The sequence below is a fragment of the Lycium barbarum genome, chromosome 7 (assembly GCF_019175385.1).
Source record: "Lycium barbarum isolate Lr01 chromosome 7, ASM1917538v2, whole genome shotgun sequence".
Taxonomy (NCBI): Eukaryota; Viridiplantae; Streptophyta; class Magnoliopsida; order Solanales; family Solanaceae; genus Lycium; species Lycium barbarum.
The window spans coordinates 5,403,122-5,475,210 of NC_083343.1; the positions used below are offsets into that span (position 1 = coordinate 5,403,122).

Below are 72,089 nucleotides of genomic sequence, written 5' to 3' on the forward strand. Positions count from 1 at the left end.
TGAGGATATCAGAATGGAAATATTGCATCTTTTGCCTTCAAAATCACTAGCAAGGTTTAAATGTGTATCAAAGTGTTGGCAAAAATACATTGCTGATTGTCGTTCTCAACGATGGAGACCTCAACCTGATTTCATCGGTTTCTTTCATCAATCTTGGAAGACCCGTAAACTTTCTCAAATCCGTTTCTTCTCCGAATCGAAGGAATCGAATAATAATCCCATTGATTTGGATGAGTCAGTGAATTTTCTTAGCAGGAGAGTGTACATTGTTGCATCATCCAACGGTTTTCTTCTTTGCACTAAACATCGAAAAAATACAATGGCTTATTATGTTTACAATCCTGCCACTAGGCAACATCTGGCTCTCCCCAAAACTTTACTCTGCATGAATGATGACCTAGCTGTTGGATTCATTTGTAACGTAGATGATCGTAATAAAGATGTCATCTCATTTACTATAGTTCGTTATGAAATACCTCGTCATTGGGGTGAGTTGCAATACGGTGTAGCAATTGAAAGTTTCTCTTCTGAGACTAATGTGTGGACTGACAATATTGTGGATCTTGATGAACCTCTTAGAAACCTTTTTAATTGGAATTTGAAATCGAAATCTTCGTCATCATTGCCGTCAGCTGGTGTCATCGATGGAGTATTCTGTTGGCTTGATCAAGCTGGAACACGGATCACTGCTTATGATAGTGGCTACAATTGTTTCTGGGCTTTGGAATTGACTGAAGAGATGGAGCTTGCTTTGGAATTGACTGGGTCGTATAGAACCAGTTGTTTCCTTGGATTATCTGGTGGAGCTTTCTATTTTGCATTCAATTCCGGGGAAGGAATCACTGTGTGGAAACTCGAGAGCGATATTCGTTGTCGAGATGCAGTATGGGTCAAGAAGTATAGTGTGAATGTCGCCGCCACAGTTCTGCAGTGCCCGGAGGCGTTTGGGCTTGGAGGCGACACTCTTCGTGTAGAGGCTTTTGGACTTAAAGGCTCTCTTCATATCGACGTGCAGAACATGGTCATTCATCCTGTTTTTCCGCACATCTTTTATTTGGACGTAAGAGGCAAGTTTATTTCTTATGACTTGGAAACGGATATTGCAGAACTCGTGTATGATTTTAGAGAACCTTGGTGGAGAACACAGCACTACAAGTTATTTCCTTATGAGTGGCATCAATGGCCACGACTTCTGTAGACTATCAATTAGTGATGTTGGGTATTACCTATTAATTTGTACTTCTTTTAGTGACAATTTCTGAGTATTCTATTATAATTTTGTCTGGACTTCTCTCTTTTCATTTCAGCTAAATCCTTGATTTGATTGTACTCTATTTTGAAAGTTCTAAAAGAAGAATTAGTCTAGAATAAGAGCCTTAGCTTCTCAACAATAATAAAACAGTAAGAGCTTAGCTTCTTTTTAGATTTCTACTACACGAGGACGTGGCTCGGAAATACACTTAGAAAGTTGGTTGAATGGATAGTAGGGAAGAGATTGATCATTTTTGTACAAACATCTTTCTCTGTCCATAAACTGTTGTGAAATGCTTTACTTGAGCCAAGGGTCAATGAAAACAGCCTCTCTACCTCCACAAGATAGGGATAAGGTTTGCGTACACCCTACCCTCCCTAGACCCCACCTGGAGGATTACCCTTCCTAGACCCCACCTGGAGGATTACACTGGGTATGTTGTTGTTGAGTTTTATCTCTCTGTTCATACCTTTGGCTTTTTGTCACTTGCCTAAAAGGTTGATAAGAAAGATCACATAAAATCCCGTCACACTATCCAAACCATAAACATTGTCTGTAGTACAATGAACATCAGGTTATCTGGTAGTACATTAACCAAATGAGTAGATCAGAGATCAGATTAGCTGAAAAGGCCCCTCAGCTCTTCCTCATTTATATTCTCTCCAAGTTTATCTTTAGTATTCTATTAAAACACTAAAAATAGATAAGTTGACACAGAAAAAACACAAACGATACTATACAAGGTGCATTAATCTTTAGAAAGAACACATACTGCACAAATGCTACATCTACTAGCCGTATAAAAGCATGAACTGTCCCAAAAATATCAGCTGTAACAGTTCAAAAAGATCAGCAGAAGCACATGTACTAAAAGATCATTAGGAAATACAGGTACTACTATACTGAAGGAAGTCTAGTTCAACCAGCAAAATGTAATATTGCCTTCAGACCCATGGGTTGTATTTGGAACATGTAGATGCATTCAACTTTTATCTCCTGTTAGAGTTGACGAAAGTTCCAATTTAGGCTGCATACAATATACTGTTGTAGACCGGCTCTTCCCCGGACCCCGCGCATAGCGGAACCGGGCTGCCATCCATTTTTCCATATATGTATTGTCTCGACTAAATTGGAATTCGGGCCGAAAATTGCCACATTGAGGGGTAAAACACTCCCTAACAAAGACGACTTTATATTCAGGACTCGAACATGACTAGTTAAGGATGGAAAATACTTACCACTTCATCACATATGGACATTAACAAATGTTTCAATCTAAATTTATAAGTTCACGACATGTGTCTTTTAGATAAAGTTTCCGCTCAACCGCATTATTATGGGAAAATGATCAAATTTACCACTTCACTTTCAGATATTGTCTATATTTAACCTCTATTATACTATCCGACCAAATTTATCTCAACTGTTATACTATCCAGTCAACTTTACCCCTAATACTAGGAAACCTTTTAAAACACATCCAACTAAGGGTGGGTGTTCGGTTCTTTGGTTCGATTTTTTCAAACTTCGGTTCGGCTATTTCGGTTTCAGTATTTTGAAGGTGGACACCGAACACCAAACCCAACTAGTTCGGTTCGATTCGGTTCGGTTCTTTCGGTTTCGATTTTTTTAAGTTCGGTTCGGTTCTGTTTTAGATTTTTCAATTAGGGTTTTTTATATGATATTAGAAGCGATTCCATTTACACTAATTCATATTCTCAAAAGCAATAAAACATAAAACTGATAAATTGAAATCAAAATCAAACAAACAGGATACACAAGAACAGCAAACCATAACCATGATATAGGATTACTAGGTATTATATACATATAGTAAGAATAATTAAGAAAACACATAAAGGACATACATTAATCTTAAAGAGACATCCTCGTCACCTTCCTTTGTTAAGGATATTACAATTGAGTTTTTTTTTGCTTAAACTTAATGGGCCTGGATTATTTTATTTTTTTTAGGTAATGTATTAAATTTCGGTTTAAACCGAAACACCGAAGAAACGAACTCTAAAAACTGAACACCGAAGTTTCTGAAAACGTAAACCAAAACCAAACCAAAAAATCGAATTAATTCGGTTCGGTCCGATTTTTCGATTTTCGATATTTATGCCCAATCCTACCTCCAACAGTAACGACAACCCCATTCGTTAATTTAATATTTACACATATTGAATTATGTATTATTTATGAAATGAACCCAAAAAGGGCTTTAAACATATTTGGTCGATCGTTGGAGCAAAAATAATTAACAGTCACTAGTCAATTATACACTAATTATTAATAAAACATACTCCCTCCGTTTTAATTTATGTGAACCTATTTAACTGGACATGACATTTAAGAAAGAATGAAGACTTTTGAAACTTATGATTCAAAATAAATCTTTAAATATTTGTGTGGCTGCAAATCATTTGATAAAGTAAATTTATTTTCAAATTAGAAAATAGATTATTCATTTTGACATAAATTAAAAAAAAATAGGTTCACATAAATTAAAACCGAAAGAGTATATAATATGTAAAAAATACATAATTCAATATGGCACCACATACATCTCCGCTACATACCAAAAGTATAAGATATGTTTAAGATATTTACATATATTGAAAGTTCTAGATATTTACACATATTTTGAGATATTTACACATATCTCAAAATAATGGGTAGACCAAAAGTTAGTTCTACTCCTTGGGTTGGCAGTCCCCCAAAAAGCATATAACTCCATTTCCCCCCTTTTAACTTTCTTCCTTGTTTCTCCTTTGAATCTCATATTCCTTCACCTGTACTTCACGAGTCACCAATATGGCAACACATATATCTCCGCTTTTCTTTAATTCAAATTAAAATTCTTTTCCGAAAACAAAATAAAATAAAAATAAAAAAATACCCACATAGATCCCATTTGACCCAAAAGAGAAAACTAGAAAAAACTCTAGTGGTGTTTATAGAAATAGAATATTTAAGATTAACAATAATAAGTCTAGGATTCTAATAAAATATTTTGATATTTTAATAAACTATTTATGACAAAGAATATTTATATGAACGTTAAAAACTTTTGCTTATTTGAACAAAGTATAGAGTTTAAAATTTGACATTAGAGTTCCTACATCCATAGCAACATTAAATAATTTTGTTATTTTTATTACATTAAAAAATTAGATTTTTATGTATTTTTTGTCAAACATTACTTAAATATCAAATGCTACTGTTGTTTTTGTATCTCGATAATCGTATTGATCTGTAATAGCTATAGCCCTTTTTACATAATACCTTATCATGCTTTTATAGTATTTCGCTATGACATTTTATACAGCTTTTAACTCCTTGTCCTTGTACTAAGGGTCTCCTGGTAACAATTTCTTTACCTCACAAGGTCTACTAAAATGTGTGTATACTCTATCCTTCCCAGATCTCACTTTGTAAAATTAGACCAGTATATTATTGTTGTATTTAAATGTCAAATGCTGCTACAGGTGTACAATAAGTTGTTGTAGCAGGACTAGCAGCCTAAATTTAAATTTTTCGAAACCAATGATTTTTTTTTTTTTTTTTTGGGTAAAGACAGGTTGGGACTACACGATAATTATACATTACCTATTACCTGATAAAGTTAATTCTACTGTCCAAAAAGTATATAAATCCATTTTTTTGTCCTTGTTTACTCTTTTCCTTCTTTCTTCTTCAATCTCATTCAAGAACATGGCACCCCCTCTATCTTTCATCACCTTTCTTTAATTAAATATAAATTATATTATTTTTTTATTTAAAAAAAAAAAAAAAACACACACACAAGATAGATCCCATTTGACCAAGAAGACAAAACCAGAAAAAACCCTAGTCTTGTTTTATTTTTGTCTCACTTTCTATACCAAAAAAAAAAAAAAAAAAAACAAATCTTGATTTGATCTCATATATTATTTGATTCAAAAAAACCCCAAGTGTTTATTTTGAGTTCATTTTTACATGTCTTAATTAAATGAGGATTTTTCGAAGATGTACGAGGATATTTTTTATCCTATGTTTGTTTGCTGTTTTTATAACCACTCCAATTTTATTGCTTTCTTCACATTGGCATCTCGGTTCTGATGGTAATTATTTCATTTCACTAAAGTTGTTTATTGCATTTTTAAGTTATTTGGATTTATGGGGTTCTTTTTGTTCTAGTTAATTTGATATGATTTTTTTTTTTTTTTAAAAAAAAAAACATTTGGTATTTTGTTTAACTTAGTTGTTTTCTGCTTTTTGAAGTTGTTTGGATTTATGGGGTTCTTTTTGTTTCTCGTTATCATTTGATTTCTGCTACTATCTGTTGTTTCTTGTACTTCGAGTATCGTATTAATTTCTGCTACTATCTGTTGTTTCTTGTAGTTCGAGTATATCTGTATTACTTTGTGGTAGTTATTGCTTTTTATAGTATTTTGCCATGGCTTATTCGTTTCTGTTATTTCTTTACATAGGCTTAGACATCTTGGCTCTGATGGTAATTATTTCATTTCACTTAGTTGTTTTCTATGCATTTTGAAGTTGTTTGGATTTGTGGGGTTCTTTTTGTTTCTCGTTATCCGTTGATTTCTGCTACTATATGTTGTTTCTTGTACTTCGAGTATCGTATTAATTTGTCGTAGTTATTGCTTTTTATAGTATTTTTTGCCGTGACTTATTCGTTTCTGTTATTTCTTCACATAGGCTTAGACATCTTGGTTCTGATGGTAATTATTTCATTTCACTTAGTTGTTTTCTGCAATTTGAAGTTATTTGGATTTATGGGGTTCTTTTTGTTCTAGTTAATTTGATATGATATATATAATTTTTTTTTTTTTAACATTTTGATGCAGCTTAGTAATATGTGCTCAATAATTATCATTACCTAAAGTTAATTCTACTCTCCAAAAAGCATATAAGTCCATTTTATTGCTTCCTTCACATAGGCTTAGATATCTTCTTCCTTCACGTAGGCTTAGATATCTTGGCTCTGATGGTAATTATTTCATTTCACTTAGTTGTTTTCTGTAATTCCCAGTTATTTGGATTTCTGGGTTTCATTTTACTTCTCATTAATTTGATGTGATTGGTTAATTTTGTTTACAGCATCGAAGGAGTTCGTTGGAGATTTATCATATCTTGTAAGATTTCTCCTCCTTTATTAAGAACTACATTTTTGTTGTGGGTATTGCTTGTTTGAGTTTGTTGCTTAGAGGAAGCAGTATAGCAGCATAGATTATTTTGAACCTTTGATTTTAATCAATAGTAAGTTTTTTTTTCTTATAGCTGAAGTTAGTTTTTTTGTACGCTCAATGTTTTGCAAATTTAATTAGGCCTGGCGTAAAAGATCAAGATCATTGTTTTGCATACTTTTAAAAGGCAAAGAGTGCAGAGTTTTCTGTGTGCAAAATTATCTCCGTCTTACTTGTGTCAGTTTTTGAGTGGATGCATAGTTTAAGATGTTAGTTAACTCATACTGGAGTATATTATTTTAGTAGTAGTAATCAAATAAAATGTTGTAGTTAACAAGTTAGTTTGATACAAAAGACCATATCAAAGTCTAAAAATATGAATAACTAATCAATGAGTTCTTGAAAGTTCTAAAAGTGGAATCGTGTCAAATATTTATATCTTGAAATTGGTAACAAATCGTGTCAAATATTTTTGGAATGCCCAAAATGGAAAGAGTCATGTAAATTGAAACAGATGGAGTATGTGTGTACATATATCTATATCTTTTTTTTTTTTTTTGGTAACCATGGTGTCCGGGCCAGCTTGCGCGCACCTCGACTAATTCCACGTGCTACCTGCTAACTTCTGCCAGCAACAAATACCAAGAACTCCATCCCAAAGCTTAGACAGATGGAAAGAAATCGCCTAGTGTTTTTGTCTCCGCTGAGATTTGAACTTGAGACCTCAGGGTTCTCCTCCCACTTCATTGACCACTAGGCCACACCCTTGGGCGCATAGATGGAGTATGTTGTATGGGATCTAATTGAGATTTTTATTATTTGTGTTTCGATTGAAACAGATGGAGCATATTGTTATAATATGATCTGATTGATATTTTTCTATTTGGTTTTTTATTAACCTTTTCAGAAGCACAGGATAGATGTTCAGGCGCTTAGTGCAGTTCAACAGGTGATATAAACTTTATATAACTTCTTACAGCTGTGAAAGTCTACTTGGATTGTTACTTATGTTTGCAAACCTTTTTTCTGCTGTTTGGTTTAGGAAGAAGTTGAAAGCCTCAAAGAACCGATCTTGAATGTCTACCGAGATGGAGACCAAAGTTCTGCTGTCAGTTTGGATACTATACATAAGAACGATAGTCTTGGCCAACTTAAGAATTTCAGTTTGTCGGGAAATGATGGTAATTTGATAATTCAGATGCTCTTACCTTTTTTCCGCCCTTCATTTCTGTTCATTCTATAAATGGAAATCAATTATACACCTTTCTACCTAATTTCAGTAACCACACATGATGTGAAGAAAGAAAGTCAACCAAGTTTACCGGAGCAAACGCTGGCCACAGCTAGAGAAAAGGCAGTGGTATGTATGGAAGTCTAATGCATGCAACAACTACCATCAGCCTTTTTATTTGTTTATTTTTGATAAGTAGACTTCAATCTTTTAAATAGTACAATAAAAAGCCACAGAGGCACAGTTGGGTGGTGTTTCTCATAAGGAAAGTAGTAGCAGTGGAACGATTTGCACTATCGTAGAACGCAATGGTTGCAATCATTCATATAGTTGACCCTGAAATTTGGAATAATGGAATGATTGCTTAACTAAGAAAGCCACTAATGTTGCTTGTCCAGAACTTGTGATTAATAGATGTACTTTAATTATCGTTTGGCTAAAATTGAATTGGTGATTTTTAGATATAATATCATGTGTTGTTTGCAGTTTTAAAGTTGCATATGCATTACTGCTGAATTCCTTTGTTTGGTGTTACTTCATTTCCATATCGCTTTGAATCTCTTAGCCTTATCTGACCTCTTTTGATGTTTTTTATGTTTTTTATTGAGCCGAGTCTTTCGGAAACAGCCGTCCTACCTTGGTAGGAGTAAGGTCTGCGTACACTCTACCCTCCCCAGACCCCACGTTGTGGGATTTCACTGGGTTGTTGTTGTTGGTGGTGGTGGTGGTGTTGCTTTAATGTGATGAATGTGTATTAAAAATCTATGTCCTCATGCTTTGGAACACTTACCAAGAAATGGTTTTCTAAAAAAAAGGTAAATTAGCAAATTTAGATTTTGCATGTTCGTGACGGTAGGAAGCTGTCAATTGATGGTTCGTATGAAAGATTTTTGTTCCTTTTTTTTCCTAATGAAAATAAGTTTTGGTTGACTGTTTATAAGAAGGGATTTTTTGCGTCTTTATTAAAAAAAAAAAAAAAAGGATTTTTTGTGTGCCATGTTCATTTATGATTTTTACTTTCTAAGATTCAACTGTTGTGTGTAATAAATTTGGAAAAAGTAGGATTTTAATTATGGAATTGAGGATTTACAGTATTATTGTTTTCTCTCTCACCTCTCTTTCCTCTCCCTGTATATGATCGAATACTACTGTTAAACTGGAGTTTGTTTTATGTATTTAGTTTGTGTAAACTGCAAGCTCATTCTGCATATGTGATCTTCTGATTTTAGTTTGTCTTATTGCAGGAAAAATCTAGACCGAAAGAAGTTCAACACGGTCAGAATGTACAGTCTCATCCACGGAGGGCATTAGATGAGAGGGTGAAGGAGATTAAAGATCAGCTGATTAGGGCCAAAGCATTCTTGAATTTTATACCAGCGGGTAGTAACTCTAATTTTGTGAAAGAGATAAAGCTACGAATGAAAGATTTGGAACGAACTGCTGGTGAAGTTTCCAAAGATTCTGATTTGTCAAGGAGGTAAGGTGATATTTCACTTGAACGATTTGATATATGTTAATTGCTCCACAGTAGCATAAAATCTGCTTGGCTTGGAGTAGTGGCTTTTCTGAGCTACTTTCTGTTCCTTTTTATGATAAGTGTGAATTGTGTTTTGTACTTATTGAGTCTGAAAGAATGTCTGAGAGAAGGTCAAAATGGTTAAATGGAATTGACAAATAGATTGGTGCTAAAGTTAATTATGTACACAAAGACTGACATTAACTTGATATTTGTCCATGAGTAGTTGAGGAAAAATTGGTTGGTCTAGTAAGTGTTTTAATGTCAGCGAGTGAATACTATTTTGTATTATTATTCTCAGTCTAGTAACTAAGTACTCAGTGTCTGCAAGTGGATGCTTTTATTGATTATTCACTTTTATTGAGTCTGAAAGAATATCTGAGAGAAGGTCAAAATGGTTAAATGGAATTGACAAATAGATTGGTGCTAAAGTTAATTATGTACACAAAGACTGACTTTAACTTGAGAATTGTCCATGAGTAGTTGAGGAAAAAGTGTTAGTCTTGTAACTAATTGTTTTAATTTCAGCAAGTGAATACTTTTTTGTATTATTATTCTCAGTTTTGTAACTAAGTACTCAGTGTAGGCAAGTGGATGCTTTTCTTGATTATTCAATTTGTCCTCTTTTAAGAATATTTTGGGCACAATTATTAAGCTTTGAATGGATGTTTTGGATGTATTGAAATAGAAGTGGGGTCCAGGAAGTGACAATAAGGCTAAAATTGTAAAATGGAAGTGGTCTGGGGGTGCTTTTTAATTGGTAAAATATTGAAAAGGTATTGAAGAGTGTAGAGGAAAGCTTTTCCTTAAGGGAAGTAGATAAAGTCTTGAGATAACGTAAAATAGGATTTTTATGGGAACTCACATTTGGAAGTACAGATTTTGTAGTTTATGTTATTTTTGGTCTATTTCAAGAGTCCGGTGCAACTTTTTGAGGTGCAAGTTCATTTATTTATATCTATTTTTATGCCTGGTGTAGCTTTACGTTGCGCTTTCTGGAATTTTGACGGAAATTTCTGGTTAAAAGATATTTCCGCAGTTCTGGTTAAATTTAACAATCAGAGTTTAGTAAAATATCTGACGGAGACCGAAAGTGCTCATTTTTGGCAAACTTAATGGACCAAAATTGCTCAACTGATATTTAACTAACTATTTTGAACCTACTACCAAAGATAAGGACCATTTTTGTCATTTTCCCCATGATATGTCGTGTGTGGATCATTATAAAAAAAAATATACTATTTGGCTTGGGAATTGGGAAGTACTAGTTAAATTATGTATGTATGATCTAAGAACAGTTATCTTTCTAGGGCTATACAGAAGATGAAGGCCATGGAATCAACCCTGTCGAAAGCCGGTAAATTGTTCCCTGAATGCTCATCAATGGTGAAGAAACTTCGTGCGATGACATATAATGCTGAGGAACAGCTTCGGTCGCAAAAGAATCAAGCTTCCTTCCTTGTAAATCTTGCTGGACGAACTACTGCGAAAGGCCTTCATTGCCTCTCCATGCGGTTGACTACTGAATATTTTTCCCTACAACCTGAGGAGCAGGAACTGCCTAACCAACATAAATTTCAGAATCCAGATCTCTACCACTTTGGTCTTTTCTCTGACAATGTTTTGGCATGTTCTGCAGTTGTCAACTCAACTGTATCAACTGCTAGGGTGAGCTGCTCCATAATTTTCTTAATCTTGGCTTTTATATTTCTTTTTTCAATCTCTTACTCCCATTGTTTCAATTTACGTTTATTACTTCCCTTTATAAAGAATGCAACTTTTTATATTTAGTACTCCTCTTCAGTTCCAAACATCTCACCTCGGCATGACCACAAGATCCAAAGGCATTTTGATGCATTACACACATCTTCAGTTTAAGACCACAAAATTCAACAATCTCTTTTACTTTCTTAAACGTTGTGCCCAGTCAAACTAAGACACGTAAAATGAAACCGAAGGAGTATTATCTTTCATCCTCGGTCTATTCTACAGTGATCTTTTGATGATGAAGAATAGAACGTAGGTATTTGGCAGTAAGTCATGTTGCATATGGTCTTTAGAGGAAATTTTTCATTTAGTATCTATGTTAGTTGATGCTTACCTGTAAGAAGCTTTGGTTTTGGTATGGAACAGGCCAATTCCAATTATGCATATAAATCCACTTTTAATTTATGAGAGCACAAATGCTTATTGTGACTGCAGTAACATTGTCATTTGTAACTTATCATGCAAGTGTTGTATATATTAGGGCTAAACTTTTATGGTTTCATAACAGAAAGGGAGTAACTATTGATCACTATATATTTTGAAGAGAGAAATTAAAGTAATAATGGTAATGCACGTACTTATGGTAAGTGTTTATGTATTTTGCAGGTTCCAGAGAAGATAGTGTTTCATATAGTGACAGATTCTCTTAACCTACCAGCCATGACAATGTGGTTCTTGTCGAATCCTCCTGGCAAAGCAACAATTCAGATCCAAAGTATAGACAGATTTGATTGGTTATCAAACAAGGATATTCTGCAGAAGCAAGAGTCTCTTGATCAAAGATACACTTCTTCACTGAACCACCTGCGCTTTTATCTGCCTGATATTTTTCCTTCTCTCAACAAGATAGTGCTCCTTGATCATGATGTGGTTGTGAAAAGGGATCTTAGCGGACTTTGGCGCATCAACATGAAGGGCAAAGTGAATGGTGCGGTGGAGACTTGTATTGAAGGCGAGCCTTCATACCGCCGAATGGATATGTTAATCAATTTCACTGACCCCATGGTGGCGACGAGATTTGACGTGAAATCATGCACATGGGCGTTTGGGATGAATATGTTTGATCTGCAGGAGTGGAGGAAGCGAAACCTGACTGGGCTCTACCACAAGTACTTGGAGATGGTATAGATCTATATCCTGTTGTGTGGTAATTACTTGTGGAATTGACTAATGATAATTGATGAGTCTTAGGTTGTTCTACAAGGATGGTCATTATACTGAAACAAATAGAATGTGTCTAACCTAATGTTTGTTACATGCTTATATAAAAAAAAAAACATGATTTAGGGTGTGTTTGGTATGAAGGAAAATATTTACTTGGAAAACTAGTGGATTTCTTACTTATTTTTAGTGTTTGATAAGCAAGCAAAAAAAATATTATCTCAAGAGCACTTACGGGTAATCTAGCAAAACGCTATGGGGTGGGTAGTGGGTGTTCAGGGATGGCGGGGGGTGGGTGTGGGGATGGGGGCATTGGGTGGGCTTTAAGGAGATAATGAACTTGAAATGTCATTTATGAAACTTGTTTTCCCTACTTACATTAGGAAAGTCATTTTTCTCTTTTTCATGGAATTTGTTTTCCTAGAGAAAATGTTTTCCAATATATATTTACCAACCAAGCATGGGAGAATTAGAAAACATTTTCCTTACCAAACACACCGATAGGTTTACATACATTCTTAGATGTTTTCTATAGTAATGTGTATATATAATGTCTTGTTTTATAGCTGCTTTGTTATGATACTGTTCTCCTTTTATTCTTCACTGCCTCACTTTTAGTGCATGCATTATGCAGGGAAGTAATAGACCATTAATGAAAGCTGGTACTTTGCCCATGGGTTGGATGACCTTTTACAAACATACACGTGCTATAGATCGGAGATGGCACGTCTTAGGGTTGGGGTATGAATCTGGTGTGAAACTGAACGAAATTGACCAGGCAGCTGTGATTCATTACGATGGAGTTATGAAGCCATGGTTAGAGATTGGACTTCAGAAGTTCAAGCCCTACTGGAAGAAACATATTCGGTATGAACATCCCTTTTTGCAACAGTGCAATATTCAAGACTAGCGATTGGATCCTTTAGTGATAGGTTGAGTTCCACTTCACCACAATTACGTAGTGTAGGAACCCCTCACATTCACCATATTCTTTCACACAATTTTTTCCTTGTAAAGTCCAACTTTTACGCCCTCCATCTCACGTTTATTTTCCTTCTCAACGGTCATATAAATTTATCCCCACACTAGCAATAACTTGGGACCTGATATTGGCGTGTCCCCGAGATTCTTGTAATGCTTGGACTTGCCTGTATATTGATCTTGTAGAATGCTAAAGAAGTTTTTCTTATGATTTACCTATTGTAGGTGAGATATGAAATATATGTTTCTTTGAGATATTTTCCTTAATCTATTGTTGGAGAGATAGGGGAAGCTTTGGAAAGAACTTATAAGGTGCATATTTTTAACTATACGGATTGGGAACTCTATGACACAACTAATTCATATTTATGTTGTAGAAAGCCAACTGTGGGAGGTTTTAGCGCTCCCAACAGAGGGCTTTATTCTCAAGGTTCAAACCCAAGACCTCTTGTTATGGGTAAAAGAGCCTTTATGATTCCACCAAACCCCATGCTGATATAAGACGAAGCTCCTAAACACGTAAAAGTGTCTCAGGAAGGAAATGACAAAGAAATATTAAGAGATGCACACAGAATTTCCAAACAAGTACTAATGATCATTAGTGAATGTGATTGATGGAAAATTCTATACGTGATCTTAAAGAACTCGAATTAATACCAATATAAGTTTAGGAGTAATTAAAATTAAGATACACTGCATTTCTAAACATTTGAAATAGAAGAAACTAAAGATACACTACACCAGCTATTACACCCACTCACTCCCTCCTCCCCCCCCCCCCCCACCCGAACACACACCCTGACACCCAAAAAAAAGAAAAAAAGATGACCCTTCGTTGTTCAGATTTATCATTGTCGTTATCAGAATGGGTTAGATTTTAACGACCTCATAATCGAAACACCTTTTTTTAAGAATTTTCTTCGAGCACTTTAGCCTTTCCCTTGATGTAAATTTCAAAGGATTTGACTGTTGGTATGATCTCGCGATCTTCTGGATTTGTGATCACAATTCCTTTATTCTTGTTGATCTCCATGCTTTCAGGAGGAAGCATTTCTGATTTGCCTTTTTCCTTGGTCTCTTTATGTTGTGCTGCAAGAAGATTGAACAATCATTAAACACCATGTAAAAGTAGAGGAAAAGTAATAGTAGGAAATGAGATGGTTTTTCAGCAGAGACAGATTCAGGATTTAACTATTATAGAATCAAATTTGAAATTCTACCACAACCTGTTTGGTTTACTGGATTCGATCTATTATTTGTACTTATTTAATGCACTTTTAATGAGTCAAGGTTATTGCGTTCAAATGAACTCGTACGTTCTTAACTACATCTGTTCCTGACCTTCAATAGTATAAGCATGAAGGATGTAGTGTGAGTACATTGTAGTCATGTTATGAGGTGCCGTTGTGTGGTCGAGATGAGGTCCAATTGAATTCCCTTTAATAAAAAAAAAAAAAAACTTATTCCCTTTAATAAAATAAAAAACTTACTCTCTGCCTACAAATGGATAAACACATTATTTTCATTTATATAAATTATTGAATCTCCTTCACATAAAAAAATCTTCTAGTATAACAGCAAAGGTTTGCTCGAAGATGTACTATAGTTCAAAGCTAGGTTCGAAATCAATGTGTGTCGCATTCTTTTTTTTTTCTCCTTCATACTCTAATTAAAATTCTTGGATCTGTCACTTTAAACACTACTAAAGCGAAACAGCAAAAATCCGTTGTTAATCCTATCTAGCGACGAATTAACGCTTTATTATTGAAATTTTTTATATTAACTACGAGCAACTTAGTGACGATGTTCCTAGTTAATTCTAGCTATTTTGTAGTGTATAATTGTAACATATGCTCTATAACACAATAAATTAGTAACTAATTCCAGTTTTTTTGTAGTGTATGATTGAAATATAACACTAGAAATTAAAGGCGTGGATTGGAATGGGGGGGGGGGGGGGGGTAAGAAATATATAATTAATAGATGACCTTTAGTTCCAGCAGATCTTATAATGTCAAGGGCACGTTGCAAAGCTGGACTCTTGGTTGCTGATATTATAGCTTCATTTGGCCCCATGGTACTTTCAATTGGTACTTCTGTCTCCTTTTCCGCTACTTCTTTGTCCTTGATACTAATTGTGTTTTGCACTGGTGGCCTAGGTGGCTTCTTTGATGATTTTGCTAACGGAGTCCCTGTAGAATCCATTTGAGTTGATTGTTCAACCTAGAAAAAGAGAGACAAATACCATTTTGTTTGTTATATATAATAGACTAGAATATAAACACATCATATATATGTTGAAAAAGTAATTTTTGATATATAAACACCCTACGATTTTCCGACAAGGGTGTTCAACTAATCGATCACTCCTGAACCTAGTGGAAGTATTTGATCTATATATACCCTCGACGAAGGATGTTCAATTGATCAATAATTCTAGAGCCCAGTGACAGTATTTGAACTATATTTATAAACCCTATAATTTGTTCTTTTTTGTTCAACCTAAAAAAAAGAGAGACAAATACCCTTTTGCTTGTTATATAATCGAATATAAACACATCATATATATGTGTGAGAAAAGTAATATTTGATATATATACACCCTATGATTTTTTGGAAAGGGTGTTCAATAGATCGATCACTCTCGAACCTAGTGGAAGTATTTGATCTATATATATACCCTATGATTTTCCGACGAAGGGTGTTCAATTGATCAATAACTCTAGAGTCAAGTGATAGTATTTGAACTATATAAACCCTATCATTTTGAGGGGAAGGTTGTTCAAATGAGCGATCATTCTAGAGCCTAGTGACAGTATTTGACCTACACACACACACACACCCCCCCCCCCCCCCCACATACACACACCCTATGATTTTCAGGTGAAGGTCGTTCAACTGATCGATCACTCTTGAGCCCATATTTAAACTATATGCACCCTATATGATTTCCAAGCGAAGAGTGTTAGATCGACCAATCTTGAGCCTAGTGATGATATTTGACCTATATGCACCCTATGATCTATATGCACCATATAAGATTTTCAAGCAAAGAGTGTTAGATCGACCAATCTTGAGCCTAGTGACGATGTTTGACCTATATGCACCCTATGATCTACAACGAAGGGTGTTCAAATGATACATCAGCCTTTATCCTAGTAGTGGTAGTTGAGCTATATACATCTTATGATTTTTCGGGACAAAAATGTTCAACTAATCAATCACTCTTGAATCTATGACACTCATCCGCTATTTTAGAGTGACAAGCTAATAATAAAATCAAAGAGAGGGTGAGGAGGTGAAGGCGGGGATGATTAACTTACATAAATTGAAGAAAATAAAGAAGTTAAGTGAAGAACGGTGGTGCATTGTCAAGGGAAGAAAGGGGATTAAATAGTGAAAGTGAAGTGGTGGGTGTAAGATAGGATCATTAAGAGGGTGTTATCCACACTGGTGTTAGATGGACAATTAATGAGGTCAAATATCAAAGATCAATGTTGCATTTCCCTCATCTCTCTTAAAATAGATCACTTCTTTCATATCAGACTGGTGAGGTCTTTTGCTATTTCTAAACTCCCTCAGATCAACGGTAAACATTTGGAAAGATGAATTAAATGCAGTTAGTTCTGTCTTCAAAAATATAATTAATGAGGTGAGTTCTTAATTGGTAAAAGAGTTTGTTTCGCATTAAATGCAAGTTTCCTCAAGTGATTGAAGAACATGATTTGACCAAACTAACAAAAAGCCATTTAAGCATGCATATAATACAAATGTTAATCAACACGAAATTGGATATGTGCATGTTTTAAGAAACATGTTAAACAAAGCACCTTCCTTTTGTTTTCGAGATATAAAGGTAGCATGACTAATTTAGGATGATATAAGACGAAGCTTCTAGACACGTAAAAGTGTCTCAAAAAGAAAATGGCAAAGAAATATTAAGAGATGTACACAAAATTTCCAAACAAGTACTAATCATCATTAGAGAATATGATTGATTGATAATTCTATACATGATCTTAAAGAACTCGAAATAATACCAAGATAAGTTTAGGAATAATTAAATTAAGAGACACCGCACTTCTAAACATTTGAAACAGAAGAAACTAAAGATACACTATAACTAGCTATTACACCCCCAACACACACACCCACACCTTACACACAAATAAGAAAAAAGATGACCCTTCGTTGTTCAGATTTATCATTGCCACAATGAGCTAGATTTTAACGACCTCATAATCAAAGCACCTTTTCTTAAGGATTTTCTTCGAGCACTTTAGCCTTTCCCTTGATGTCAATTTCAAAGTATTTGACTGTTGGTATGATCTCATGATCTTCTAGACTTGAGATCACAATTCCTTTATTCTTGATGATCCCAATGCTTGGAGGAAGCATTTCTATTTTGTCTTTTTCATTGGTCTCTTTATGTTGTGTTGCAAGAAGATTGAACAATCATTAAACACCATGTAAAAGTAGAAGAAAAGTAACAGTAGGAAATAAGATGTTTTTTCAACAGAGACAGATTCAGGATTTAAATATTACATAATCAAATTTGGAATTCTACCACAACCTGTTTGGTTTACTGGATTCGGTCTATTATTTGTACTTACTTAATGCACTTTTAATGAGTCAAGGTTATTGCGTTCAAATGAACTCATACGTTCTTAACTACATCTGTTCCTGATCTTCAATAGTGTAAGCATGAATGATGTAATGTTAGTAAGTTGTAGTCACGTTATGAGGTATCGTTGTATGGCCGAAATGAGGTCCAATTGAATTCCCGTAATAAAAAAACTTATTCTCTACATACAAATGGATAAAACATTTTTTTTTCATTTATATAAATTATTGAATCTCCTTCACATAAGAAATCTTCTAGTATAACAACAAAGGTTTGCTCGACGATGTACTTTAGTTCATAGCTAGGTTTGAAATCAATGTGTGTAGCATTCTTATTTTTTTTTCTCCTTCATAATCTTATTGGAATTCTTAGATCTGTCACTACTAAACACTACTAAAACGAAACAGCAAAATATCTAGCGACTAATTAACGATGTATTATTAAAAGATTATGTTAACTACTAGCAACATAGCGACGAAGTTCGTAACTAATTCCAACTGTTTTGTAGTGTATAATTGTAACATATACTATATAACACAAGAAATTCGTAACTAATTTCAATTTTTTTAAGCCTATATGTAGTATATAACACTAGAAATTAAAAGGGGGAGGGGGGGGGGGGGGGTAAGAAATGTATAGTTGATAGATGACCTTTAGTTCCGACAGTTCTTATAATGTCAAGGGCACGTTGCAAAGCTGGACTCTTGGCTGCTGATATTATAGCTTCGTTTGGCCCTATGGTACTTTCATTTCTTCTAATTGGTACTTCTGTCACCTTTTCCACTACTTCTTTGCCCTTGATACTACTTTGTGTTTTGCTTTGGTGGCTTCTTTGATGATTTTGCTAATGGAATTCCTGTAGAATCCATTGGATTTGATTGTTCAGCCTAAAAGAAAAGAGACAAATACTCTTTTGTTTGTTTTACATAATCGACTAGAATATAAACCACATCATATATATGTTGAAAAATAATTTTGATATATATATACCCTGTGATTTTCCGACAATGGTGTTCAATTAATCGATCACTCATGAACCTAGTGGAAGTATTTGATCTATATATACCCTCGACGAAGGATGCTCAATTGATCAATAACTCTAGAGCCCAATGATAGCATTTGAACTATATTTATAAACCCTATAATTTGTTCTGCTTCGTTCAACCTAAAAAAATAGAAATGAATACCCTTTTGCTTGTTATATAACCAACTAGAATACAAACACATCATATAAATGTGTGTGAAAAGTAATATTTGATATATATACATCCTATGATATTCTGGCAAGGACGTTTAACTGATCGATCGCCCTCGAACCATGTGGAAGTAGTATATACCCTATGATTTTCCGACAAAGGGTTTTCAACTCAAGCCCAATGATAGTATTTGAACTTTATAAACCCTATCATTTTGAGGAGAGGGTTGTTCAAATGATCGATCATTCTAGAGCCAGTGACAATATTTGACACACACACATGCCCTATGATTTTTAGGTGAAGATTGTTCAACTGATAAATCACTCTTAATCCCAGATTTAAACTATATGCACCCTATGATTCTACAACGAAAGATGTTCAAATGATAGATCACCCTTGATCCTAGTAGAGGTAATTGAGCTATATATATATATATATATATATATATATATATTATGATTTTTCGGTAAAAAATGTTCAACTGATCAATCACTCTTGTATCTATGTCATCCGTCCACTATTTCTAAAGTGATATAGCAATGAAATCAAAGAGAGGGTGATGAGGTAGGGGTGATTAACTTACCTAAACTGAAGAAAAGAAAGAAGGTAGGTGAAGAACTGTGGTGCACTGTTAAGTGAAGAGAGGAAATTAAATAGTTGAAGTGAAGTGATTGTTGTTAGATGGGATAGTTAAGAGGCTATAATCCACTTAACTATCCTATCTAACAACAATCACTTCAACTATTTATTTCCCTTTCTTCCCTTAACAATGAACCACAGTTCTTCACCTACCTTCTTAATTAAGTAAAACTCAGTTAAGAACTTACCTCATTCATTATTCATCTAACACCAGTTTGGTTTATAGCCTCTTAATTATCATCCTATTTAACTACAATCACTTCACTTCATATGCATGCTTAAATGGCTTTTTGTTAGTTTGGTCAAATCATGTTCTTCGGCCTCTTTAGGAACTTGTATTTAATTAGAATTTCACATTAAGTGCAAGTTTCCTAAAGAGGCTGAAGAACATGATTTGACCAAACTAACAAAAAGCCAATTAAGCATGCATGTAGTACAAATGTCAATCAACATGAAATTGGAGATGTGCATGTTTTAAGAAACGTGTTAAACAAAGTACCTTCCTTTTGTTTTTGTGATATAAAGGTCGAATGACTATATTTATGTTCTTTTTTGGCTTTTATCATTTGGTAACTGAAACCTATTAAATTTGATTATTTTATTTTTGCATAGTGGATATTAAGCTCACAAGAAAAGTTTTCTCATTTGTTGTTTATCATAAATAGGTTTTTTGTGGAATTAAATATATAATTTTAATATCAAATAATTGTAATTCATGAAAATTGTTGAAATTATCGAATTTCTACCAAAGATAAATTTATCAAACACTCTTATCAGATGATTGAACCTAAAACCTTAAAATCGAAATATTATAGTAGACAGAAATAAACAACAGACATACTTCTAAACTAACTAGCTGTAATTCCAAATAAATTAGGGTCGAGAACCCATAAACCGACAATAACAACATTAACTAGCTGTAATTCCAAATAATTAAATAGGGGTCAAGATTCAGGAATCCATAAACCGACAAAAAAAAGTTCTTTTTTTGTCGTATATATAATACCACACCGTCTAAATTATTTGGAATTTTTAATTATCGATAGTAAATTTGACAATACTAAAGCTATTCTGACTAGATTTGTTTAACTTCTATTAAAACGTTGGATATTAAAAAACTATACAAAGATTTTATTACATTTGTGATTTTTCTTATATCAAAATTGATACTCCCACCTGTCCATTTTATCGCTCTCCTTACTAAAAATAGTTGGTCCAAATAGTTATCATTTTAAAAAAATCAAGATAATGACAACAACAACAACAACCTACCCAGTATTATCGGACCAAGTGTGGTCTAGAGAGGGTAGAACATATGCAGACCTTACCCCTACCTTGTGAAGCTAATGTTTCCGATAGACCCTCGTCTCAAGAAGAAATGAAAAGGCAACAGTAATAATAGGCAGTAACAACAACACAGTAATAAGAACCCATAAACCGACAAAAAAAAGTTCTTTGTTGTCGTATATATAATACTAAACCGTCTAATTTATTTGGATTTTCATACTTATTGATAGTAAATTTGACAACATTAGAGCTACTCGAACTAGATTAATTTAGCTTCTATTAAAACTTTGGATATTAAGAAACTACACAAAGAGTTTATTAAAGTTATGATTTTTCTCATATCAAAATGATACTGCCTCCGGTCCATTTAACTTGTCGTCCTTACTAAAAATAGCTTGTCCAAAATGGTTGTCATTTTAGAAAATCAAGACGACAACAACAACATACCCAGAATAATTCCACCAGGTGGGATCTGGGGAGGGTAGAGTGTATGCAGACCTTACCCCTACCTTGTGAAGTTAATATTTTTGATAGACCCTCATCTCAAGAAGAAATGAAAAGGCAGCAGTAATAATAGGCAGTAACAACAACAAGGTAATAAGATAAACGTAGTAAATGACACGATCAAGTTGTACTATACATCTAAGAATAGGCAAACATAAAAAAATATAAAAAAAATATAGTAATACTCCTGATACAGAAAAGAAATCCACATGTCAACCTACCAGAAATCAAGATATAATTAATTATTTGTTTCCACCTTTACTCTTACTGAATAAAGATAGAGAGAGATTAATGTGGTGAAAAAGAGAGTAGTATCAGAGATCAAAGATTAAATAATGATAAATTAGTAGAATTGCCCTTTAGTTAATGTTTTCTCTAGCGGCAAGCAAAGAAAAACATTCCAAATAAATATGTGCGTATGTGTGTGTATTCTGCAACATATTGTCGTGCAAGTAGGGAAAAACTTAACAAAACGATGCAAAGAAATGTCTTTTTGTTGGAGTTAAGAAAAAATCACATTCAAAGCTCAGATTAAACCTTATTTACCAGAGTCGATACGGATACCTAATATTGACACAAACTGAAATTTCAATATGAATATTAGTTGAAAACATCGTAAAACTTCATATGGAGAATCTACAATTTGTTCACGTCTTATAAATAAATTAAATCCAATTTAAAGTTGACTTTAAGTTTAATGCAATCAATTATAAGGTAATCACTTGATAATTTTTTTGTGATAAACCATAATTGACAATTCAGTAAAAATTGGTAACTAACCCGTTTTAATAGATAAAATTACATTGTAAAACCCAAGCTTGGATTTATTTTTTAACTTTTCTCACCCAAGCTTGGATTTATTCAATTTGGTAAAAATACTTTAAACAAATGTAGATAACCAAACATTGTTTAAAGTAATTTTCTAAAATATCATTTTGTAAATGTTACATGCTAATGTTTTTGCTTTTTGTACTTTGATTATCGTATTATTTTGTTGTAATTACTGTTCAGGATGTTTTGTCATGCTTTCTATAGTATTTTGTCATGACTTATTCATCTCAGTTATTTCCTTTTCCGATCTGATTTGAACTGTTTTTCCTCAAGTCGAGGTGTATCGGAAACAACCTTTTTACTTTTAAGGTAGGAGTAAAGTCTGCGTACACTGTATCCTTCCCAGACCAAACTTTGTGGGATTACACTGGGTATGTTGTTATTATTGTTGTTGTCACATACTAATGTTTTGGTGCTCTAAGAATGGGCTTCTAACCTTTTAAATTCTGAGCCCAACCCAAATATAAAGCCAAACGGGCCGTTAATTGTTGGGCCTTGTAACCAACCACATCATTTCTCAATTGACCAACCAATGATTGCTACGTACTACTCAATGTCGGTGCACCGGATTTCCCTCAAACAAATTTCAGAAGCCTAAATGATAATTACCACAATCAAAATACGAGCCTATTTGGATGGACTTAAAATAAGCAGCTATAAGTTAGAAACAACTTATAAGCCAAAAAAAATAAGTTGAGGTAGGCTAATTTTATTTTATTTTTGGCTTATAAACTGTTTTCAGCTAATAAGCTGTTTTAGATCAGCTAAGCCAAACGGGTCCAATTATTTTTTTGAGCTTATTTTATGCACAAAATGACTTTACGCTGGTCAGTCAAACACTCAAAAAAGCTGAAAACAGCTTATAAGCCAATCCAAACAGGCTCTACAAGTCTTTTCCTTTTGCAAAATCAGAGCTACCCACCTCTGGGCTCTTCTATTCGTCTTCATTTCCGGTACATTTTCTAAAATTCTCTTCAATTTCAATTTATAAACCTAGAGTTCAATGATGGTATTTGACCTATATATACGCCCTATGATTTTCAGGCGAAGGTTGTTCAACTGATCAATCACTCTTAAGCCCAGTAACGTATTTAAATTATATGTAACCTGTGATTTTCAAGGGAAAAGTGTTCGATTGATCAGTCTGGAGGCTAGTGACGACATTTGACCTATGTGCACCTAGTGATTTTCCAGCGAAGGGTGTTCAAATGATTGATCACCCTTGAGCCTTGTGACGGAGTTAACCTATATACATTTTATGATTTTCCCGACAAAAAATTAAATATTCAACTTATCAATCACTCTTGAATCTATGTGACTCCGCCATTACTTCTAGAGTGAAAAGCTAACAATGAAATCAAAGAGAAGGAAAGGGGGCGCCGGAGGGATGGGTAATTAGCTTATCTAAATTGAAGAAAAAAAAGGAAGGGAGGTGAAGAAATACAGGAAATTGAGATGCGCATGTTTTAAGAAACGTATTAAAACAAAGCACCTTTCTTTTGTTTTTGTGATATAAAGGTTAAATGACTATATTTATATTATTTTTTTGGCTTTTATCATTTGGTAACAGAAGCATGTTAAATTTGATTATTTTATTTTTGCATAGCAGAAATTAAGCTCATAAATGAAGTTTTCTTATTTGCTATTTAGTCAAAAGGACGTCATTCTTAGTTAAAAGTTGTGAAATTTTAGCTAGTCTACTCAATGGCAGAGCCATTTTCGTCCAACACAAGTCAATTGACACTCTTTCAATGAAAAATTTAACAATAATAATGGAAAGTATGATTCAGGGATTAGGGTTATGATACAAGGAAACAAAGTTATGACTCATTAATTAAATCAACACATTCCAAAATCATAATTCAACCTAAGTTCAACATAAGTTTTTGTGGAATTAAATATATAGTTTTAATAAAAAATAATCGGCAAAGGGTCATATATACCCCTGTACTATCCCCAAATAGTTGTGCGTATCCCCTGTTTGCTTTTTCGATGATATATACCCCTGCCGTTAGCGTTTTGGTCATATATACCCCCGCATCTAACGGCTCCATTTAACAGGGACATGTGGCATGATCTCAACGGCTCCAACCATTTTCTTTTTTATTTAATCTAATTTATCATTAAAAAAATATTTTAAACTAGAAAGGGCTATTTCTTAAAAATGTGGCTATTTCTGAAATTCAAAATGTGGGTTTCTTTTTCTTCTTCAACTAATTTGCAACTGAAATTCAGCCAAAAACCCACCGAATTCTTCGCCAAATTATCCCAAATTTCAGATATCAACTCTTCAAGATTTAACCGATCTTTTTCAATAATATTCACTCGAAACAAAGCTCATTTGAAGAAACCCAAAACTTAAACTTGAAGCTTCAAATTTCATTAATGGTTGTCCATGGAATTTCTGTTTTTTCTTCATGTTCCAGCTACTCAAGACAAGCTTTAATTACAATTTTTAGATTCAATTATCAATACACAATTTATTCCAACAAATTTTTCACTATTTTGAATTTTTTTTCGGCCACCATTTTCGTATTCAAGAATCTAATTGTAGAGTTCATGAAACTTAATGGGCAAATTTCAAAGTGAGTTTAATTTTGGATCCATGAATATACCGTTGTAGTCGTCGGATGCCGGTGGTGGAGCTTCGCCTGAGATTAGACTTTCTAATTTTCAATTTTTTGTTTTGTTTTGTATTTTTTTAATGATAAATTAGATTAAATAAAAAAGAAAATGATTGAAGCCGTTGAGATCGTGCCACATGTCCTTGTTAAACGGAACCGTTAGACGCGGGGGTATATATAACCAAAACGCTAACGGCGGGGGTATATATCATCGAAAAAGCAAACGGGGGATACACACAACTATTCGGGATAGTACAAGGGTATATATGACCCTTTGCCGAAAAATAATCACTATTCATGAAAATTATTAAAATTCTTGAATTTCTACCAAAGATAACTTTATCAAACACTCTTATCAAATGATTGAACCTAAAACCTTAAAATCGAAATTTTAATTGAAATATTATATTAGGCGGAAATAAACAATAGACATATTTCTAAACTCACAACCGACAATAACAACATTAAGTAGCCGTAATCCCAAATAAATTGGGGTGGAGAACTCATAAACCGACAATTTAACTGGTTGTAATTCCAAATAAATTGGGGTAAAGAACCCATAAGCCGATAATAACAACATTAACTAGCCGTAATTCCAAATAAACTTGTTGACCCATAAACCAATAAAAAAAATGTATTATATATAATACTAAACATTCTAATTTATTTGGATTTTTATAATTATTGATAGTAAATTTGACAACATTAGAGCTACTCGGACTAGATTAATTTAGCTTCTATTAAAACTTTGGATATTAAGAAACTACACAAAGAGTTTATTAAAGTTATGATTTTTTTCATATCAAAATGATACTCCTTCCGGTCCATTTTAACTTGTCGTCCTTACTGAAAATAGTTGGTCTAAAATGGTTGTCATTTTAGAAAAACAATACAACAACAACATACCCAGTATAGTTCCACCAGATGGGATCTGAGGAGGGTAGAGTGTAATGCAATTATAAGGTAATTACTTGCTAAATTTTTTATGATAAATCATAATTGACAATTCCGTAAAAATTGGTAACTAAACTGTTATAATAGATAATATTACATTGGAAAACCAAAGCTTGGATTTTTTATTTTTTTTATTTTTTTTACACTTTTCTCACCCAAGCTTGGATTTATTCAATTTGGTGAAAAATTCTTTAAACAAATGGAGATAACCAAACATTGATTAATGTAATTTTCTAGAAAATCATTTTGCAAATGTCACATACTAATGTTTTTCTTCTCGTACTTTGATTATCGTATTATTTTGTTGGAGTTACTGTTCATAATGCTTTGTCATGCTTTTTGTAGTATTTTGTCATGACTTTCTTCATTTTCATTATTTCCACTTCCGATCTGCTTTGAACTGTTTTTCCTCGAGCCGAGGGTCTATTGGAAACAACATCTCTACCTCCAAGGTAGGGGTAAGGTCTGTGTACACTCTATACTCCCCAGAACCAACTTTGTGGGATACCATAAGGCATGTTGTTGTTTTCGTCCAAATTTTTGCACGAATTGCCCTTCAGACGGACTGGTCTTTAATTTTTGTCCCTTATGTATGTGGTTTTTATTTTTTTGCTCCTACTGCTTATTTAATGAAAATATTCAGATATGCTTCGTTCAGTGTAAGTTCTATAATAATATTTTTATCTTCGGAAACTGAACTTTTGCCTCGTTCGGCACAAGTTCTGTTGGAATTAAGTTATGCAGCATAAGTTGTATTATACGTTTTAGATTACTAGTCTCTATGAACATGCAGTTATTTCCAGTCAAATGTCAACCATAGTAAAAATATTAGATAGTATTTGTTTTATTATCGTTATAAAGATATTATGAAATACATGGTAGATTGATCCATGAGAAGCTGCTTCCTATTGTGACTTCCTGCTATCCAATAAGATTAATACCTCAATTCAAACAACCCTTGTTTTATTAACATTTTCTTAGGCTTACTTGTTGGCAATTGCTAAGACTCCGAAATATTAAAGAATAAGTAGGACGTTCGAAGTTGGAATTTGGAATTTGATTGTGATTAGAATTTCATGGAAGTCAATATTAGGAGAAGTGTTATTTACAATTATATCCAATATAAAATTATATCTTCAAGGCATAAAAGTCATTCAATATTTGAAGGATATTTTGGTGAACCGACATTTATATTCATGCCTTTATAATAATATAGATATAGATATTGAGTGTTGAAAGTTTTGCTTTTTCCTACATAACTTTGTGTGAATATGATGATACATATGCTGAAGCTAAACGCTAACCACGCCAAGCGAAATCTAAACCTATGTCTTTTTTTTAGATTATGTTGAATGTTGAAAGTTTTTTTGTCCGACATAACTTGTGAATGTCATGATACATATACCGAAGCTAAACGCTTACTATGTCGATCGAAATCTAGTTTATGACGGGACCAAAATGCTGAATGGTAAAAATTAAAGACCATTAATTTGAGGGCCAAAGATTACTTATGTTTTGGTGCTCTAATAATGGGCTTCAACCTATTGGATTATGAGTCCAGCCCAAATATAAAACCAAACGGGTCACCAAGCTTTGGGCATTGTAACCAACCCCATCTTTTCTCAACTAACCAACCAGTAATTGCCACGTGTTACTCAAAGTCGGTGCACAGAAATTCCATCAAACAAATTTGTTCAATAAACTAAAAATATAAACACAACAATTAAAATTACAATCTTTCCCCTTTTCAAGAACCATAGCTACACAAAAAAGGCTCTTCAATATCTCTTCATATCAGGTAAAATTTCTAATTTTTTCTTCAATTTTCATTTCATAAAACCTTAATAATGGAACCCCAAATCTTTAATTTCCCAATTTACATCCAATCACCAGACCTTCAAATCCCAACACATGTCCTAAATCTTGAAAACCCTAACCCTAATTTCACTTTACAAGACCTAAAATCCTATTTTCTTGATAATAAAATCAAGAAACCATTAAACTCAATTAAAGATTCAATCTTTTTTACTTTTAATGGCAACCCCATTAAGGATTCTATGTATTTTACTTTTAATGGTAAACCTGTTAAAGATTCAACACTATTATGTAATTCTGGGATTAGCCCGTTTTCGACGTTGATCCTCCGTTTTCGCCTACGTGGTGGGGGTGGTGATGGTGGCGCAACGGGGGCTGAGTCCCGAGACTGTTATCTTAAAATGTATGCTGAGAAAAAACCGGATAAAGCTGACCCGAATGAGGTTAGGTTGTCGAGATGGTTGAATTGTGCTTTATCGAACGAGCCTTTAAGGCGTCCGGTTGTTGTTGATAAACTTGGGAATTTGTTTAATAAGGAGGCTTTAGTTGAGGCTTTATTGAAGAAAAGGTTGCCTAAGCAGTTTGGGTATATAAAGGGATTGAAAGATATGATTCCGGTTGAGTTGTCTGTGATTCCCGGGAAAGAGGATAGAGGTCTTGGTGATGGTGAAGTGACCGGGTTTCAATGCCCAGTATCGGGGTTGGAGTTTAATGGGAAGTATAAGTTTTTTGCTTTGAAGGGTTGTGGGCATGTTTTGAGTGCGAGAGCATTGAAGGAAGTGAAATCCTCGGGTTGTTTGGTTTGCCACAAAGAGATTGTAGAGAGTGATAAGATTGTGATTAACGGGAGTGAAGAAGAGGTTGCGGCTTTGAGGGAGAGAATGGAGGAAGAAAGGGTGAAATTGAAGGATAATAAGAAGGTGAAGAAGGGGAGGAACGGGGATGGAGTGGCTGTGAATGGTGAAGAGGTTATGGGTGTCCCACGCTTGAGCGGGATGAAACATGGGATTGAGGATAAGCCAGTAGTAGGCAAGGATGCGAGGAAAGTCGAAGGGAATGGTAAAGTTGGCATTAACAGTAAGATTGAAGTTAAGGATGTGAAGAATAGTGCGAGTAACGGGTCTGTGAAGCGGTTTAAGGCTGTTGATGTAGCTCCAGCTCATGCTACAAAGGAGATCTATGCCTCTATTTTCACTTCTTCAAGAAAGTCCGACTTCAAGGAGACTTATTCTTGCAGATCTTTGCCCCTCGGAAGAAACTGATCAGCTCCTTTTTTTGAGGTGGTCTACGAGTATCTTGGTCTGATTTTATTGCCTTAGAATGTATTTCTTTCCTTTGAAAAAAAAATGTTGTTTCGTGAAATGTAGTTACATGGTGGATCGCTTAGTGGTAGATGCTGCCTCCTGCCATTTGGTTCAGTCGGTACTTTACTGGTGTAACATACCATTTGTGATTGTAAATTTGATATTGTTTTTGTGTTCTGGTTAAACCATGACAGTGACCTTTGCTCACTTGCTCTTTTATCTATTTTTATTTTGGGTGTGGGGTGTGTGGGGATTGAGATGCCCATAAATTATATGTACTGCTAGCAGTTCTTGTCATTTTGATACCACTCAGTCAGCTGTAAGATGACGTGATGACCGCCTTGAAGGTGGTTAGCTATCTTCTCAGATTATTATGCCCTATATTGACTTGTTGCGCTGCTTTTCGTGGAAAATGACAATCTCATTCAGTTGGGTATAACGCCCAATCCTCATTGGGGCTCTCGAGACTTCATTGATGTGGTGTAGTATTCAAACAAGCATCTTTATTCCATCTTAGCATATGCAGACTAGCTTCTGTCAATAAAGAATGTCTTCTTTGTTCCCTTCTTTTGGTTTTCTAGATGTTATTGTTTTACCTCTTCATTTCGTTTGGTAATTTCTTTCAATGAAGCTTTGCATGGCTTGGCCAAAAACATCGTGTTAGACAAGAAAGTTGACTTAATTCAGAGTGCAGCCGGAAAAGAAGATGATTATTATTATTATTATTATTATTCACTGTAGTACAGGCAAAGTTTATGGTTCCCTTAGTGTGATGAGATTTTATGTTATCTTTCTGATCAACCTTTTAGGCAAATAACACAAGACGAAAGTAAGGTATGAATGGGTTGGAGCATTGTACTAACGGACTTATTAATAGATGTATTTTAGCTGATAAGGTTTCCTCAGCACCATATATCTAAGTAATTGAAGTCCCCCCGGTACTCGTAATTTCTTGTCACCTGCATATGTTTGATCGGTAGTTTATCCGTGCAGACGAAGAGAAATACTCCTGACAAATGCATGGGTAGGGGCAGAGGCAGATTCAGGAATACTTGATGAATGCAACTTGTAATGTTCTTAGTTCTTACCAGTGAACACACTGCACTTCGCGCTTTTAAAATGATGCTTTTAGAATTTAATAGTTGTTGACACTTGAGTGATGCTCATATGTATGTTATACTTCGTATTTGGACCCATCATTTGTATGGTGCATCCGCCTCTAGGTAGGGAAGGGATAGGGGAAATGTGAACATATATTTTACACAATCTTTCCTTGTATTTCTGCAATGAGGCTTAACGCCTTGACCCTGTGACATATAAGTCGCAAAAAGAGCTACTCTATCATGTTTAATAGTCCCTGGAAATGTTGAATTACAACATTGAACCATCAATGGCTGGTATATTTTGCTCATGACTCGGAGAAGATGTACTCTGTCATGGACAGTACAATGGGACCTTACCTTAATAGTTTTCTGTTTTGTCTGTAGTCCAAGGATTTGTTAACAAGAACCTCTTATCATAGTTTCTGGCTACTAAAAGATTATTCCATATACTGAAATGTTGTATCAACTCAATTAGTGAGCTCTTACCTTGAGGAGGTAGCTTCTCATTAGGATTTGTGTACATGTACTAGTACATGATGTGTATGCTTTCACAATCCAAAAATTGGATACAGGGCATCATCACAACTTACAAAATGGACTGAGATATGTACTGGTATTTGTTTGCAAGGTACTTACACTCACCAATTCCTCAAAACAACTGACACCCAGCAGATGCTACAGAGTGTTGAGAGAAGTACATTAAACAATCACTCAACAATAAGCTTGTTATACTTTGGAATATTATTTTGATAACTACCAAAAAGAGAAATACCATCGAAGCTTTAGCTGCATGGCTGTTTATGTTGCTCGGACTCCTAAAAAATGTTGTCAAACCATCCAAAAAATGCACCACTATCCGATACACACCCGCCGACATTTTTGAATAGTCCACATAGGTGGCAGTACCATACGACAAAACAGGGAAATTTGTTTTGCTTGCCTTTCCTCGTTAGTTACCTTTCCATACAATAATATAGAAACAATGTTATCTTTAGATGATTTTCACATAACATCTCATTTTCAACCACACAAAGGAACGGAAAACAATCCTCAAATCAAAATCAGCAATACTGTTCTGTTCTATACCAAAGTTAGACATGGTGACTCACTCCAAGCTCCTACAAGAAATCAGAAAGACTGTTTCTTGGACTAAAAAGACAACAAACTTGTTTTAATTTATAGATCATAATAAGAAAAACCCAACACCGTTTAAGTGTTTGATATCTTAAATTACTACTGACACCCATATGTATAGCCCAAGTTGCAGCATTTAAAAGTGTTGGAGGTGGCTTGTTTGGTGTTTGGAAATTTGGATCCATCATTTTTTTTTATTGGTGAGTAGGTAAGGCTCTTATTCTAGTCTAATTTTTTCTTTGAGAACTTTCAAGATAGAGTACAATCAAAGATTTAGAAGAAAGAAGTCCATAAAAATATATCTATGTTTGAAGTAATTAAATACAATACTCAGAAATTGTCATTAAAAGTGCTACAAATTAATAGGTAGTAATAGCCAACGCCACTAATTGACAGTCGACAGAAGACGTGGCCATTGATGCCACTCATAAGGAAATAACTCGTAGTGTAGTGTTTTCCACCAAGGTTCTTTAAAATCATACACAAATTCTGCAGTATCCGTTTTCAAGTCATAAGAAATAACCTTGCCTCTTACATCCAAATAAAAGATGTGCAGGAAAACAGGATGAATAACCATGTTCTGCACCTCGATACAAAAAGAGCCTGTAATTCCAAAAGCCTCAACACGAAGTGTATCGCCTCCAAGTCCAAACGCCTCCGGACATTGAAGAACTCTAGCAGCAAACATCCGCATCATACTTCAAAACTCATACTGCAACTCGACTACGAATATTACTCTCGAGTTTCCACACAGCAATCTCCTCCCCGTAATCCAATGCAAAGTAGAAATCCCCACCAGATAATCCAAGATAAGAATTGTATGTGGTCTCAATCTCTTCAGGCAATTCCAAAGCCCAGAAAGACTTGTAGACACTATCATAAACAGTGATTTGTCTTTCAACTTGATCAAGCCAACAGAATACTCCACCGATGACACCATCTGACGATGCTGATGATCTTGTATCCCAGTTTAAAGGGTACAGTCTAAGAGGTGCATCCAAAATTATACTATTGGAAGTCCACACATTAGTCTCGGAAAAGAAACTTTCAATTGTTACAGTGAACAGTAACTCATCCTAATGATGAGGTATTTCATAGCGAACTATAGTAAACGAGATGACATCTTTATTAGGATCATCTACCTTACAAATAAATCCAATAGCTAGGTCGCCTTCCATGCAGAATAGAGTTTTAGGGAGAGACGAATATTGCCTCGTTGCAGGATTATAAACATAATAATCCCTTGGTTTTTTTCTATCTTTTTTACAAAGAAGAAAACCATTCGACGACGCAACAATATACACTTTCCTGTTAAGAAAATTCACTGACTCATCCAAATCATGCATGTGATTATTATTTGATTCCTTTGATTCGAAGAAGAAACCAATTTGGGAATGTTTACGTGTCTGATAAAAAATACCAATGAAATCAGGTTGAGGCCTCCATCGTTGAGAACGACAACCAGCAATGTATTTTTGCCAACACTTTGATACACATTTAAACCTTGCTAGTGATTTTGAAGGCAAAAGATGCAATATTTCCATTCTGATATCCTCAGACAGCTCCACACCTTTATTATCACACAATTTTCGCAGACGTTTCATAATAATACTCAAATTTCCCTCTATGCTTAGAGCTTATAGAATTCAATACAGAATTGTGTCAGCAAGATGAGATATTTATAGTGACAAACAAATCCTAATTTTTCTGGGATTTGGAGCCGTTAAACAAAACCTAGCTTCGGAAGGAAAATATTTTAAACTCATAAAAAGTGAACATTTTGATAAGCATTAATTATTAATTAGTAATCTAGTAAATATAGTAACTAGTCTGCTACCATAAGTTAAAATACCTTGATAGGGTAAGAAAATATTTACCTTGTCTGTGCAAATAACTTAATCCACGAAACAAGGATAAAATCGTAGTAAACAGTGAAATCTTTGTATTCTACTTTTGTATATTCTAACAAATACTACTAAAACAGCTAGCAGCTATGAAACCTACAACATGTTTAGTCAAGCTTCTAAAATCAGCTTATTCTGAAAAGTGCTTTTAAAAAAAATATTTTTGACGAAAAACAATTTGTATTTGGTTAATTAATTTTAAAAACACTTTTGAGCAGTAATTAGTGTTTGGTCAAGCTTTTTTAAAAAAAAAATTGACGAAAAACAATTTGTATTTGGTTAATTAATTTTAAAAACACTTTTGAGCAGTAATTAGTGTTTGGTTAAGTTTTTAAAAAGTATTTCTGAGTGTATTTTTCTAAAAAGTGCTTTTGAGCACTATTTCTGCTACTCTTCATATGCACTTATTTTGTCCCAAAAGCTTGACCAGACACCTCAATTTTTTAAAATAAGCACTTATTGAAAAAAATAAATACTTTTGAGAAAAAATAAGTTTGGCCAAACATGCTATTATTTTGACTATTAGCAATGAATTCTAACTAGACATGAATTAAATCATCAAATCAAAATTTCTCTCGGTTTCGGGGCCGCTACGTTTCATAATAATCAAACTCAGATTTCTTCAAAATTAAATGGGTATTTAGAATCTTTATTTTAGGAGCTGTTTAGCTTATAGAATTCAAACAGAAACTAACCTCACTTTCAATGCAGAATTGTAAAGAAAATGAGATTTTTATACTGACAAATCCAAACGAATCCTTATTCTCTGGGATTCGGAGCGCCCAAAATAATTCCAAAGAATGTTAATAAATTAGGGTTTAATAGTTAAGCAATTAAATTTTTTAATTTTTTGCTCAAAAAAAGTTAAACTTTCAAAAATGTAAAAAAATATGGGTGAAAATCATTTACTCTCCCTAACTTTACTTTAAAAATCAAACTCCTCCCTCAACTTTAAAAAATCATTTACTCTCCCTAACTTTACTTTAAAAATCAAACTCCTCCCTCAACTTTAAAAAATAAACATTCAATTTTGGCGTCATGCTCATAAGCATCAATATAACAATAACAACAACAACATACCCAGTGTTTTCACAAGTGGAATGTTGGGAGGATAGATACTCCAACTTTGCTAGGTAGAGAGTCTCTGCTCAAAAGCATCAATTCTACACATAATATCAATTCACTATTTTTTAGCCTAACCTTAAGCTTTCATTTCCAAACTTTTTAATTTAGGTGAGATTTTTAACTTGAGTTTTGATTTTGCATCCTTCAAGATCATTCTGCACAACGAAATAAAAACAAGTCATTTATCACAAAATTCTCCTCCTCCAAGCTTCATCAATGCCCAGAAATGGCTAATCCCAATTCCACCCATAAATCCTTAACTATGACTCATTCAATACTTTAATACATCGTAATAGACTTAATACATACAGTTCAAGGGTAAAAATACCTTCAGAGTTCAAATTCCAAAACCCTAAACCTTAGTATTTTTTGTGAAAATTCTTAAAATCTAACAAATTAAGTAGGCATTTGGCCATAGAAACCAAAAAAAAATCACTTTTTTTGGAATTTTGAAGTTGGAGTTGGAGCTGTGGCCATAGTTTTTGCAAATAATTTTTTGTTGTTGAAATGTGAAAAAAGTGAAAAATAAGGTTAGCTTGTTTTTCAATAGAATTTTCATGGTCAAACACTGATTTTTAAAAAAAGTAAAAAAAAAAAAAAAAAAAAAAGAATAATTCTTATGGCCAAACGGGTCCTAAAAGATTTCGGTAGACACTTTTAGGTTAGGGTGTGCTAAATAACTCAATTTTGAAAATTATAGCCTACTTTAGTGATGAGTCTCGATCCTTGATGAAAATCCCTTTCAAGCCTCCAAGTCTCAAAATCGGTATGGCTTTTTAAACTTAAAAAAATGAGTATATATAAAAGTTTTTAACCGTGAAAGAACTGTAAACAGGTCTAAATGATCAACAATTCGAACTGTGAGCACAAATGACGAACGATTTGAACAATTAAAAACTGATGATTTCCTTTTACATTGACAAAATCAAAAGTGCTTTTACAGCTTTTGGAACCTTTTGACCAATCTCACAATCTTTTTTTTCATGTCAAAAAGGGTTAATTTAGACCTACAACAACACTCTAAAGCAAGTTATACCAGAGATAGATCTGGAGATTAAGGTAAGAATTCGATCAAACTCAATAATCTCAAAGCAAAGATATATTTGTCTTAAAAATTATTTTAATATGTATAAATAATTTAACCTGAAACCCAACAATCTAAAAGGATTAAAATCTTGAGTCCACAAACTTTAAATTTTAGTTGCGCCTCAAAGTCTGAGGAAGTATATTAGGAATAACTTGATAAATTGAAAAGAATCGGAGAAGGGAAATTAAATAGACATCATTGTGCATTACAATAGCCATATAAAAGAACATTACATACCAATAAAATTAGATTAATTTACCAAACCAAAGTACACAATAATAAAGATTATATGTCAATGCTAATCCTTCAAATGTAGGAGTAGTTGAAAGTCTTCCTCAGCTGCACGTACATTCAAGAGTCGTATTTGCATGTGCCATAACCTAGAAATATTAAAAGAACACATAACGTTCGTTAGAATGTTACTACAATAAACCCATTTTTCTTGTACACTATCGTATATCTAATGGATAAATTTCATAAATGATCACATAATTATATTTTTCTCCCAACTAAAGTCACAAAATTTTGTTTCTTAACATGAAAATTCCAATTTTTTTACCATAATAACAAAAAAGTCACGTGGCTGAAAACTCAACCATTCCGATGAACATAAATAATTTTTACTGGTCTAAACATCAACACGTTCGATATTTTAAATCACTAAAAAAATATTTCAGTTCATCGAAAGGGTTAAAAATTTCCGGCAATTACGACCTTTTTGTTACTATGCTGAAATTCTTATAGTAGTAACTTAATGTTACGAAACAAAATTATGCGACTGTTGATGAAATTCATCGAATATATAATTGTAAGACTTTCACATTTTTCAACTCGAAATATATTTGTGTGGCTTACTTGGATCAGCGTTGGCAACGACACCAGTACCAGCAAAGTCACAGTTGAAGTTGTTGCGGCCCTCTTTTTGGAAGTATGAATTCATGACAAACGCCGCGTGAGACCTAATAGTGTTGGGACTAAAGCACGGACCACCAACTTGAATTGGGGTGCAATCCACTCCTTGGCTACACACATAGTTAATGTTGGACTGCAATTGTGCGTCCGTTGCTTCTACCTTTGGCATGCAGAATTTTTTGTTCTGTGCTGGTGGTGCTGCTACTGGTGATTTTGATTTCGGTTTGTCTTTGTTGCCACCACCATTTTTTGGGGCGGGTGCTGGTGTTGGATGAGCCTGTGTGTACCAAAATTACAAAGGTAAGATATCAATAACTAAATGAAGATTATGTAAATGATTAGAGGTAACAAATGAATCAGTTGGATCAAACTTGGACAGGTCAAATCAATAAATCGATCATAACCATTGGCGAAGCTAGCAAGATGATTAGAGGTGACAAATGAGCCAGTTGGAACAAACTTGGACAGGGGTCAAATCAATAAATCATAAATCTAGTAAGAAGAAAAGGGGTTTAACTAAATTCCCTTTGTCAAAAAATTATGTTGTGTGTAATAAATTATTGAACCCCTTGACAAAAGTGAAAATTCTAGTTGTTCAAGTTACAAGTTCAGATTCCAACTACGATATTCTATTATTTTTTCGAATTTTCTTATATGAATTTCCAGCTCGACCACTAGTCATAACTCAACTCAAGTTACAAGTGCAAAATTTTGGTAAAAAGCGTTGGCAGTAAGTACTTCAAGTTATAAGTTCAAGTTCCAACAATATATTCTATTGTCTTTTCAAATTTCTTATATGATTTCTGGCTTGGCCACTAGGCATAATTCAAAATTTATTTAGATTAAAATGGATCAAATAACGGGTCGTAACTGAACCAACCGTCATAATTGTTAGTATATTAAACTTCAAGGGCAAAGTGACTAAGTACACTCAAGTTTAAATTACTGGCACCAGGAAGGCAAAAGGACTAATTAAAGTACGAAAAAAAAAACGAGACGACAAGATTCAAATTTAAATTAAAGATAGAAAGAAAGATGATGCTCAAATAGATTTCTTTTTCATACTTTCTAAATAATAAAATAAAGAAATCCGTTGAAGACATCACATGTTCATTAGGAACTTTCCAGCTATGCTACACTACTTTTTTGTGTACTGAAAAATGATTGCATCTTTTCTGATGGAAGGGGAATCCAAGGTAGAAATTTTACTATAATATACACGTGGTCGACGGTGCAAGTTTTTGATGTATCAGATTAAATTAATTCTTTGGCCAAAACCAGAATAGAAAATCAATAAACAAGATATCCAATATAAATCTAGTTACAATTTGACTACACCCAAATAATAATTTCGAGGTCCATTTTCTAAAAGCGTACGTCTATGACTATTATAATACTATAGTATAGATACATATATAAAAAAATAATACTATAATTTTACTACAACCAAATACTAGCATTCAAGTAATATTATAATACTCACTCACAGTTAAATATTTATAACTATTTAATAATTTTTATATAGATACATATATAAAAAAATATTTTTAAATATAATTACTCCCTTCGTTCCAATTAAGCGTCATACTTTCCTTTTTAATCTATTTTAAAATAGTGCTCTCTTTTTACATTTATTAAGTTGACAAGTCAATCATCCTGCATGACAAATTTAAAATCTAATTTAAAATACATTTTAATACACACATCTTTAATTCATGATCAAAATTTTAAAATCTCCTTTTATTTTTTAAATGTTGTGTTTAGTCAAACTAAAACACTTAAATTGTGACGCAACAAGTACTAAATTTAAGCAAAATTAATAATTGATCCTTTAGATCCGGCAACCCTAAACAGGTGAACTTTACACATGAAGCCAAGCACCTTCACATGGAGAACATATTCCATGTAGGGTGGAAAAAAGCAATACAACCAGCTGTACTCAACTGGAAGATAAAAAAAAACAAGCAGTTCAAGATTCTTCTAGCCAAAAGACAAAAGAAACTATTTACAAAAGCGTGTTGCAACAATTATAACTGAAGCAGTATAAATAATCATCATTTCCAATTACACTCCTCATAATTCATTTAAAAATGACTTAAACGCCCTCTTAGCTTTAAATTACTACTACTATATCAGTAAAGTTGATCGACTAAAATCATTAAATATTAAATACTTAGTTAATGATCTGGACATCCGTTTACTTGCAACAAAACAAAACTAGTATACTTACTTTGTCAGCCATATCAGAAAGTGGTGTGTTTTAAGCAGTTAAAAAAAAAGGAAATCAACTACTCCCTCCGGATAAAACAAAATGACAGCTTAATTAAACTTTCTCTAATTAAATAGATATTGAATTAAGTGTGGATACTCTTTTTGATCCGGAGGGGTTACCATGAGCAAGAACATTAATTAATCTAACACACTGATGAAGTGCTTATAAAGTTATAAAATTTAAATTACCTGATCTTCTTTCAAAACTCCAATATTATAAACCGCGCTGAAATCGGGTCTAAACAACCCGAAATTCTTCTCAGCAATTGATCCAGGTTTAGTATTCTCATTGAACAATGCAAAAATATACGTCTCAATCTTCCTCTTAGGCATCAATGGTGTCCCTGTACCAGAATTATACTTCCTCAACAACCCTCCATTATACGAGGCCGCATTTTCCACCGTACATTGTGGCTCGTATGATTCCCCTGCTGACGGCCACCCTGTTTCAGCAGCAACTATCTCCACATCTGGGTATTTTAGTCTTACCATTGACATATATACGGCGTCTAACAACATATCGAATGAATTATTGTACCATCTCTTCGAAAACCTGTTGTTGGAAAAATAATAATTCAAAGTTATAGGAAAATAAAATTGATTAGAAAGAATTTGGTATATTAATTTATGTTTGAGTTAAATATATATAGTCAAACTTAAATAAAAATAGATTTTCTTGTTTTGAATTAAAGTAAGTTCCCTCCGGTTTGGCCATGAAATCATTCACTTTTTTCTTGAAAATCAGCTCGGACCATAAAAATTCGGAATACCGCTCGTATTTTAACTTTCGTACAATCAACAAGAATAACAACAACATAAAGTGAAAAAAATATTCAAACAACCAAATATCCTTATAAAAACTTTAATCTTCAACTCTTACCTTCAAAAATTCCAAATAAAGTGAAAAAAATATTTGGTTTCTATGGCCAATGGCCTACTTTTTGGAAGTTTTTTCTCCAAAAAAAAAAATTAAGTTCCAAAACTGTGAAATTTTACATCCATCCCCAAAACATCAAATACTTTTTTATGTAAACTGCGTGTCCAAACACAACTTCAAATTTCTAAAACTATTTTAACGTAACTTCACAAATCTTTTTTCTCAAATTTCACAATATCTTTAACCAAAACGCTAGCTTAAAGCTTATAAATACGGGTGTTGCTAACTATTTTTATATATTTGGAAAACTATAGGGAGCATTCAGAGATTTATGAATAAAATATTTTTACCTGTCGTAAACGCCTTTGTTCTTCCTGAACAGAAGAAAATCCTCTTGTTTCGGGTCATACCCGAAATACGGATACGGGTTAACCATAAAAGGCCCTTTAGTTTCTCTCAAAAACTTAAGCATTGGTGCAAGAATACCCACATCCCAACCGGGTCTAAACCGGGCGGCACTAGGCGGGTTAGACCGTAATAAAATACCCAATGAATGTGGTGAAGATACTTTAATACCCTTCAATCCTACCTCACCCAACGCTTGATAAAATACTTTCATAGCTGGAACAAGTTTGTTTTGTACTTCAGGTGTATCCCAATGAAGTACTTCATTTCCAATAAGAATGACATCTATTTTTGTTTGTGGATAAAAAGGTTTAATGTTTGATTCTACATAACGTTTTGCATATGCAAGGTCCATTAGATTTGGGATCTCACCGTTTGGGACGGTGACAGTAACTGAGATTCCTGTGTTAGCAAATGCTCGTAGGATGTCTGGATTGATGTCAAAGATTTTAATACGGTCAATGACGGTTTTGTCCTTGAGGAATTGAGCTACTTGTGATGGTGGAGGTAAGTTGTTTCCTAACGTGCCATAGTTAACACCGATAGAAATAACAACAGGGAAAAACAGAACAGCAACGAAGATTAATAGAAGCAATATTTTGTTTGGTTTTTCCATGATTGAGAATTTTGTTTGTTGAAGGAGATGGAAAAGGATTTGTTATTATATATAAGGTGGAGAAAGAGAAAGAGGAAGAGGGTCAAATTTGGATTTGGACTATTTTTGACTAAAAGGAAGGTAGATGGAGGGTTCTAGATTTGAGTTTAATTGTAAAGTGGAGGTTCGTTTATGCTATTTTGATATTAGAGGGAGAATCCTATAAACGTGTCGTCACCACAAAGGTTATTATAGAGCCCGTTTGGATTGGCTTATAAGTTATTTTTTATTTTTTTTTAATGTTTGATTGGTCAGCTTAAAGTTATTTTGTGTTTAAAATAAACTTAAAAAAATAAATAAGTTCATTTGATTTAACTTATCTAAAGCAGTTTATAAGCTGAAAATAAAAAATAAAAAAATTAGACTACTAAATTTATTTATTTTAGCTTATAAGCTATTTAAACTCATCCAAACAGGCTGTATATTTATCATTATTACTATTACTATTTCGATTACGCGTATGTTGCGCAACATCATAGAATTGAAAATGAATATATCCGAAAAGTAACAAACGGAACTCTTACAGATTTTCTTTACAGCTAGATTCCTGTTTGGAAAGCCAGGAACACGGGATTAACGTGGTAAAGTTTTCATCCACATAATATGTTATGTCATCAAGTTAATAAACAGTACTCCTTCCGTCGCAGTTTACATGTGATTTGATTAGGTACTAAATTTAAGAAAAAAGAAATATTTTAAAAATTTATAATCTAAAATAACTTATAAATATTTATGTGATTGTAAATTATTTCGTAAAACGATAAGTTTCAAGTTGAATTATTTCTAAATATAAAAAGTATAATTTTTTGAGATGACTAAAAAGAAAATTATATATGAGAGTATGTATTATAATTATTAAATCAATTAACTATCATAATTTATATGATTTGATGTACATATCTGGTACAAATAAGTATTTATCAAATTAACATCATGTATGCTTTTCTTTTAACAAGGAAAATAATATTTTCCTTATTTCAATATGTTTGTCTTATTTTCTTTCTAGTCTATTTAAAATTTTCCCAATTTGACAACTTTTAATTTAATATCTCACATGATATGTTTAAATATATGATTTAAGGATATTTTGATAAATTATACATATATTCAATTTAAGATCATAAAATTTAAAAGTGTTTTTTATTTTCTAAACTCCATGCTCAATCAAAATAAGATACATAAATTAAAATGAAGGGAGTAATATAAACATATGAATATAAATAGTAAATAATAGGAACATGGAAGAAGATTTGGAGTTTGTTTGGCCAGCTTTCGCAGAATTAATTATTTATTTTGAAAGATATTTTTTGTTAGAAATATTTTTCAAAAAATAACTCTTGGAAAGTAGTTGTTAGTGTTTCGTTAATAAATTTGAAAATAAATTTTATTAATAATTAGAGCGGTAATTCTAAAAACTACAGTACTTTTTAAACTTCTAAAAAAGCAGCTTTTGCTATTATTCAAAAACCGTTGTGTTTTTTCCTAATTAAAAGCTTGGTCAAACACCATAATTTCTAAAATAAATATTTTTCTAAAAAGAAAAAAAAAACACTATTAACTTTTCATAATTAGTTTGGCAAAATAGACTATTATTGTAGTTTGAACTTAAGTACGTAATTATTAGATTACAACTTTATTATTTTGTTTATTTATTTATTATTACTATTGAAAATAATACTCCCTCTATTTCAATTTGTTTGAACCTATTTTCTTTTTACTCCGTATCAAAATGAATGACCTCTTTTTTAATTTGGAAACAAATTCACTTTATGAATGATTTACGGCCACACAAATTTTCAAGAATTATTTTGAACCACAAGTTTCAAAAGTCTTCCCTCTTTCTTAAATGTTATGTCCAGTCAAATGAATTCATATAAATTGAAACGGAGGGAGTAGTAGTAGGCAATTTGATCTTCATATTCAAGGGATAACCTCCCACATGTGATTTGTGAAACATGGCGAAGTACGAAAAGGAAAAAAACGACTAAGGAAACGGACGCGTTTCCTTTCTTTGTTTACAAAGTTCAGTTGGAGTATAATTAGGGAAAGCATAATTACTAAGGATTTAAACGGGCTTTGGTTCGTTTGGTTAGAGACATACTTATTCAGTTCCCCACAAAAGTAAAGTATTTACCCAAATTTGTCCCCATACAAACTATTTACCCGAAATGTCCGTTAGCCAAACAATTTATCCAAGTTGCTTAACATTTCTACTGTGTGTACGAGATCTTTGCTTAGATAAGTATTCTTTTATGGTAATGAAATATCTACTCCTTTATTGCTTTTGTCCTTTTATGCTTTTTTTTTTTTTTTTTTTTTGTCTTTCCCTATCCTTTCTCCTTCATTTATTGTAGATGTCCTTTGCTGACATTTCCATTACTCCACTTAATCTTTTTTTTAATCAAAAAAAATATTCACTTATTAAATAATAAAAAATTAATCATATTTTTTTAAATTTATCCCTATTGAATGTTATATAATTAAATTTTAATTCTTATTTAATTAGGAATAGTTTAGTTAAACTACTTATTTTTATTTAGGAGTTAATATTTTCTTAAGAGGTGTACAAAAGGCTAAGTGGACTCTTTTTTTATTCGGAGGGAGTATTTATTTCCTTCATTTCGTTTTCTTTTTCCTTTCTTAATTCGTTTTTTCTCTTAATTTTTTTTTTAATCTTTTTTGGGTTAGTTCATCTTCTTCCTTTTTCTTTTTCTATTATTATCTTTTCTCTTTTGGAATGAAACAAAATTTATATAAAAAAATGATTCTATAATTAACTTGATAAATTAAATTATATAAAAACTAAAATATCAAAATAAGCTTAAACTTTGTTTATGTATTTTCTTATAATTTTTATTCTTTTGAAGGAATGAACATGTCCTTTATGATATCGTATCTGTATAGATATATACCATGTGAATATCATAAAATACTTAAGAATTTTTTTGAAGGAATGAATCAATCTTTCATGATACCTGTTACACCTTGAAAATTTCCCCGTTAGCGTACCGCGAATAGACTCACGAAGGGTATGACGTATACGACATGTTGACGAGTAAGAAGTAATATTTAATGATTCTAAATGAGATTTCAAAGACATTTGAGCTAGGAGACGAAAGTTGTTAAGAAAAGCAAGGTATATGTTGTGTGTCGGGCAACAACTACGAGTATCGAATTAATGATGGCTTACTGCCATTTTGGAGAAGCGTCCTTCGAGGGTTGGACGTTGTTGGGGAAGATGACGGATGCCTAGCCATCTTAAGGGTTGCGATGAATGGAAGGTGAGACCCTCAAAAACCATGTCGGACAAGTGGGCTTGGTGCCTACAACATGGAGCAAGCTTCGCTTGCAGGATTGGGTGCTACGTTCGACGGGAGACGAACTAGCACCACAAAGTTGGAGCTCTACAAAGTTAGAGCAAGGCGTGCTAGAGAGCCGCGACAACGTAAGGAATGACCTGAGAGCAGGATTCCTTGCGGGATGATTGAATGTCACAATGAGGTGGAGGCAGCCACCATGTTTTCTGAAATGGAAGGCCAAACCATTTTAATGGGGAGGCAAAATCAGAAGGGAGCCACTACAGAGGTAGGGACGCATAGATTAAAACCAAGCTGAACCGCTAGACGGAGAGGCATTGTTGGTTAGAATGTTGAATTGCATGGAGCAGGAAGAGGACAGAGTCGAACCGCGTGAAATGGGGAGATCGTTGAAGGATGATGCACCACTTTGTAGGGAGGCAAAGCTGGAATTAGGCCAAACTGCTAGGGCAGGGAGGTGATGATGAAGGCAAGCCGAACCACTTAGCCTGGGGAGGCAGATGTGTGGAAATGTGTCGAACCACCAGAGTGGGGAGATACAAGAGTTAGCCAAGGAGGCAATGGGCTGAATCACAGATGTGAGGAGGCCAAGGTAAAGTGGGGTTAGCTAAGCTTCGGATTTGATGGGGTTTCCAAGTTTTAGAATGTAGTCTTTCCAGAGTAGAGAATACTGGGGTACACCAAACGACCGGGGAACCACAGAGATGGAACCAAGTGCTGAGGCACACCAGGATCGTAAGGAATCTGTCGACGGAGTGACAGTTTAAGAACAAAGATGTTGTTTAGAATGGGCGAACTACCACTTTGAGGAAATGAAGTACTCACCACGAGTACGTCCCAAGAACTTGACGAGTGCCAAGAGGGTGCAAAATATGTAAGTGCCAAAGATACCACTGTGGAGTGTGGGTCATGCAGGGGCCGTCTGAGACGTCAAAGGGGACAAGATTAGATTTGAAAAGCCGCTAGTGTCAGTGTGTGGGAAAGTTAACTTCAATTTATGGGGTCGAGCCTTGATTTGTTTATACAGCTGGTATAGCGGGATCTTGCGGAGGAAAACGGACAAACGACCATGAGGAAATGGTTGGCAAAGGTTGCCACATCGAGGGATGCCTACCTTGAAAAACAAGGAAAAGTGTCTTCCACTTTTAGTGGGGGAGTATTCGCCTATGAAGAGGCGTTGGGCCATGTGAAAATTGAATGACGATTGTCTTCCGAAGTAAACGGTAAGAAGGAACTGCAAAGGTCGCAGTGAGACTATGGAAGTCACACCAATGGGTGCTATGGTGAAATTACCAAGATGGGAGACAAAGTTTCCTGATCTGATAAAGGCCGTGAGGAACATGGTGTGGATGACAGGCGGTCACCACAAAGTTAGCCACCAGAGGGTGCAAGTGCGGAGGCACTTTCCAAGTGGGGTGCAGAGGCACGCTTGGAAGAAATTAGGGAGGAGAAGTGCATGGGGCACGACTCTATTTTTAAGCGGAGATGAGATGGGTTTTAGACCCAAAGGATTAGGGAAGGAGATGTGAGACCCCGAGGGGGCAAACTCCAGGTTGACGTGGACGTGTCTATGTCATCGAGAACGATGACGAGCTTGAGTGGGGGAGAATGTTACGGGCTGCCTTCGTTGTGCCTTGGCGCCCAGGAGGGCCAAGCGAGTGTCAGTCGTGCAGGAGACGTGCGTTGATGAGTGTCAGCCGCGCGCAGGCAGTGTCGGCCGTGCGCGCAGGCAGGGTCGGCCGCGCAGGTAGTGTCAGTCGTGCGCGGGTGACGTGCATTGAAAAGGGGCTCCGACGGGCGAGAGTCAATAAGCATCTAGAGATGCTCTATGGCATATTATAAGAGTGCCAAGGAAGTTTAGCAAGGATCTGGGATGAGCCCATGGGTCGTCAGCGGACGAGGCCACGCGCGAGCCTAAGTGTCAGTCCCGTGCGTTTCCGAGCTATGGATGGAATCTTGGGATTTAGGGTGAGGGGACCCTTCCTAGGATGTTATGGAATGTGCTTACCAAGTTTGGCGTCATTTTAAGATCGTTCACCTAAGGGCTTGACTTAGCCAAGGAGCAGTGTCGGTGATAAAGCTCCCGAAGGCTATATCTTGTTCCACGAGTATGGGGATGAGACAAAACTTCATGGAGGAGTGAAGGAAGTCAAGAGAAAGAGTTAGGAACAGACGACGCCTCATTTGGAGTTCGGAAGAGTGAGAAAGGCCCATTGTGATTCTCTGGCAAAATGATGTCTAGTGCTAGAACTTGGGTTTTTCTTTTTAAAGCATATATAAGGGGGGCAGAGGTGTCACAGCTCAGCCAGCCTCCCCCGTGCGTGTTGTCGGCCAGTCGCACCAAGTGAGCAACCTTGAGGGAGGACCTCAAGGGCCTGCCTAGGCACCTCATAGGAGTGTCCTAGGTATCCATACGAGTTAGGGGACTCTATGGACGGCGTCGTGCCTGCGGGCCGCGTTGGCCGCACAACGAGTGCCGGAGGCTTGACGTAGGAACTGATTATGCCCCGCGGGCTATCTTAATGGATGTTAAAGAACTCCGTGCCGATTGAGTACTCGAGGCACCACTCAAGAGCCTTGTTTATTAACTTGTGAGCTTGGCTTGGGTTCAGCCTTGCAAGCAAGGGTTCGTTGGCCTAGACGTGTAGTCGTGGGGTGACGCTGCACCACAAGGGATGGAAATAAGTCGCGAGGGCTATGTTTGCCAATGCTATGGGACAACCATAGGCACATGAAAGAGGACCGCACCCGACAAAGGCCAAGGATTTGAAGTTGCCCTACTCGGGCACGACACAAGGCAAGTATCAAGCTTGAGGATAGGACTGTGCGCGCAAGAGCGACGCTCAGTGCCAGGCGAGGGACATGCATGTCCGTAGCCACCCAAGGGGTGCGCATAGAAGAGACCCAGCATATGAAATGCGCCACGAGAGTATGCTAGCAAGACAAGGCTGAAGCCTTGACATCAAACGGGCGGCACAAGGAACGCTAAGCTTCTGAGGCTAGCTTCATCATAGGCATGGGGTCGTGCCAAGAAAACCTGGATAAGGAAAGGCTGGCTTGTAGTCAAGTGGGACTACGGGCGCCGCACGGGCTATTTGTGTGCCGCTGCCGCATAGGAGGAGTCGGCCCGTGACACTACTCATGCTCATGTTCATGTCCAGGTTTTCAGTTTCAGTTATTATCATGTTATTCCATGTTGTTTCTTTCGGTTGCTTTACATACCAGTACATTCAATGTGCTGACGTCCCCTTTTTATTGCCCGGGGGCCTGCATTTCACGATGCAGGTATGGATTTACAGGATGATGCTTCTGCTCATTAGGACTTGCACGTACTAGCTTATTGGTGAGCCCCATCTCATTCGGGGTTTAGACATTGTCCTGCTTTATTTAGTTTTGCATCTAAAGGTATGCTGGGGGACTTGTCCCAGTAAGTATGTTTCCCAGTCAGACTCACGGTACAGGTTTCATAAACTAGACAAGTCGGTTATGTCATGTCAAACATTCGGATTCGTATAGCCATTTTGGCTCATTCATGATTATTTCCGCACTCATGTTTAAACAAGTATTTTATATTAAGTATCATGACTTACTACGTTTTATAAAGGCTCATCATGCATTCACGTTATATTCCGCTTATGTTATGTATCATGATGATTCAGCAAGCCATGTGGTTCGCTCGGTCACATGCAGTCAGGCACCGAGTGTCATGTTACGTCCAGGTCATGGTTCGGGGCGTGACAATACCCTGGCTGTATATGAATATACTGTGTGGATATCATAGAGAACCGAGGAGTGTTTTTTTTTTAAGAAATGAACCAGTCTTTTATGAAACATTGGCAGTATATGAATACACTGTGTGGGTATCATAGAGGACCGATGAGTGTTTTTGTTCGAAGAAATGAACCAGTCCTCTATGATACCTGGCAGTATATGGAATATACCGTGTGGGTATCATAGAGGATCGAGGAGTGTTTTTTTTCGAAGAAATGAATCAGTTCTCTATGATACCCTGACAGTAAATGAGTATACTGTGTGGGTATCATAGAGGACCGAAGAGTATTCTTTTTCGAAGAAATAAACCAGTCCTTTATGATACTATGACAGTATATGAATATACCGTGTGAGTATCATAGAGGAATGAGGAGTGCTTTTTTTCCGAAGAAATAGACCAATTCTCTATGATACCTTGGCAGTATATGAATATACTGTGTGGGTATCATAGAGGACTGGAGAGTATTTTTTTTCGAAGAAATGAACCTGTTCTCTAGATACCCTGACAATATATGAATATACAATGTGAGTATCATAGAGGAACGAGGAGTGTTTTTAAAAAAAAAATAGAAATGAACCAGTTCTCTATGATACCCTGACAATATATGAATATACAATGTGAGTATCATAGAGGAACGAGGAGTGTTTTTTAAAAAAAAAAAATAGAAATGAACCAGTTCTCTATGATACCCTGACAATATATGAATATACAATGTGGGTATCATAGAGGAACGAGGAGTGTTTTTTTTTTTTTAAAAAAATAGAAATGAACCGGTTCTCTATGATACTCTGACATAATATGAATATAACGTATGGGTATCATAGAGGACCGAGGAGTGTTTTTTTTTTTTTTTTACAAAAAAAAAAAAGAAATGAACCAATCCTCTATGATATCCTGATAGTATATAAATATACTGTGTGGGTATCATAGAGGACCAAGGAGCCTTTAAAAAAAATGAACCACTCCTCTATAATACCCTGATTGTATATGGATATACCGTGTGAGCATCATATATGATTGAGCAGTGTTGGAATAAATCTACTATCTACGATACATTGTTAGTATATGATATACCAGGTTGGTATCATAGAGAACTCAATGTGTTCTTGAAATAATGGACTGTCAGTCCTGTATGATATCATATCAGTATATGGTATACCATATGGGTATCACTAAAGACTAAGTAGTATTTTTCGAAGGAATGATCCAACGTTCTATGATACCTTATGTGTATAATATATACCATGTGGGTATCATAGAGGACTGAGTGTTTTTCTTGAAGGAATGAACTGGCAGTCCCCTATCTTACCATATTAGTACATGATATATATCATGTGGGTATCATAGTATACTGCAATAGCATACTTCAACTGCTACTGATTTGGTATACTATATGCTAAAATATGTTATTTTTTGAGATATAGAAAAAAATATATATATCAGTTATCCTTCCTATTGATATAAAAAATTAAAAAAAAAAATGATCCAAAAGGTAGAATTAGATTATGAAAAAAAATAGGAACTAAAAAAATATTAAAAAAAGAGAAAAAATAAAAAAAAATACCAGAAATAACAAAAACAATAAATTAAACTAACAAAAAAGGTGAATGAAATTAGATTATGCAGATAAAAAATAAAAAGAAAAGAAATAGATGAAATTAAAAAGGAACAAGAAATTAAAAAAAAATAGAGAAAAAATAAAAATAAAGGAGCTAGAATTAACTATGAACTCAAATTATGGTGAAAAAGAAAATAAAAATAGTATGATTTGGGAAAGAAATAAATGAACAAAAACGAAAAAATCGAAAAAAAGAAGAAGTAAAGACAATAAGAAGTAAAGAAATAAAAAGGAAAAGAAGAAAAAAGAGACAATTACCTATAAAAGCTACAATGGGTGGGAAGGGTAAATAGTATTGGAGGTATGAAAGTAAGGAGAGTATGAAAGGGTAATTATTTTGTGTAGTGGGCATTGGTGTTCTTTCCCCGTATAATTATTATTTAATGTTAACCTTATTAATTAGATACTTTGAGAATTGAGTTATATCAAGAAAAAAAATATTTAATGTAAAGGATATAGTTAAAATAATTGACAACTTAAGCATGAATTCCTAAGTGACAGATTTTTCAGAATAAATTTTTTTGAGCTAAAGCTAGCGTTAAAATGAGATGGAGAGAAAAATATTTTGTTCCATTGATTCATGATTGTTGTACCTTATTTGATTTGGAATATTATCTTGTTTTCTTTATTTAATAAATAAAAGCTCCACTAAGTCATCTTAGTGGAAAATTAATTTAAAAAAAAAAGAAAGATTGTTGTGCCAGGTGCCCCCTGTTGGATTTTTAAGAGGTGTGAGTGAAAAATGAATAGGTACTTTTCGAAAAGACACCGTGAAAAATGATGCAATTTGATAGCGCCTTTTCACATCCAATAAGTTACGATTTTTCCGATAAGACATAATAGCACATGTTTACACTAGGAGTGTAAGAAGGAAATTGACAAACTGCCATACCGCTAATTCTAACCAAATCGAGAAAAAAAAATTAATTAGGCTTTGGTTTGATTTGATTTGATTTTAAAAAAAAAAAACTGAACACTATTGGCTTGGTTTGATTTTAACTAAAAAAAAGTCAAATCGAATCAAACCAACCCGACATTACATTTATAAAATTTCAAAAATATTTTATGCATAATATTTATGTATAATGTAAAACTATAAATGTTTCTTAAACGTTTTCATAGTTTTTTGTCTTTTAACATATTATTTCAAGCTTGGAATTAGAATTTTGAATGATCCAATAAATTTCATAGCCCATAGATATTAGTAACTCAAATAAAACTCAACAAAAATCGAATCAATACTAATGCTAACAAAAGAAATTCAATTCTAACACTAGGAATGACAATAATGTTAGATATATATTCTTTAGTTTTATATTGGTTTAGAAAGTGAAATTACATGACTTAATTTTCTTTTCTTTTTTTCCTTTAATTGATATTTAGTCATGCAATTAATACTTATTAGCCATACTTATTTTAGCATGACTTAGTACTTTTAGATTATGATCATTTTCTATATGCCTTATAAATTAGCCGTATTTATTATAGCATGACTTAGTATTTTTAGATTATGATCATTTTATTTTATGCAATTTCATTACTTTTTTGTTGTTGAATATTTTAGTACAATGTCATCTCTCATCTGACATTTTGTGTTATTTTCGTAATAAATATCTTAATTAGATAGTCATATCTTACTAGGACTAAAGAAATATTTGAAGTACAAGTTATATATTTTGTATGAAGACTTTATCGGGGGAAAACCTGAAAAACCCGAAAAAATTGAAAAAACCCGAGGTTGAAAAACCCGATTTTCGTTGGTTTGGTTTATATTTTTAAAAATCCGATGCAATTGGTTTGGTTTGGTCTTTGAAAAATCTGAACCAACCTGGTTCATGTGCACCCCTAGTTCACACTATTAAGAGGACTAGCCTCAGTTTTTTTAATGGAAATTTCTGCATTTTTTTCCTTACAAACAAAATCGAGCCTTTGTGTGGTACATAATTATCTTAAGTTCGACGAAGTTATTGGCGTTTGAGGTACCGCTACTCCAAATAGGAGTATCCATCCCATCCTGCGTGCAAGTAATCTAAATCTTCGGGTACAATAAGGGGATTAAATTCCTTTAGGATGCATAATGAATTATGTAGACTCGGAATAATTTTCAGTTTCTTCTACATTTCTAATTAAATGATTTTTTCTTTCTATTTTCTGATTATAAAACAGATCTTGTTTATTGAAATTTGCTTTACAGATTACTATGAGGTGTTTGGACTTACTTTTAAAAAGTACTCCCTTCGTCCCATAATAAGTGTCACCTTAGCAAAAAACACGCATATTAAGAAACCAATACTGCAATGTGAAGTTTACTAAATTACCCCTATATAATAAAAATAAATTAGTTTTTCCTCTTGATTAGAGCATGAATAATACCAAGTTACTATGAGACTTGTCCAATCGTCATTTATATGTTACTTTAACTTGTCATTTTTTGTCTAAGGATAAAATTGGAAAAACTAGCTAATTTATATCTTGATTTCCTAAGGTGACACTTATTATGAGACAGAATAGTAGCTTATAAGCTGAAAGCCATAAGTTGGTAATACCCAACTTTTAACTTTTTGCTTATTTTTATCTAAAAGTAAGCACTTTTTGTCATTGTCAAATAATAAAAAACTAAGAAAATACTTAAAAGCCAATAAACTTAAAATAAGTCATTCCAAACACCCTCTGACACTCTAGAGATGAGATGGACACATGCTTGTAAAAAATGAACGGAAATTATAAATTCTGTTCATTTCAATGAAGTGTACTTCTTGGTGAAACGTGTACAAGTATGAGATATCGAACCATTTGTCGAATACCACGATGACATTGTATTGATAATAGAAGTTAGAGGATTATAGTGTGAAATTAGAAAGTTTCTAACTTAAATTAGTTACAAAGCTGATTTGTTATTGGCGTTAGTGGTTTAGCTGGTAGCATATTAATAGCTTAGATTAGCTCATTGTATTCATCTTCTTTTACTCACATATTGGAACCATTGACAGTCAGTGATCTTCTTCACCTTAGTTACAATCCTGCATTTTTTTTTCCAGATATTGATTCCTTTGAATTTCCAATTTCATAAATTGATATGATGTTAGAGTCATGTTCATCGATTCATTGTTTCATCCGATGTTAGACGTTACAACAACAACAACAACAGCCCAGTGAAATCCCACATCTTGGGATCTGGGGAGGGTATAATGTACGCAGACCTTACTCCTACCAAGGTAGGATGGCTGTTTCCGAGAGACCCTCGGCTCAATAGAAGCATAAAAAGGGGGTCAGATAAGGTTAAAAGATTTAAAACGATATTGCAATGAAATAATGCAAGCGACACAGTAAAACAGGATAATTAAAACAGGATCCGATGTTAGACGTTATCATCTTATATTGTTCGTGTTATAGATATCCGGTTTTGGACGTGAGAGAGTTAGAGACTTAGAGACTTAGAGTCCCACATCAATGGTGTGCGCTTAGAAAATTTAAATATCTTTATATAATTTTTCGTAATCTTTACTTTCTCCGTCCTATATTACTTATTCACTTTTTTCTTTACACTCCTTTTAAGAACTCGTAAATAAAAGTGTATTTTTATTACATTATCCTTATATTTCTCCTATTAATTGCACTCTAATTATTATTGATTACTTTAGAAAACAATTAATGTTAAGGATAAAGTAGGAAAAACTTAATTAATTTTATCTTGATTTTATAAATGAACAAATATTTTTTGACGAATATTTATAGTAATGTGAACAATTAATATGATACGGAGAGAGTATTTTTAAGTTAACTTTTATTGAGTGTTTCATACAGTTGGTTTCCATTGTACTCGTCTTTTTCCTTGAGACTTATCCACCTGGCTACATTTTATTGTTCTGTTTTGCTCCTCTTTTAGAAGGTTGTTGTAGTTTTTATTATTATTATTATTATTAAATTATTATTATTATTATTAATCAAGGTTTCATGTTGTAGTTTGTTAACTAAAGCACGCTGTTGCTTAGAGAGTTTGGGTAGTAATTATTTATTACTCAACACACAAGTGTCAACGAATTTGATAAAAAATTGCTCGTACTTATATCAAGTCAATAAAGAAACATAACATATACATGAACATTAGTTTTTAATTTAATTATGATTAATTAATATATGTTTTATTTTATTAAATTAAATAAATTTATATAATTTGATGTAAATATCTGATGTGAATAACATTTATCTAACGGACTCAATAAATATTTTACAGCCAGGTTCCAGTTGGAGAGTCACGCACACAGGATTAACATCATTTTTTTATTATTATTTTATATTAGAGAGAGAATATACTCATGAATTTGAAAAAAAATTATAAACCTATGAATAGTAGTAAATAAGAGGACGATCGAAGAAGATTAAATACAGCTATTGGCCATAGATTCAATTAAAATGTGAGAGAAATAGTTTTTAAAGTTGAATCTTGTGGTTTTAGACATGTTAAATAGAAATTTGAAATTAAAGAGTTGCCAAAAAAAGAAAAGAGACATTCTTTTTTAAATGGATTAAAAAAAAAGTAAGATAAATATTTTGAAACGGAAGAAGTATTTAAAGTCAAAATTGCTTGTGAACATGTATTTAACTTGAAAATGTCTTTAAATTTTATAACGGGAAAAAGTTCACTAAAAAACTGACCAAAATAATTTTAAAACTTGAGAACGAATACTATGTCCGAAAAAGCGACAACGGACTTTTATAGACTTTTTTACAGGCAGATTCCAATTGGAAAGCCATGCACACAGGACCAACATCATCCTTATTATTTATTTATTTATTATTATTATTTAGATAGAGAATAAACTCATGAACTTGACCCTAAGAAAACTATAAATGTATGAATAGTAAATATGAGGAACATAGAAACTAGGCTGAAGTCATCGACAAACCCTCCAACTTGTCTGTATATTTCATTTAGACCTTTCAACCGAGACTTGTACCATCTGAACCCTCAAAAACCAATTTTACTTTGCCATTTAGACACAATCTGTTGAGCTGGCCCACCGCGTGCAGTACACTGCCCCAAATGGCGTAAGATGCCATTTTTTTTCCTTTTTTATTTTTTTTTAGAAATATTGTAAGTAAAAAAAAATAAAAAAATAAAACCTAAACTCTAACCTGTTGCCGCCGTCGCCGTCCCCCACTACTTATTTCAAACCTAAATCCCCTCCCATTTTTTCTATATCTTTTTTCTTGTTTTTAATCTATTTTGTTCTTATATAGGTTTAGATTTCATGTTGGTTTAGATTTTAATGGCAGAAGAGACGGAGGAGGGAGAGAGCCAGCGGTTGCTCCATTTATTCTGGGGAGTAAGGTTGGTCGTTTGAAAGGCCACGGGTGAAAACTAGGCGGTGTGTGGAGGAGATGATGGCTGGAGAAAGAAGGCGAAGGAGAAGTGTGGGTGGCGGCGATGGTGGCGACAGATCTGGATGGTGGTGGCGTCAGCGGTCGTTGACGGTTGAACTCTCCCAATTGCCGGTGGTCAGCTCCAGCGAGGTAGAGAAACATACGAGTGGAGGAGAAGGAGAAGGAGTTTGGGGGGCGGGGGGGTTTCATTTTTTTTAAGTTAAAATCCACGTGTCATTATTTTATTGGTCATTTTGGTGTGAATTATACGCACCTATGTTGTATGGCTGCATAATAACTTTGTGTCTATATAGCACAGTAAAAGTGGTCTTTGAGGGTTCAGATGGTACAAGTCTCGGTTGGAGAGTCTAAGTGGAATACACGGACAAATTAGAGGGTCTGTCGATAACTTCAACGTAGTTTGATTGGCCAAGTACTTTTGAAGAGTAATAATATGTGTTTAGTTAATTAATTTGAAAAACACATTTCCCAATATTAGAGCATCAATTTGAATTCTTCCTAAAAAAAGTTTTTTCGGCTTTTGGAAAATATTTTTTACTACTATTCAAAACACTTTATTTTTCCCTAAAAAATTGGTTTACCACTTTAATTTTTGTAAAATATATATATATATATTTAAAAGTTCTCTTAACTTCTCAAAAACTTGGCTAAATAAACTATTAATATAGTTTGAACTCAAATAATTAACAGATGACAATTTCATTATTTATTTATTATAACTACTTTCTTGAAAATAACGTGACTAATTTTGTGAAATAATAGTAGACAACTTGATTTTCATATTCAAGGGAACATCACCATATGTGATTTGTGAAACATAAGTACCATAAGGAGAAAAAGCAACAACTAATGAGACGCGTCCTTTTTCTCTCTTTGTTTTAACAGACTTTGGGCCATTTGGTTCAAACACATACTTATTCAATTTGGAGTTTTGATTCAATAGCTAAGAGCTTTTTCAGCCACACGAATCTTTAATGTAAGCTTGATGCCTGATCTAGAGATTTAATCATCCTTCGATCGTGTGGACATCAAAATATTCTTTATTTTTATAAGCGGCAGTTCGAAGTTTAAAAATAAAATACAAGTGTTGTGGACATCAAAATATTCTTTATTTTTATAAGCGGGAGTTCGAAGTTTAAAAATAAAATACAGCAACACATATTTGTAGTAAAAATTGTGATACAAATATTAATAATATAGCAATAAATAACATCTGACTTGGAAAAGGATATTGTTCGTATCGATTTGCTTATGAGTTGCAGGAATGACCACGATTGTTGTAGCCTATCAACTAGTGATGTTGGCTATTATCTATTGATGACAATTTCTGAGTATTCGATTATCAACGAGTGAGTTACCTCCTTTACTTTAACATCAAATAACGCACACAACAAAAACAAATGTTGTTCCAAATTTTAACACTATCTATTAAGTGTTAAATTTATATGTTCACAGCACTCATTACCCAATGTCGGAGAGTATTCGACATGCATATTCACATTTAAAAAGAAGTCTATGGGTATTCACATTTAAAAAGAAGTCTATGGGTTATTCTTTGACTAACCTAGCCTCCTCTGTCCCTCGGGAATAAATAGGGCAGGCTATTATAGAGGCATATAATTTTCCGGGTGTTAGGGTTGTTTGTACCTTCGCTAACTCTTCTGTATGTAAGGAAGCTTGAAAGAGTCTAAATTATCATCACATCAGTAAGCCAGAAAGCAAATTTTGGTATTGACCTATTGAAAATCTCAAAAAAATTGCTTAGACAAATCACATGTATATTATAATATATAACTGAATCATATTTGTGCAATACCGAAACACATGTTCTCTTCCGAACAATTCCATTTTGAGCTAAATCTTCCAAGCCCAAAAAATGCTAGGTTAGGTTAAAATTTTGATAGAACATGATGAGTAAAAAAGCAAAAACAAAGAAAATGATTGGAAAAAAATTTGGACCATTTCTCGATTTGTGCGTGTCATCCTTGCGCAGGGGCCATGCTAATCTTCTCTGTATCGTTCCAATTTTATCGGATGTCCCCGAAGGGACAAGCATAGTTATGAATGTTTTGCAATATAAACTCAGCTAAGAATCTTTCTGCATTCGATGTGGTAGAAATAGCTTGCTAGTTGGGTTTTTTCTTTGGCATGGGCCTGAACGAAGCCCAGTGGACTTAATCATAATGGGCCGTCCTCTTTCTTATCTCACTTCACTGGACAAACGACCCTGCTAATGCTGGGTTATAATTTTATTCTCCATCCAGAATAATAAAAAAATGCTAAAAGATTGAGTGTATTTGGGAAGGGAATTTTTGGTCTTCCCCTCGAAGATTGAGAGAGAGAGAGAGAGAGAAAAAAAGATATAACATGTTTGAATGTATAAGTTTAGTTATATAATTAATCTTTTCACTAAAATACAATGTAAGACATATTAATATTGATGAATATTAATATAAGACATATTAATATTGATGTTATAAAGTAATTAAAATACATACTTATTCATCGATGCAATGCATTTGAAATATTGGGTTATCTAACTCATTGCAATTGCCTTCTTTTCAGAGTTCTCAAATTGAAATAAAAATATCAAGCATAAGTATCTTTACTTTTCATTTGTCTTTCTTTTTCTTTGATTTCCATACCAAAAAATGAATTTTAGCACGCAAAATGTTAAAGCAAAATTTTTGCATACACATCAGGAAAAAGTTTGAATTAAAACTAAAAATACTTTCATTTTACCCAGGATAAAATTAAATGATTTTTTCTCATTTTACTCTTATATTAAATACATCAATGGACTAATTTTATAAGTCAACATCTAAAAAATTTCATCAAAAAATAAAATAATCAAAATACTATCCTTATAAATATTTTCTCAAGAAAAGTGTAAATAAAAAATGCGACAAATATTTTAAGACATAAAGATTATCGTGTACACGTGAAAACAAAAGGATAAGCATACCAAAGAAGAGTGAAGCCACCGAAGCATAAGCTGAAACTTTGGAGCAAAAAGTAATTACTCCCTCTGTTCTAATTTATATAACATCGACACAGAATTTTAACAAATAAACTAAAAAGTAAAGCTTAGATAAATTGGGATAGAGGGAGTAATAAATTTACAAAAACAAAAAGTATTAGTTCATGTATATTTCAGTAAGTAGAGGCTCAGATATGCAAAGAGATCGATGCAAAAGAGAGGCGACCACGCCATGGCTGCAAAGGTGATCTGCCAAGCCAAGATACGGGTCGGATAGTCTCTAGGCCCGACCCGGTTAGCCCAGAATTGATCCGAATAAACATCATTATCATCACTGCCTCTATTATTATTATCATATTATGGATCAAAAAGGAGAAATCAAGAAACAGAGGAATGACTACAGATGTTGATGTTGAAGTTGAAGAAACAATGAATGCTGTTTTCCAAGTTCCAAGATTCAGTAATTTCCAAGAAAATTAACATGAATCCAAGGGTTGTTGATTTATGATTCTTTTTTTGAAAAATCATAGGGTTAACAGAGAGAGGCAACCACCCTTGTCAAGAAAATCCCATAACTCTCTGTTTTGCCTCATTTTCTTAATAGGCTAACCTTTCTTTGCTGGGGAAATTCTTTGGCTTTCACCAAATGTTTTTACGCCGTTCACTTTAGATTTATTTTCTTGGTATATATGCACAAGCACTGTTGCATGGAAGAGTCTAGAGAGGCTACGTGGCAATTTTTGAGAAAAAATGTTCTTGGTATGTGTGTGTTTGGATCAAATTTCAAGTAGTAATTGTCTGAAGACTGACTCACAAACAGTGAACAGCATGTCGGCCATTGGGAACGTGTACCCCATTAATATTCTAATGAGCATTTTGAGTACAAAGAGTTTTAACATATGTGATTCAAAATAAGCTTTAAATATTTATGTGCATGTAAATTATTTTATAAAATTAAATTATTTTTAAATATGTCAATTTTTTAAAAACAAACTAACAAAAAAAGTGAGAAAATTTTTATAGGACGAAGGGAGTCTAATTTTTAAGATAGCATTTCATTAGAGGTATAAACTCGATCAGGAAGGCAAAAACACGAGTTTGACTGCTAGTTAGAATTACGTAAATATTAGAAATGTGAAATTCGTTAATCAAGTATTAGTACTTCTATGTCTCAATTTATGTGACATCATTTGATCAGACAATAATAACAACGACAACATACCCAATGAATCCTATAATGTAGGGTCTGGAAAGGATAGAGTGTACGCAAACTTTACCCCACCCTGAAAGGTAGGGAGGTTGTTTTCGAAATACCCTCGGTTCAAGAGAAAACAAGACAACAAGGTCAGATAAGGACAAGCATATCAAAACAATATGAAAATGAGAAAGTCATGATAGAATAGTCTGGAAAGAAAGGAGCAGTAACTACCATAGATAAATAAGATAATCGAAATAGAAGGCCCAACAAATATAAGCAGAAGTCAAAGGGCAATAAACGAATGAGCAAGACTATGACTACTAGTACAAAAGAATAAGCGAAACTACCTACTAGCCTTCTACCCTAATCTGAATCCTTCATAACCTCTTATCTAAGGTCAGGTCCTTAGTAAGCTGAAACAGCGCTATGCCCTGTCCAATCACCTCTCCTCAATACTTCTTTGGCCTACTTCTACCTCTCCTGAAACGGCCCATAGCCAACCTCTCACACCTGTGCACTGGGTATATGTGTCTCTCTTCTTCACATGCCCAAATCATCTCAGCCTCGCTTCCCGCATTTTATCTTCCACCGATGCCACTCCCACCTTGCCGAATATCTTCATTCCTACTACTATCTCTCTTAGTGTGCCTACACATCTATCGTGACATTCTCATTTCAACGACTTTCATCTTCTGAACGTGAGAGTTTTTTATTAACCAACACTCCGCCCTGTACAACAAAGTCGGTCTAACCACCATTTTGTAAAACTTGCCTTTCAGTTTTGGTGGTACTTTCTTGTTACACAGCATTCAGGAAGCGAGCCTCCATTTCATCCTCCCTGCACAAGTACGATGTGTAACATCGTTGTCAATATCCCTATTTCCTTGTATAATAGACCCAAGATACTTAAATTTTCCCTTCATTTGGATGGCCTGGGTACCAAGCCTCACTTCCACGTCAGCCTCATGTGGTACGCCACTGAACCTGCACTCCAAGTACTTTGTCTTGGTCCTACTCAACTTAAATCCTTTAGACTCTAACGTCTATCTCCAACCTCCAGCTTAGCGTTGACTCTCCTGCGAGTCTCGTCAATCAAGACGACTATGTCATCCGCAAATAACATACACAAAGGCACCTCATCTTGGATTTGTCGCGTTAATACATCCATCAGCAAGGCAAATAAAAAGGGGCTAAGCGCTGATCCCTGATGCAATCCCATCAGAACAGGAAAATGCTCCGAGTCTCCTCCTATTTTCCTTACCCTGACATTGGCTCCATCATACATGTCCTGTATCTCTCTAATGTACGCAACGGGTACACCTTTAGCCTTCAAGCATCTCCATAAAACCTCTCTTGGCATTTTGTCGTAAGCCTTTTCTAGGTCGATGAATACCATATGCAAGTCCCTCTTCCGCTCTTTATACTGCTCCACCAATCTCCTTACAATATGAATGGCTTTTGTAATAGAGCGCCCCGGTATGAATCCGAACTGATTCTCTGAAATAGACATGCCTCTCCTTACTCTCATCTCCAGCATCTTTTCCCATACTTTCATTGTATGGCCTAGCAGCTTGATACCTCTATAGTTGTTGTAGCTTTGAATGTCGCCCTTGTTCTTGTACAAAGGAATCGTTGTACTCCACCTCAATCCTTCAGGCATCTTCGCCGTCTTGAAAATGACATTAAACAACCCAGTCAACCACTCCAAGCCTACCTTGCCTGCACTCTTCCAAAATTCTCTAGGGATCTTGTTAGGTCGAGTCACTCTTGCCTTGCGCATCCGACGAACAACACCTTAATCTCCTCAACCTTTATACTCCTACAATATCCAAAATTGCGACGCCTATCAGAGTACTCCAAATCTCCCAACACCATGTCTCGGTCCCCTTTTTCGTTCAAGAGTTTATGGAAGTTGACTGCCATCTCCGCACCATTTGATAAGACTAAAGTTTAAAATAAACAAATAAAAACTTCTAAAATTTGTGATCCAAAATAAACCATAAAATGTGTGGTTGTAAATCATCTCATAAGGTTAAATTATTTCTAAATATGAAACAATGACATTCTTTTTTAGATAAACTAAAAAGAAAGTACGCTTCTTCTTAGAGAATTGAAGGGATTGGATTAAATTTTTTTGAGCTTTTTTATGCAGAAGATGATAAATCTGAAGACCCATGTTGTGAGCTTTTGGGTCGGGGCGGGTTAAAAGAGGGAGTGCGTTATTTTAGTTAAATTGGATATTTTGGGTCAATTTGGGAGATTCCATCAATTACGTGTATTTTGTTAAGTTTGAAGACGGCAAAGCTAGATTTAGCTACAATGTGTAATGAATCATAAAGTTAGCTAATAAAACAAAATAGTGGAATATATTTGACCTTTTTCCGTTATTAAAATATGTGACTTTGTTAAATGTTTGGTCGTTTTTAATCTCTTCAATTTTATCGTTTCAATTTTTAATCTCTACAAAAGTTAATATGTCACTTCAATATGAACCAAATGACATTCAAGTGCATCTGCAATCGCTTTCTCCCACAAAAAACGGCAGTTGCCAATGGCTCAAAACACCCCTTTTGGCCCCCCAACCCCCCCCCCTCCCCCAACGTTTTTTTTTACACTTTAACTTATCCCCTACCCCTATATAAACCTCTCTCCATTTTCAATTTTAATCCACAACAATTCACTCTTTTCTTTCTCTCAATTTCTCTCAATTATAGCTACTTTGCAATAATTAGTCACTTTAAATTTCTCTCCATTAAATAATATAAAGTTTTATTCTAGTTTCAATTATTAATTTTGCAATTATAAAAAAATTTATAGGTGGAGTTGGCGATTTTGCAACAATCCGAAGTAGCTCCAAAGCGTTGGTGGATTTGCAATTCTAGCCGCCTTCACTTTGGTGAAAATTAGTCCGGCAATTTAATACCTTCGTTCCAACTCTATATTTATTTTTCGCTATTTAATTTACGTGATTTAATTCTAGCAATTTAATTTGTTACAATTTATTTTCTTGTGATTTATTTGAGTGTGATTTAAATTAATTCTATTTAATAATGTCGAAGAGATTCAGACATGGTGCCGGTAGTAGTGGTATTAATAGGGGTAGGTTTAATGAGGAAACATTTGTGAACGAAACACCTAATTTAGGTATTGATATTGGTGGAAATAATCCACTTTTAGATCATGAGATAATGCAACAACACTATACCGGAACTTTTAATGAAATTAATGATGATGATGATGATGATGATGATGAAACACAAGCCTCCGAAAATTCCATAGGAGATACAGGTCCTGCCCAATCCCATACACAAGATAAACCGCCAAGAATCGTAGGTCAACCGCTAGAATTTGAAAATTTATGACTAATGATAAGGAAAGACAAACAATTACATGTAATTTATGTAAACAACAATTTGTTTTTAGGCAACAAACTACTACGGATGGTGAAACGGGTTCACTAACGAATCATATGAAAGGTAAACATAGAGATGTTTGGGGAGAGCAAACGGGCTCAAATATGGGGGTATTCAACAAACAATAGACCCACGAACCCGTAGAAATTTTAGCTATGACAAGAAAAAAGAGCGTGTAGAAATAGCTAAAATGGTAGTTTATGATTGTTTACCATTTTTCTTTCCTTCAGGTTTAGGGTTTGTTATTTATATTCAATGTTGTTACAATCCAATGTTTGAGGGAATTCCTAGAAGTACTTGTAGAGCATATATTATAAATTTATATACAAAATATAGATTTTATTTGCGTCATGTATTTAATTCTGTAAATTGTAGTGTTTCTCTTATCACCGATTTGGGTCTTAGTTAGATTTTTTTGCTATTGCATGTAATCGGTTGATGATAATTGGGTGAATTATAGCTTTTTTATATGATGAAGGGAAAGGTCGTCATGACGAAAAATTTTTAGCTGATTCAATGTCAACTATTATGAATTTTTTTAACATTTATAGAAAAACACTTTGTATTGCTTTAGATAATGTTTCGAATAATACAAAAGCGGTTGGTCTTTTAAAAAGGGTATTAAACCCTCCGCTAAAAAATATTTTTCATGTGAGATGTAATTGTCACATTTTAAACTTGATTGTTTGAGATGGTCTTGACTATTTTGAAGATTCTATTCAAAAAGTTAGAAATGCGGTTGCTTTTAAAGGTTAGAAATGCGATTGCTTTTTTTTTTTCTAATGTTAATAGGCAAAAAATAAGAGATTTTAAGAATTCTTGTGTGCAAAATGGCCTTAGACTAAGAAAAAGTCAAGTAGAAGTTGACACTAGATGGAACTACACTTACATTATGTTACAACAAGCATATGATTATAGGATTTTCCTACAACAAGTTCACAACTATTTTAATACGGATAGTGATGATTGGTTAAATATTACCTATTGGGAAGATGTTAAGGAATGCATTGAACTTTTATAAAAAATTTATAATGCAACTCTTGTTTTTTCTAGATAATTCTATCCCACGGTAATCGAAATTTTAGTCTACTTAGCGGAAATAGCTAGAGTTTTACATGAGTATAAAGATAAATCCGGTTATCAAGTGACTATTTTTAATATGACAACAAAATTTAAGAAGTAGTTTTTTCCAATCCCAACTTTATTTATATTGGGTTCTCTTTTAAATCCTTGTTTTAAAAGTCTTATACTAGAGCATTGGTTGGTCAAATTTATAACTATTTAGAAATTGACGAGGAAGTCGAACCATCTTTAGATCATGCCGAGCTCGCGATTGATGCCGATTTTTAAAATTTTTTTAGTCATTATTCTAATTTGGAAGAAAGTGCTACACCCTTTGCTCCATCCCTAGTACTTCTCAAAGTAGCAAAAAGGACTTGTCGGGTTTGTTGAATTTAAAAGTTTTACATTCACATCCAACTCCTTCTCATAATTTAAACTTTGATGAATATCACCTTTATTTGATGCAGCCAAATATGGATATCAACCAACTAGATGATTTGGACGTCTTAGCATGGTGGAAGTGATACAAGGCGAGTCATCCGGTACTTTCAAGAATGACTCGAGATATCCTTACGGTTCAAATATCAACTGTGGTTTCGGAGAGTGCATTTAGCCAAGGAAGACAACAAATTGGAGATCATAGACACTTACTATCCAGATTTAGCTTTCAAGTACTAGTTTGCATTCGCGATTGTATTAGATCGGAGCGACGCAACCAAAACTCAGAAGTTGTGGGAGGCGAAGAGGAAGAGATTGTAGATTTGATAGCAAGTGAAATAGACCAAATGGAAGACTTTGAAGATATCTGCATGACCGAATATGATATGACGGATATTAGCCGAATGATTGACACTTTTTGATTTTATTATTCTACTACTTTTTTGTAATTCATGTAGTATTTGCAAGTTAAAAAAAACTACAACTTGCAAATAAATGTTATCCATGAATGAATAAAATATATGACTCATTGAGTTTTCTTCTATTTACTTGTGTTCATATTTTTACTTATATTAAGTTAGAAATATACCTAAAATATACTAAAAATATACTTATAATATACATCTACTTAAATTAAAAAATAGAAATTTCTGTACTTGAAAATTAACTAAAATATACTAAGAATATACTTATAATATAAATATACTTAAGTTATAAAATAGGAATTTATAAACTAAGAAAAAACTTAAGTTACAAATAACTTAAGTTATAGTATCTTAGTATATTTAGGTATATGTAGTATAACTTAAGCATATAACTTAATATATATATATATATATATATATATATATATATATATGCTGTTAGTTAGTAAATATATAAACTTTACTTATAAACTTATATAACATATATAAATATACCTACAATATACTAAAAAATACTATAATATACATATACTATACAAAAAACAAAAAAAAAAGATTTTTTAATTGTTTGAACCGGCTGGTTCCAGTTTCCAAGTTTGGAACCGGTTAATCGGCAACCGGCAGGTTTTATATCCGGTTGCCGGTTCGGGCCGGTCCCAACCGTTTAACGGGCTTACTCCCACCTGAAGTTCATTTCAGAGGTTAAGTAACATTTGAAAATTGTTGAGGTAAAGGATTTAGGGAGTAAAGTTTTTACTTTGTATTAAAAAAAAAATGTTAGATTCACGGTTCCGTTCCTACCTGGGCTTGCATGCACTTACAAATGCATATGAGTGCGTTTGACATGATCAAAATTCACTTCAGTTCAAGTATCTTTTGAAGGGTTTATTAGTTTAGCCTATTTAAATCTGTCCAATTCAACCCATCTATTTAATACCTCTAATAATAAATAGCTCTTCATCCTTATCCAAAAATCTTCAACTTTACCCAAAAAATTTGAGTCAAAAAATTTCTGGCACTAATCAAGATTAGTTAAATCCAGAAAATGAATACCGCACAAAGGATGATTTTCTTTAAGCAAGTCATTTTTAAAGAAATTATCTGTCGCGTTTAGTTTCCTATAATTTGCTTCAACATTATTATGTAATATCAATACTCAAGAGTTTCATTAAATAATATCTAATTTGTTACTCTCTCCGTCCCAATTCATACGAATGTTGATCAGTTTAGAGAGTCAAACAACCTTTTCTTTAACTATGATTTTCTTCAACTTTTTTCACATATTGTGAATTACTACCAAATACGTGAGATTTATTAATATAAAAATTGTCGAAGAATCTATAAAATTGAGTCAGAACAAATTGTTGACGGGAAATTCTTTTGAACTACCCGTTATAACAGGAAAGCTATTCCTCTATCGGTAGAGTACATTGGATGTACAGAAATGACTATAACATAATTTCTCTTATTCGTATTAACAACTACTCTAGGGAATGTTTTTATGTGGTGCTAACAATTTAATAACTATCTTTGTAACTCCAGAATGTTTCAGTTTATGCTCTACCTATTATCTGAATATACCAAGAAAGATGTACGGTTTAACGAGGCTACTGTGAAATATTTACTCATGAGTGAGGCAAGCTTTTCTATTCTTTTTTCGTGATTTCTCTTGGCTATATGATTCATCTGGGGGAGAGATTGAGCTTCAAGAAGTAGTAAACGGTCTTATCAATACACAAGTATATAATTCCTCAGGAATTTCAATTGCGCTCATATTTATTACCATAGAAATTGGGTTCAAGCCTTCTCTTGCCCTTCCCATCAATGGACTCCTGACGTATACGAAGGAGTGCAATTTGTTCGAGAAATTCCTACCTTTTTATCTATCTCTGAGATATTTGAACTTTTCAAAACTCTATGGACATGTAGAAGAGAAATGCTATCCCCACTCGGATCAAGACATAACTTTTTACTTGTTCAAATAACAATTAAGTTGAAGCAGGGTAAAAAACGATGAATCTCTTTATAATAAATAGATCCTTTTTGCAAGTTCGTTATTACGGATAGTTCCTAAAAGATCGGACTAATGACGTATACAATAATGTAAAATCGACTCATAACAATTCTTCTATTTTTTATAGAAAAAATTCGGATTCGGGTCGTCATTAATCATTTGATAGAGTATTCAATACGTATGTATACACGTTTATCCTTCACTTCGTTTTTTTTTTTTTTGAAGTTTCCCCAACCCAGTCAACTTTTGTATAAATTGTGATGGAGGAAGTAATATTATTATTAATCTAATACTATAAATATTTTACAAAATATATTTTTCACCCGCATCAAATATTAAAAACAGTTTAAAAAAATGTTTTTCCATGAAAAACATTTGTTAGTAAGAATAACTTTCAGAGTAGCAATCAGAGAAAAGGCCATAAATAGTCCCTTATCTATGGGAGTAGGTCTAAAATGATCCCTTAACTATATACTTACCGGTTTTAGTCCTTTAACTATTCAAAAAACTTATCGAATTTGGTCTCCGTCTATTTTTTATACAAACAGCGTACAAACCCATAAACCTCCATGAAATTAATGTTAAACCATTCCTCAAACCTGTCTCTCTCTCTCTCCCCCCGCTTCCTTTTCCTCAAGTTCCTCTTGTTAAAAATAAAATAAAATAAAAAAATACAGCATTCTGGCACTGGTGTGACTCTCGAGTCTCTGAAATTCAAAAAAATAAACTCAGGCACTCAATTTCTGTAACCATTCTTTTCAAACATTACTAAAAAACTGGCAAAAACTGACAGAAAAACCAACGGATTCCGTCGGTTTTTTCAATAATTTTTTTAAATCTTCTTTTTTAAGAAAACCGATGGACTGAGTCGGTTATTTTTTGCGCAAAAATCCGCGAAAAAATATAATTATTTTCTAAAATAAACTGATGGAGCCCGTCGATTTTTTATTTTAATTTTTAATTTTTTTATAAAAAAAATCGAAGGAGTCCGTCGGTTTTTAGAGCGAAAAAACAGTATAAATTAAATCAATGTAAGTATGTGAACAAAGAATATCAGTGGTCTAGTGGTAAAGCCCTTTAATGTCAAGGAACATACTCGAGTTCGATTCCAAGTTCGTACATTTCATTCTTTAATTGTCAAAAAAAAAAAACCGATGGGAGTCTGTCGATTTTTCATTTTTTTTTTACAAAACTGACGGACTCCGTCAGTTATGAAAAGCGAGAGAGAACTTGAGGAAAAAAGTTGACGTTGAAGAATGAACTTGAGGAAAAAGAAGCGGGGAGAGAGAGAGAGAAGGAGAGACAGGTTTGAGGAATGATTTAACATTAATCTCATGGAGGTTTATGAGTTTGTACGTCATTTGTATAAAAAATAGACGGAGACTAAATTTAATAAATTTTTAAATAGTTAAAGGATTAATATCGATAAGTGTATACTTAAGGAATTATTTTATATCTAGTTTCATAAATAAGTGACTATTTATGGCCTTTTCTCGTAGCAATCATATCAGTTCGCCACACTTACAGTGAAAGAAAGCAAACTTTTGAGCAAAACGTAGCTGTGAAATTCATAAAACAAGAAGTTTGTCAGTAAATAGAGGCTCAGATGTGCAAAGTGATCGGACGAAGGAGAGGCGACCACGCCATGGCTGCAAAGGTGATTTGCCAAGCCAAGATACGGGTCGGATAGTGTGTGTTCGGATCAAATTCAAGTCATTGTCTGACTCAGAAACAGTGAACAGCACGTGGGACATGGAAACATGTTCCCCATTTATGCTCTTGTGATGCTTTTGAGGTAAATGGTAATTTACGAGGTGACATTTCACTTGGATATATTCGTTCTATCTCAATTTATATGATATTTTTTATTTCTTAAAAGTTAAAAAATTATATAAATTTTGATCAATATTTTAAATTATATTTTTCACCAAAATTTATAAGAGAAAAATTATAATTTATAATACTTTTCATGTAGTTTTTAAATATATAAATTTTAATATTAAAATATTAAATTAATCTAATCTAATTTAACTTTAAAATTTCGTCAAATTTACTCTCAAAAAGCGAAAATAGTTCATAAATTAAGACGGAGTCAGTATATTTTTCTGATTGGCAAGTCCTTTTCTTTTCTAAATAGCACAACAAAAGTGATCTTTGAGGGTTCAGATGGTACAAGTCTCGGTTGGAGGGTTTAAGTGGAATACACGAATAAGTTGAAGAGTCTGTCGATAACTTCAGTCTAATTTGATTGACCAAGTACTTTTGAAAAGTAATAATCTGTGTTTAATTAATTAATTTAAAAAACATATTTCCCAATATTAGAGCATCAATTTGAATCCAGTATAAGTTCCAAAAGTACTTCCCAAAAAAAGTTTTTTGAGCTTCTGGAAAATATTTTTTACTACTAGTCAAAACACTTTATTTTTCCCTAAGAATTTGGTTTAACACTTTAATTTTTGCTTTAACTTCCCAAAAGCTTGGCTAAAATAAACTATTAATATAATTTGCACTCAAATAATTTAAAGATTACAACTTTATTATTTATTTATTTATTATAACTACTTTCTTGAAAATAACGCGTCTAATTTTGTGAAATAATAGTAGACAACTTGATCTTCATATTCAGGGGAACATCACCCACATCACCACATGTGATTTGGGAAACATAAGAAAGTACCATAAGGGCAAAAACAACAACTAATGAAACCCGTCCCTTTTCTCTCTTTGTTTTAACAGACTTTGGGCTAGAGATGTAAATCATCCTTCGATCGTGTGGACATCAAAATATTCTTTATTTTTATAAGCGAAAGTTCGAAGTTTAAAATAAAAATAAAATATAAGTGTTATCCATTCCATGAACGTGAATTCATTGACCACCCCAATCTAGGTTAGGAGATTGTTAGATCGCAACACATATTTGTAGTAAAAATTGTGATACAAATATTAATAATATAGCAATAAATAACATCTGACTTGGAAAAGAATATTGTTCGTATCGATTTGCTTATGAGCTGCATCAATGACCACGATTGTTGTAGCCTATCAACTAGTGATGTTGGCTATTATCTATTGATGACAAACTTCTTTTTTAATGACAATTTCTGAGTATTCGATTATCAACTAGCGAGTTGCCTCTTTTACTTTAATTTTTAACACCAAATAACGCACACAACAACAACAAGTATTGCTCCAAATTTTAACACTATCTATCAAGTGTTAAATTTATATGTTCACAGGACTCATTACCCAATGTTGGAGAGCATTTGACATGCATATTCACATTTAAAAAGAAGAAGTCTATGGGTTATCCTTTGGCTAACTTAGCCTCCTCTCACCTCTATCCCTCGGGAATAAATAGGGCAGGCTACTATGGAGACATAATTTTCCAGGTGTTAATAGAGATATTGAATCGAGATATTGAATCGAAAGCGGACATGCTTCTCACTGGCTAAATCGGGTTATTTGTACCTTTGGTAACTCTTCTGCCTATAAGGAAGCTTGAAAGAGGAAATTTTCTAAATTATCCTCGCATCAGTAAAAGCTAGAAAGCAAATCTTGGTATTGACCTATTGAAAACCTCAAAAATTGCTTAGACAAATCACATATATATTATAATATATAACTGAATCTTATTACATATATATTATAATATATAACTGAATCTTATTTGTGCAGTGCCGAAACACATGTTCTCTTCCGAACAATTCCATTTTGAGCTAAATCTTCCAAGCCCAAAATTGCTAGCTTAGGTTAAAATTTTGACAGAACATGATGAGTAAAAAAAGGCAAAAACAAATAAAATGATTGGAAAAAAAATTTAGACATTTCTCGATTTGTGCGTGTTATTCTTGCGCACAAGCCATGCTAATCTTCTCTGAGCTAGATCTTCAAGCCCAACATTGCTAGCTTAGGTTAAAATTGTGACAGAACATGATGAGTAAAAAAAGCAAAAACAACAAAAATGATTGGAAAAAAAATTTGAAACATTTTTCGATTTGTGCGTATCATCCTTGCGCAGGAGCCATGCTCTTAGGTTAAAATTTTGACAGAACATGATGAGTAAAAAAAAAAAGCAAAAACAAAGAAAATGGTTGGAAATTTTTTTTAAATCATTTCTCGATTTGTGCGTGTCATCCTTGACGAGGGGCCATGCTAATCTTCTTTGAGCTAGATCTTCAAGCCCAACATTGCTAGCTTAGGTTAAAATTGTGACAGAACATGATGAGTACAAAAAGCAAAAACAACGAAAATGATTGGAAAAAAAATTTGAAACATTTTTCCATTTGTGCGTGTCATCCTTGCTAAAATTTTGACAGAACATGATGAGTAAAAAAAAAAAAGCAAAAACAAAGAAAATGGTTGGAAAATTTTTTTAGATCATTTCTCGATTTGTGCGTGTCATCCTTGATGAGGGGCCATGCTAATCTTCTTTGAGCTAGATCTTCAAGCCCAACATTGCTAGCTTAGGTTAAAATTTTGACAGAACATGATGAGTAAAAAAAGCAAAAACAACGAAAATGATTGGAATTTTTTTTTGAAACATTTCTCGATTTGTGCGTGTCATCCTTGTGCAGAGGCCATGCTCTTAGGTTAAAATTTTGACAGAACATGATGAGTAAAAAAAAAAAAACCAAAAACAAAGAAAATGATTGGAAAAAAAATTTAGATCATTTCTCAATTTGTGCCATGCTAATCTTCTCTGTATCATTCCAATTTTATCGGATGTCCCCGAAGGGACAAGTGTAGGTATGAATGTCTGCCATATAAACTCAGCTAAGAAGCTTTCTGCATTCGATGTGGGAGAAATAGCTTGCTAGTTGGGTTTTTTCTTTGGCATGGGCCTGAACGAAGCCCAGTTTTGCCTGGACTTAATCATAATGGGCCGTCCTCTTTCTTATCTCACTTCACTGGTGCTAATGCTGGGTTATAATTTTATTCTCCATCCAGAGTAATAAAAAAATGCTAAAAGATTGAGTGTATTTGGGAAGGGAATTTTTGGTCTTCCCCTCGAAGATTCAGAGAGAGGAAAAAAAAAAAAAAAAAGATATAACATGTTTGAATGTATAATTTGGTTATATAATTAATCTTTTTACTAAAATACAATGTACATATAAGACATATTAATATTGGTGTTATAAAGTATTTAAAATACATACTTATTCATCGATGCAATGCATTTGAAATATTAGGTTTTCTAATTTATTGCAATTGCCTTCTTTTCAGATTTCTCAAATTGAACTAAAAATATCAAGCATAAGTATCTTTACTTTTCATTTGTCTTTCTTTTTCTTTGATTTCCATACCAAAAAAATGAATATTAGCACGCAAAATGTTAAAGCAAAATTTTTGCATACAAATCAGGAAAAAGTTTGAATTAAAACTAAAAATACTTTCATTTTACCCAAGATAAAATTAAATCGCTTTTTCTCATTTTACTCTTGTATTAAATACATCAATGAACTGATTTTATAAGTAAACATACCAACATCTAAAAAATTTCATCATTAATGGAGTAAATATATATTAAAAGAAAACATAATAAAATATATTAAGAGATAAAATAGTCAAAATACTATTCTTATAAATATTTTCTCAAGAAAAATGTAAATAAAAAATGCGATAAATATTTTAAAGCCAGAAGAATATTGTGTAACCTATGAAAACAAAAGGATAAGCATACCAAAAAGAGTGAAGCCACCGAAGCTTAAGCTGAAACTTTGGAGCAAAAAGTAATTACTCCCTCCGTCCCAATTTATATGGGATCGACACGAAATTTTAACAAATAAACTAAAAAGTAAAGCGTTCATAAATTGGGACAGAGAGAATAATAAATTTACAAAAACAAAAAGTATTAGTTGATGTGTATTTCAGTAAGTAGAGGCTCAGATGTGCAAAGAGATCGATGCAAAAGAGAGGCGACCACGCCATGGCTGCAAAGGTGATTTGCCAAGCCAAGATACGGGTCGGATAGTCTCTATGCCCGACCCGGTTAGCCCATAATTAATCATCACTGCCTCTATTATTATTATTATTATGGATCAAAAAGGAGAAATCAAGAAACAGAGATAAAAACAGAGGTAAGGATATAGATGTTGAAGTTGAAGAAAGAATGCATG

General features: G+C 33.7%; 5 protein-coding genes, 1 long non-coding RNA gene, 2 other non-coding genes and 4 pseudogenes across 8 annotated transcripts in view; 3 read left to right on the plus strand and 9 right to left on the minus strand.

Moving 5' to 3' along the window:
• LOC132602082 (uncharacterized) overlaps positions 1-1,198 on the plus strand; it is a 1,245-nt gene extending 47 nt beyond the window's left edge. Inside the window, exons 1-2 of the mRNA XM_060315102.1 lie at positions 1-926; positions 978-1,198. The exon at positions 1-926 is cut by the window's left edge and continues 47 nt beyond it. Coding sequence (XP_060171085.1) covers positions 1-926; positions 978-1,198 — 1,147 coding nt within the window. The remainder of the gene's footprint in view (positions 927-977) is intronic.
• Positions 1,199-4,947: 3,749 nt separating this feature from the next.
• On the plus strand, positions 4,948-13,357 carry LOC132602989 (probable galacturonosyltransferase 6). The gene is made up of 9 exons (XM_060315825.1): positions 4,948-5,358; positions 6,359-6,393; positions 7,352-7,393; positions 7,487-7,625; positions 7,725-7,804; positions 8,920-9,152; positions 10,502-10,859; positions 11,565-12,080; positions 12,754-13,357. The coding sequence occupies exons 1-9, from the start codon at positions 5,247-5,249 to the stop codon at positions 13,027-13,029; spliced, it is 1,791 nt and encodes a 596-aa protein (XP_060171808.1). The 5' UTR covers positions 4,948-5,246; the 3' UTR covers positions 13,030-13,357.
• A 533-nt stretch (positions 13,358-13,890) lies between these two features.
• On the minus strand, positions 13,891-16,506 carry LOC132602083 (uncharacterized). The gene is made up of 3 exons (XM_060315103.1): positions 16,424-16,506; positions 15,089-15,323; positions 13,891-14,189 (listed from the first exon to the last, which is right to left on the minus strand). Exons 2-3 carry the CDS (start codon positions 15,303-15,305, stop codon positions 14,008-14,010), a joined length of 399 nt encoding a protein of 132 aa, XP_060171086.1. The 5' UTR covers positions 15,306-15,323; positions 16,424-16,506; the 3' UTR covers positions 13,891-14,007.
• Positions 16,507-27,481: 10,975 nt separating this feature from the next.
• LOC132602990 (uncharacterized) lies at positions 27,482-29,116 on the plus strand. Its single transcript, XM_060315827.1, has one exon. The coding sequence runs from the start codon at positions 27,607-27,609 to the stop codon at positions 28,834-28,836; it is 1,230 nt and encodes a 409-aa protein (XP_060171810.1). The 5' UTR covers positions 27,482-27,606; the 3' UTR covers positions 28,837-29,116.
• Positions 29,117-31,452: 2,336 nt separating this feature from the next.
• Positions 31,453-35,254, minus strand: LOC132602992 (F-box protein At5g49610-like; annotated as a pseudogene).
• Positions 35,255-35,391: 137 nt separating this feature from the next.
• LOC132602991 (glucan endo-1,3-beta-glucosidase-like) lies at positions 35,392-40,387 on the minus strand. Its single transcript, XM_060315828.1, has 4 exons — positions 39,642-40,387; positions 38,604-38,967; positions 36,087-36,420; positions 35,392-35,611 (listed from the first exon to the last, which is right to left on the minus strand). Exons 1-4 carry the CDS (start codon positions 40,310-40,312, stop codon positions 35,583-35,585), a joined length of 1,398 nt encoding a protein of 465 aa, XP_060171811.1. The 5' UTR covers positions 40,313-40,387; the 3' UTR covers positions 35,392-35,582.
• A 15,763-nt stretch (positions 40,388-56,150) lies between these two features.
• Positions 56,151-58,280, minus strand: LOC132602993 (uncharacterized). Its single transcript, XR_009567919.1, has 2 exons — positions 57,409-58,280; positions 56,151-56,670 (listed from the first exon to the last, which is right to left on the minus strand). It is a non-coding gene; the product is annotated as an uncharacterized LOC132602993 (long non-coding RNA).
• On the minus strand, positions 56,391-56,493 carry LOC132604676 (U6 spliceosomal RNA). Its single transcript, XR_009568791.1, has one exon. It is a non-coding gene; the product is annotated as a U6 spliceosomal RNA (small nuclear RNA).
• An 11,503-nt stretch (positions 58,281-69,783) lies between the features above and the next one.
• On the minus strand, positions 69,784-69,889 carry LOC132604712 (U6 spliceosomal RNA). Its single transcript, XR_009568817.1, has one exon. It is a non-coding gene; the product is annotated as a U6 spliceosomal RNA (small nuclear RNA).
• A 179-nt stretch (positions 69,890-70,068) lies between these two features.
• LOC132604716 (U6 spliceosomal RNA) lies at positions 70,069-70,177 on the minus strand (annotated as a pseudogene).
• A 159-nt stretch (positions 70,178-70,336) lies between these two features.
• On the minus strand, positions 70,337-70,445 carry LOC132604714 (U6 spliceosomal RNA; annotated as a pseudogene).
• Positions 70,446-70,629: 184 nt separating this feature from the next.
• LOC132604705 (U6 spliceosomal RNA) lies at positions 70,630-70,711 on the minus strand (annotated as a pseudogene).
• Positions 70,712-72,089: the final 1,378 nt, after the last annotated feature.

What these genes read in the sequence shown, in the direction of transcription:
- LOC132602991 (XM_060315828.1), bottom strand. Translation starts at nt 40,312, where the DNA reads ATGGAAAAACCAAACAAAATATTGCTTCTATTAATCTTCGTTGCTGTT. An exon ending in GAGTTTTGAAAGAAGATCAG is followed by an intron (nt 36,421 to 38,603) that starts GTAATTTAAATT and finishes TGGTACACACAG; the next exon opens with GCTCATCCAACACCAGCACC. An exon ending in CGTTGCCAACGCTGATCCAA is followed by an intron (nt 35,612 to 36,086) that starts GTAAGCCACACA and finishes TAATATTTCTAG; the next exon opens with GTTATGGCACATGCAAATAC.
- LOC132602989 (XM_060315825.1), top strand. Translation starts at nt 5,247, where the DNA reads ATGAGGATTTTTCGAAGATGTACGAGGATATTTTTTATCCTATGTTTG. An exon ending in CGCTTAGTGCAGTTCAACAG is followed by an intron (nt 7,394 to 7,486) that starts GTGATATAAACT and finishes TGTTTGGTTTAG; the next exon opens with GAAGAAGTTGAAAGCCTCAA. An exon ending in CAGCTAGAGAAAAGGCAGTG is followed by an intron (nt 7,805 to 8,919) that starts GTATGTATGGAA and finishes GTCTTATTGCAG; the next exon opens with GAAAAATCTAGACCGAAAGA.
- LOC132602083 (XM_060315103.1), bottom strand. Translation starts at nt 15,305, where the DNA reads ATGGATTCTACAGGGACTCCGTTAGCAAAATCATCAAAGAAGCCACCT. An exon ending in AAGATCTGCTGGAACTAAAG is followed by an intron (nt 14,190 to 15,088) that starts GTCATCTATTAA and finishes ATCTTCTTGCAG; the next exon opens with CACAACATAAAGAGACCAAG.
- LOC132602990 (XM_060315827.1), top strand. Translation starts at nt 27,607, where the DNA reads ATGGAACCCCAAATCTTTAATTTCCCAATTTACATCCAATCACCAGAC.